At 62.2% G+C, this 69044-nt stretch overlaps 1 protein-coding gene across 1 annotated transcript; it reads right to left on the bottom strand.

Moving 5' to 3' along the window:
- Positions 1-41263: 41263 nt before the first annotated feature.
- On the bottom strand, positions 41264-64461 carry RTN4R (reticulon 4 receptor). The gene is made up of 2 exons (XM_072952961.1): positions 64286-64461; positions 41264-42941 (listed from the first exon to the last, which is right to left on the bottom strand). The coding sequence occupies exons 1-2, from the start codon at positions 64305-64307 to the stop codon at positions 41542-41544; spliced, it is 1422 nt and encodes a 473-aa protein (XP_072809062.1). The 5' UTR covers positions 64308-64461; the 3' UTR covers positions 41264-41541.
- Positions 64462-69044: the final 4583 nt, after the last annotated feature.

Below are 69044 nucleotides of genomic sequence, written 5' to 3'. Positions count from 1 at the left end.
TGGGGCCCAGGAGGCATCTGTCACATGCAGCTGATGGGGCCCAGGGTCCTCTGTCCCTGAGGCCAGTGGGGCTCCCATGGGCTGTCATGCCTGTCGGAACCGGCTGGGCCTCTTTGGTTCCTTGGCTTCCGAGGATGGGGTTGGGTGGAGTCTCGACCTATCTCCCCACAGCCTCCAGCTCTGGCTGGCCCCTGGTGTGCAGGGAGAGGGTCCTGCTGTGTAGACCATGGCCCCATCCTTCAGCACAAGCATGTGGGGAATGGCTGAGCCCTCCGACTGCTTGGCTGTTGGGCCTCCAGGCCCAGGGGTTGTTGGGGGCCCCTCCCTGACATCAGACGCCTCGTCCTCCATCTGGGCCCTGACACTGGATGCACCGTGGGGAGCCATGGGGCAGGCTTTGCTCCATCTCCAGCTGCCCATGGCCGAGGACGCCCTGATGGGCAGAGGTGCCCTGCAGCCCCAGTGGAGGAGGCTGAGGTCTTGGGAGGCTGGAGAGCTTGTTTGGTGGAATTTGTTTTGGGCAGGGATGGGGTCAGGGAGGAGGTGACTCAGGATGCTGGGGAGGGGGCTGCGGGCTGCTGGGAACCCCCAGGGAGACCTGTGGAGCATCCCCGACAGGGATGCAGCGGCGGGCGCTGGGGGGACAGACAGGGAGCAGGTAGGTCCTCGCACTGTGTGCACGGAGAACCGAGCAGGGCCCTGGGCCTTCCAGGTTGGCAGATGGGCCGCCGAGACCGGGAACCTGGGCTCCTGTGACCCCACAGCCAGCCGCAAGCCCGCAGGACCCCACGCAGAGGAGACGGAGACATGCTTCCCCGCTTGGCCGGGCTCTGCCTAGAACACTTTTATGGGCTGTTAATTGTGGTGCTTCCACTTAATTCTGGGTGTCACTCCATGTCAGCCAAGCCCGACAGCCTGGGATTTATGCCTCCAAATTATGGGGCTCAGCTGTTCCGAGGTAAAACAATCACCCATCAATCAACCGCCAACGGGCTCGCTCTTGGGCTGGCAGCCCTGTTGGCGGTGCGGGTGGCGGTGGCCGAGGTGATGCTCCAGGGCAGGGCTGGAGGGGCCAGGGCTCAGCCTCCATGGAGGTGAGGTGCCGGGGCTGTGAGGCGGCCTCAGACTCAGTGAGAGGAGGCCCGCATGTCCTGGTGCTGCAGGCCTGGCTGGCTGCAGTCATCGGTCACCCCGCTTCCTCAGGCACTCCCCGGAGGAAGGGTGGTGCTGTCCCACCTACGCCTACGAGGCCGCTCTCTGCAGAACAGCCGGGGACCAGCAGCCCCACCTGCAACTGCAGGTGCATGGGCCACTCGAGCTGGGCTGCTGAGCCGTGAGCTCGTCCACTGAACACGACGGCCCTGAAATAGAGTCTGTGCCTCGTTTCCCTCCTGTGAGCAGTGGCTCCAGAGTGCAGAGGAGACTGGGGGACCCTGTGGAGGGTGGGCTATGCAGATGGGCTGGGCCAGGCCGTGGAGGGCTGTTGCTGGGGAAGTGGGATGGGCAGTGTCCTGGAGGCTTGGAGGTGAGAAGGGCCTGCAAGGTGTTGGGGTGAGGTGAGAGATGAGGTGAAGGGTAAGCTGTGTGGTGAGGTGAGGTGAGGTGAAGTGAGGTTGTGAGGTGAGGGGTGAGATGACATGTGGGTGAGGTGAGGTGAGAGGTGAGGTGTGAGGTGTGAGGTAAGGTTGTGAGGTGAGGGGTGAGGTGAAGGGTGAGGTGAAGGGTGAAGTGAGGTGTGAGGTGAGGTGTGAGGTGTGAGATGAGGTGCGATGTGAGGGGTGAGGTACGAGGTGTGAGGTGAGGTGTGAGGTGTGAAGTGAGGTGTGAGGTGAGGTGTGAAGTGTGAGGTGAAGTATGAGGTGAGATGAGAGGTGAGGTGTGAGGTGTGAGTTGAGGTGTGAAGGAAGGGGTGAGGTTTGAGATGAGGTGTGATGTGAGGGGTGAGGTGAGATGTGAGGTGTGAGGTGAAGTGTGAAGTGAGGGGTGAGGTATGAGGTGTGAGGTGAGGTGTGAGGTGAAGGGTGAGCTGTGTGGTGAGGTGAGGTGTGAGGTGTGAGGTGAGGTGTGAGGTGTGAGGTGAGGGGTGAGGTGTGATGTGAGGTGAGGTGAGGTGTGAGGTGAGGTGTGAGGTGAGGTGTGAGGTGTGAGGTGAGGTGTGAGGTGAGATGAGAGGTGAGGTGTGAGGTGAGGTGTGAGGTGAAGTATGAAGTGAGATGAGAGGTGAGGTGTGAGGTGAGGTGTGAGGTGAGGTGAGGTGTGAGGTGTGAGGTGAGATGAGAGGTGAGGTGTGAGGTGAGGTGTGAGGTGAAGTATGAGGTGAGGTTGTGAGGTGAGGGATGAGATGAGGTAAGGCTGCCCCACCAGGAAGGTCAGCAGGGGCCCCCTGGGCTCTGTGTGCACATTTCCCAAACCTTCCCTGCCTGGTGGGGGCTCCAGGGTGAAGGCAGCTTTGCTTCTCATGCCCCTGGGGGCTGCTCTGGGCGCCCGCTCAGGTGGGGAGGGCCCGGCACCACCACCCTGCTGCAGCTGATGCTTGTCATGGGGAGCGGTCGTGGGGGGCGGTCTTGGGGGGTTGCCAGTTGCAGAGTAGGAATTGCCCTCCCTGGGTGGCAGTGGAAGGCTCAGCCTGGGACCCTCAGCACCCCTGGCGCCTGCGCGGTCTGGGCTGTGGCTGCCACGCTCGTTCCGCAGCAGGAGGACTCATGGCGGCGTGGGGTGGTCTCCTGGGCAGCTTGAGGGGTAGGAGCCCAGCCCCCGGGGACGCTGTCAGCCAGGCCTGTCCTTGTGGCTTTACAGCCCCGCCGTGTCGCTGGTAGAGCAGTGGCAATGTGCTCGGTGCACTGGGGAACACGGGCGTCTGAGGGGTGGTGTCCCCTCTCTGCCGGCAGCGGCCACCGCGCTCCCCCAGGTCTGACTGTCAGGCTGGGAGGGCAGGGGCAGATGTGGCGGGCACGGGGCTGGCGGGGCTGCCACATCTAGATGATGTGGCCACAGGAGGGGGGCCAGAGGGAGGGGACCACCCAGGGAGGGCAGCGGGGAGGGATCAGGCAGCGCAGTGACGGGAGCCAGGAGACCCAGGAGACGCAGGACGGAACAGACGCGGATGCGCTGGGCACCAGGAGGCCCTCTTGCTGGTCCCCTGCCCTCACCTTTTGCTGCCTGGCCTGGCTGACCCTCCGGCCGGGGTGACCTACCATCTTCCTGAGCCCTGGTGTCCATGCTGCGTTCCCTCGGTGGCTCCCTGGTCCTGTCTGGGGGGCGCCCAGGGTCCATCCCTGGGCCATGGCCCTCATCAGGGATGGCCTGGTCCTTGCTACTGGCTCTGAAGAGGTTTCACTATGGGGATGACTTAATGATAAGTGCGAGGCCTCATCTGCTGTCACCGTCACATGGTCCACGCTGTCTCTGCTCCCTGAGAGGCCAGTGCGCAGCTGCCACGGCCACGGCCACGGCCACCACATGTCTCCACCTCTCACCCCTCTGGGTGACAAAGTCTCCACTCCCCGGGTCATGTCTCTACCCCAGAGCCGGGCCTGTCCCTCCCAGCCCTCCCTCAGGCCACGGGGGATCGTCCGAACGCGCCCTGGTCACTCTCCCTCAGTCTTCCCGCTGTTCCACGGGCTGAGGACACCTGCCTTGCTGGTGCTGGTCAGGCCTGCCTGGCCACCGTGGAGCCACTGACTTCCGGTGCTGTTCCCGGTGCCCTGAGGATGCACACGGTGCCTTCAGGTTCTAGGGCAGCGTCCACCCACCCTACCATCCAAAGAGGCCCAGGCTCTGCCTGACGTGGGACTCGATGGTCCCCTAGGACAGTGACTGGCTCAGAGCTGAGCTGAGCACAGCCCAGGGTCCACAGCAGAGGCCTGACCCTCTGTCCAGGGCCTCTGGAAGCCCCGGCCCCAGGAGGGCTCAGGGGTGGCCAGGGGAACAGGTGGCCATTCTGAAGTCCCTGGCAGGGGATCCTGCCTGGGGCACAGTGGGGACAGATGGCTCCTGGCAGGACAGGGGCTCCCACCTTGAGGGGCCAGCTGCCCCGAGCCGGCATGAAGCAAGGCTTCGGGCAAACCCAGAGGGACGGGGTGTGGTGGTGGCCAGGATACCGGGCTCTTTTGGGGCCTGCATTTGGGGCTTTAGGTGCACAGTGGGGCTGGGTCCCAGGAGCACAGGGGCTCAGAGAAAGTCCAGGAACACACAAGTGTGTTTCCTCCTTGGGGGCAGCTCACAGATCTGCAGCCTTGCGAATACCACCAATGGGAAGAGAAAGTTTTGGTGTCCCTGTGCATCTCCCGCCACATGGGACCACCACAGACACAGCCCCGCTGGGGCCTTGCCAGCCTGGCTGTGCCTTTGGAGCCTTCATCATGCAGTCTCCCTGGCAGGGCTGGAGGCCCAGGCACACGTCCTCGTGGGAGATGCACTCACAGGCCTGAGTGTGCAGGGGTCGGGCCAGGGTTCCAATCACGCCTCTTCCACTTGCTGGGCCGGGTGTCTTTGTCGGGGGCTGTGAGCATTCCACAAGCCAGCCCGGCCCGTGAGAGTGCGGTAAGGGGGCCCTTAGGGGCCTTCTAGGGCAGCGAGGAGGGAGCCCGCTCCCCGGCCAGGCCATCCCTTACCTCCCTGGCGGGCAGGAGGGACATGGCAAGGCTGAAGAGCCTCAGTTTGTCCTCTTATCTCGGTCACCAGCCAGGCTGTCCCGGGTGCCTGTCCATGGGCCACTGTCACGGGCTCGTCTGAGGGGCCAGTTAACTGCCTGCTGGAACACACAGTCCTGGGCCCTTGTCACCTGGGGGCTGTCAGGGCAGAGTCCAGCTGTGAGTCTGTGAGCTGATGACCTCCCCACTGATCTGAATCTTGTCCTCCTCCCTGTGATGGGCCCCCCACATCCCCCCAGGCCCCCTGCATCCTCCCTTGGCCCTCTGCATTCCCCCAGCCCCCAGGCCCACACTGATGCGGATGCAGCCTCCTCTCCCTGCTGGCATCATGGAATGGCGACAGGAGGCTTTGGGGAGCTGGTGTTCCTGGTGAGCCGGGTCCTCCCTGGGCTGTGGAGCCATTGTGGTCATGCTGTGGCCCCTGGGACTCACTGCACCCTGGCATCCCGAGGCCAAGGGGGGCGTCCCAGGCCCTCACAAGCTGAAAGACCCTATGGGGAACCCCAAGGTCTGGGCTAGACTCGAGGGGGCGCGAGTCCCTGTAGGGTGCTTGGGGACATCCCAGAGGCCCAGTTGGCCTTGGCCAGCCACTCAGCTGCATTCTGGTTCCAACTCCCAATGTTACTAATCCCAGGAACACCTTGAAAACCACATAAAACATGGTGACAGACCAATTGTTTGAGAGCACATGGCAGCCGGGGCCAATTAGCCAAGATTCCCAGGCAGTGGGGCTCCCATGGGCTCAGGGCTTGGGGGGAGGGTTGGCCCTGGTGCTCCTCCACCCACCATGCCCCTGGCCATTGGTTCCAAGGAAAGAGCCCGCCACCCAGGAAGTTGCTCCTTGCAGGAATGGGCTGTATCTCCTCCCCTTTTTGCCTCAGTCAAGGTGCTGATAAGACCTGTAGGACTCATAGACAAGGGCTGGGGCTGCGCGGGGCCCCCTCTCCCACTCAGGCCAAGGAGGCTGAGCTAAGTGAGGCTGTAGCTCCTGGCCTGGGTCAGGGGAGCTGTGGGCAGTCTGGTGTATCCTGTGCTTTGCTGGACACGAGAGGAAGAGTGTCGGATGCCATTCGGGTGGAATTCATGTCACTGTTGGAGTGAACTGGATTCATGAATATACTTACCAACCAGGATGGATGTGGTCTATCTGGGAAGACTGCGTATCCATTTGCCCTCCCCAGAGACCCCTCTAGACCAGGCCAGAGCCAGGGGAGAAAGGTTCCCCCAGGAAACTGGGCTGAACAAGGTTAAGGGGTTCCCTCCAGGACTTCTCAGTGCCTTGAGTCTGTGTTTGGATGCTGCCAGGCTGGGGCTGCTGTCTTCTTTCTCTGCCCTGGGCCTTATGCAAGGGCCTGGGATGAGGCTGGGGCTGCCCAGGGCCTGAGGGCCTGGGCCAGGTGGTAGGAGATGGGAGTCCCAGTCCCTAGAGGCCTCCTCTGAACTGGGGCCAAGATTCCCACATTTCATGTCCCCACCCGTCGGTGCTGCACTGAATGAAGGAAGAGCTTCCCGACCCCTGGGCGGGGGTCACCCGTGTGCCTGGAACCCACCCTCCCAGTTCTGTGTGGGGCTCCACCAGCTGTAGGCCTCGCAGCTCCAGCCTCTCTGGGTTTTACGACACGTTTTGTTTTCATTCTGTTTGTACGGACGCCTATTTGCTGCCTGCAATGCTTGTTTTCCATTTCCCATGGCGCTGTAAGGTTTCCTTTCAAAATATAGTCATTTAAGTAAAAAAAAATCCATCTGAAGAAAGCCCGCCAGTAAACAATAAAGAAGCAGGCGGGTGGACGCGGGACGGACGGAGTGTGGGCTTGGCGGTGGGCAGGTGCAAGGCTGCAGGTGGGGGGACCGTGAGTGGGGAGTGGAGGCCCCCTTCTGCTGCTGCCTGGCCCCCTGGGCCCCTGGGCTGCCGTCCTGAGGCCGAGGCTGCCCTTGGCTGCCTGCTTGTGGACGTGGCTTTATGGTCATGCTTGTCCAGCCCTGGATGCCCCGGGCCTCAGGCTCACTTTATTCTTGACTTGGGTTCAACCGTGCTTTTATTTGCCTTCTGGCGTATTTGCTCATCGAGAAGTGCCCAGGAATGGAGCATCGGAGGGGTGGGCCGCCACCAGGGCCATCTCAGTCAGGGCCTTCTGCCTGCAGTCTCGCACGGGCAGTGGCCAGGGCCCGCCGTCCTGGTCTCGGCTGTCTCCCCACACAGCCACTCCTCGCAGAGGTGAGACCGAAGCCCAGGCTGCTGCCCCTTGTCCGAGGCTGTGTGAGCCCCAGGAATGAGGGGTGAGGCACACTCAGCTCCATCTGTACATCTGTGCCCTCTATGCCGATGGGCTCTGTTCACCCACATGCTTGGAGGTCCCCGCGCAGCACAAGGGGCAGGAGTAAGGGTCCTTTCTGGGGTGGGGGCTGCTGCTCTCACGCTGCAAGAAGGAGGTGCTAGAGGGGGCAATGGGGCAGCAGCCTGGGCAGGGAGACCCTGGGCGGGTCACATGGCCCTCAGGGTCCTCTGCGCCTCTGCCGTGCAGTCAGGCCCCGGCTTGTTGTCCAGGCTCACGGGTGGCGATGAGCCTCTCCCAGGGGCCAGGGAAGCCCTGCAGACAATATTGATGCCGTTTTCTCCTGAAACAACCAAATGCCAGATATGAATGCCAGCTCTGCTGGAAACTAGGAGATTGATGTCAGGAACCGGGAGCACAGACCTGAGCCCGGGCTTCCCGATTGGGGGAGGGTGGGCTCTCTGCAGGGGGTAATGTGGCAGGCGGTTAACCTGGCGAGTGGCAGGTGGCCGTGCCCTGGCGCCACCCCTCCTCCGTGAAGACAGTCCCGGTCAGGCTTAGGGGTGGGGGCCGACCCTTCGGCACCCAGAAGTTGACTCAGCTTCCCGAGAGGCAGCAGTGCGGCCAGCTCCAGGGCCTTCCGTGCACACGACTGGCATGACAGGGAATGCACTTTCCTGCCAGGCCCCCGAGGCTGGGAACTGCCTGCAGGAGGGGCCTGCACTTGCTTGGTGCTCCGGGCCCAAGTCCCGCCTGCAGTTTCCAGGCCTCCCTGGGACCCTGCAGCCCTCAGTCTCCACCCCAGGGCCCCGCCCCTCCCTCCGCTGGGGACCTGGTGCCTCTGACAGAAGGTGAGTGGGGCAGACTCAGGCCGGTGGTCAGTCCACCTCCTGATGCCTGGTACCCGTCCGAGAACCGGGGAGGTGCCCGCGGTCTGGGGGAGCAAGGGCAGTGGTGCCCTCTGTCCCCCTCCCAGTTCCTGCCTCCCCCATGCAGGGTCGAGGGGCAGGAGTGCGCCAGCTTATTGGGGGTGGGAAAGCGGGGTTCTGAGAGGTGGTGGTCTGCAGGGGGTCCCCAGAGTGTGAGTCTGTGGGCTGGGTGGTGTAGACTGAGTGTCAGTGTCCCCCAAATGCTTTATTGACACCCTTATCCCCGGGGACTATTTTAGGAGGTGAAGCCTTTGGGAGGTGATGAGGCTATGAATGTGCAGTCCTCCCGAATGGGGTGAGTGCCGCGGATCAAAGAGCCTGACGCTCCCTCCCCTCCTGCCTGCCAGGCCCCGGGGAGGGGGTGCCACTGCGGACCAGGAGGCGCTCACCAGATACCCCATCTGCCTATGCCTTCACCTCAGGCTCCCAGCCCCAGGACTTCGAGAAATACACCCTGTGGTTGAAAAGCCACCCCATCCCTGGAATTTTGTTACAGTAGCTCAGAACAGACTGAGGTTGTGACTCCTCCAAGCCCATTTCCTTGTCTGTAAAACTGGGAGAGGGGGGATGTGGGAGGCATCTCCTACAGACACATAGCAAAACTGGGGGCACTGTGGCCCACCTGCCCAGTCCCCGCCCGCCCTGGCGAGGTGAGGTGCTGCTGCCCCCTCATTCTTTCTAAAGACTCCATCTTGTCCAGGCCCCTGTCTCAAGACCTCCTGGACCAACCTGGGCACCTGGCCCTCCTAGGGGGCTGCCTTCTGGGGCCCTGAAGGCTGATGCTGCCCCACCTGCACAAGGCATCCTCTGCCCATGTTGGCCCCTTGGGTCCCAGCACACCCTGGAGTGGGGTCCCACCTCCCAGGCCACCCTGGCTGTGCTCCCAGCCCCAGTCAAGGAGGTGTCAGAATTCCAGATGTTTTGGAAGAATCCCCTGAGCACAGCTGTATTTAATCTGGAAGGCTGAGCTGCTTGAGGCACGAGCAACAGTGTGTTAGTAATAATAATGGGCCAGCAGGTAGTGGAGCCAGAGATTTGCCCCCTAGGACTACAGAGGAGTAGGGGTTTGGCACAGACCAGAAGGAGTGGGGGTGGGGTGGGGAGGCAGGGCCTCGGGGTGTGGCTGAGATTAACCCAGCTACACAGCAGACTGTCTGCCAGGCTCTCGCCTCCTCTTCAACTTTCATCCTACATTAAAGATTGATCCAGGATCAGGGGAGGGCAAAGAGTACCAGAGACGGGCCTCCTCCTCCAGGAAGCCTCCCAGAAGTGTCTCCAGACCTTGGCCTCCCTGCTGCAAAAAAGAACAGAGGTTATCTGGGGTCTTAAGACCTGCAATTTAGGAGGCACATTCAGATAAACCAGGGAAGAGTAGGAGTCAGGAGCTTGTAAGGGCAAAACCATGAGGCTCTGCTCTGACACAGGAGGAATATTTACCTTGAAGGGATGGCTGTCATGTTTTAGGATCAGGGTCCAGTGAGTATCTTGGGTCTCTGGCAGAAGCCCTGACGCCTGCTTTGGGACAGTAACTGATCAAGAGGTCAGATTCTGCCTGGACTGAGACGTGCACTCCACACACACTCCCTCAGTGGCTCTCTTGGCAACACTGACTCTTGGCAACACTGACTCCGTTTGGAGTCTCCCTCCACTCACCTTGGAAGGGCAGGGAGGGCACCCATTCATAAGAGCCTGCCAGTTGCACGTGCCCTTCCCCCGCCCGAGTGTCTCCAGGGTCTTGCAGACAAGCGAGCTGAGGCTGTGAGAGGCAGCAGTGCCTTCGAGGGTCATCTCCCGTTCACGCTGGCAGCCTGTCTCCTGGGAAGCTGGTTTATGCAGCGTTGGTGCCTCCAGGTGGTGGAATTGCAGGCATGTGGCCAGGCCCTGCCTAATCTTGGGAAGGAGAGCAGGGAGCCCACGGGGCAGGGTGGATGTGAACACAGACCCTCCCGGGGGTGGGCTTGTGGGGGGGCCCGGGGCCAGAGCACTGCTGAGAAGACCACCCAGAGGGAACAGGTCCGTCTGTCCCATCTCTCAGCCGTGGTGCCAGTGGCCTCCCTGGCCGGGCCTGGGTGGGGTCTTCTCTTGCTAACTCTTCGTGGGCAGGGATTGCCCACCCCTCAGCTCTGTTTGCTCACTTGATGCCTCCCAACTACTCCCTGAGGGGTGCCTCTCTGCGGGCTGAGAGGGTCCTGGGCCTCGTGATACCTCTCCGTGGTGAGTCCCGGCCCCCTTGCCTTCCCTGTGCTTGTCAGTGGGCAGATCTTGTGCCTGTTTCCAAGCCATCTGTGAGGCAGGGCCTGGGGTCTCCTGAAATGAATTTCTTAGCGCCTTGTGGGCTGGAACCGCCTGTCCTCCCGTCCCACTGGCCGGGCTTCTGGGCCCATTGTGCGGGCTCCTCCTGTTCTTCACCTGAGCCCCTCCTGTCTGTCACCAGAGCCCCAGGCAGTGGCATTTCAGGGCAGCAGCAGTTCTTGGGCCGTGCTGTGTGGAGCTGGCTCTCCCCAGCTTGGACTGCGGTGAGACCCATTGGTAGTTTTGGAATCCGCCACAGTGGGAGTGTTCATACCCCAGAAATCAGCAGATACTCCAAACTGAAGCCCCCTGGCCCATCCCAGATGGTGAAGCATTGGGCAAACCCCACCCTGACCGGGCCCTGGTACCAGGCCACCCACGGAGAACCCCCACGGGTCAAGCCAGCCCTCTACCAAGGTCCAGGAGACTCCTCGGGTGGATGCTCTGGCCAGGCCCAGAGCCAACACAGGTGCCCTGTGTGGATGAGAAGGTCCAGGGGCATCTGGGGTTGCTCACACGATCCCCCAATCCCCTGGAGGCTTTTGTTATTGGATTCTGGGAGAGGGGCTTCAGTGGGGAATACTGATCCTGGATTGCCTGGGTTCCTCAGGGGCTCATGGAAATAGGAAAACAGCCCCGAGGGGAACAGGACTCGGATGGCCGAGGCAGAGTGACCTGCACCACCTGGTCACTGGGTGCCCCTGGGTCGGGACAGGGCAGGCACGGCGGGGAGGCCTGCGAGGTAGGGGCCACTTGCTGGCTGCTTGGCTTCCATTCATCAGACTGCTGTTCCCCACCCAGCCTTTGAAGCTGCAATAAATATTGATTTGGGCAAATCGATGTGTTTCTGAGGAACTGGCTGGATAGCAAAGTTACAAGGCTCAGGCCAAAGTCACCCACTCACTGAGTGTCCTCCCCAAGCCCGAGGGAGACGACCGGAGAGTGCTGGGCCCACTGAGGGGTTGGAGGGGAAGGGGAGAGCTTGGCAGACAATGGCCCTGGTCCTCACCATGGCTGAGGGCCTGTCCCCACACCCCCCAGGGCCTCTTGTGCCACTGCACCCACGCATCACCTGTGGGTACCTGAGCAGGTCTGTGCTTGGGGGCTGAGGGTCTAGACCAGAGCAGAAGCCTTTCCTTGGGGCTCTCTCTGCACCCCTGCTCCCCTTCCCCTAGCAGCATACCCCCCAAGATGAGGAATTCACTACTGCATGAACTGCCTCTTCCATCTCTGCCCCAGCAGCACTTCACCTGGACCCAGGGCCACAGAGGTGGCGCCCCTCCTGATCGCACACTCCAGGAGGCAGCGTCTGCCTGCTCAGGGTCGCTCTGGCTGTGTTCCCCCAGCTCCTGCTGCTGCCTAGAGCGGTTTAGGCCACCAGCTCTTGGGTCCCTCACTGAATCAATCGGAATCCCCGACTGGCCCGTGGGGGTCCTGGGGACCCTGCCACCCGCAGTGCTTGTGCACAAACCACTCCCTTCTCTGCCCCTGGTTCAACAGCTCCCCCATCTTTCCTCTGCCTGGAACTGGGGCCTGGTTCCTCAGAGGATACCCTCGGAGTCTCTCCAGAGCCTGCCTGTCTAGGGGATGTTCCTTATCTACCCCCACCTCCTGGGTGTTTCCCTCCAGCCCTCTCTGCCTCCCCACGTCTCCTAGATCTCTGAGGCCAGGTCAGTGCGCTCCGGCCTGCGGCTTTATTTATGAGAATCTGGGAGGTGCAGATGTGATGTTTCCAGCTAATAGCCCCCAATCACCCCGCTGCCCATTAGCAGGGAAGCCAGCCTGCGTACATTATGCAGCGCACCACCTAAGTGGGAGCCAAGGCAGCGGTTTTACGACCCCATAAAACTTTGGGAGTTTATTGCTATTGAACAAACATGTAATCCGATGCTTCAAGTTCAATATATGGAGCCAACGGCGTCCAGAGCTGGCGGGGGCTGCGGTGCCCACGGCCAGGAGGCTGCCACCAGGCTGAGCCACTGAGCCATCCAGGGGCTTTGGAGTTCATTGGTGATTGATTGGCTGCAGGAAGGGGGCAAGATTTACGGTGGCTGTGCTGGGCCTGTCCTTCTGCTCAGTGAACAGCCCAGAGGGTGGGCGCAGGGGAGGGGCAGCACCAGGGGCCAGGGCTCCCGGCAGAGGGTTGGCCTGCAGCCCCCGGAGAGGGGCTGGTCCCGGGTGCTGTGGTAGTGGCCAGGGAGACGTGGGCCCAGCAGAGGTCCTGGGAGGGAGGGGCAAAGGCACAGGCCAGGAGAGGGTCAGTGACTACGTCTTCTACATAGAGCCCTCACCTATCCCTTCAGCTATCCACTTGCTCACCCACCCATTCACCCACCCAACCATCCGTCCACACACCTTCTGGTCACCTATCCATCTCTTCACTCCTCCACCGGCTTGCTTATCCGTCTACCCACCTGTGACCCACCAGCCTATCTGCGCACTTATTTGTCTGTCTTTTCACCCATCTATTCACCCTCCAGCCACCTGCCATCTGTTCACTCATCCTCCCCCACCCCAAGAGCTGCCCCTCATCCAGGGACAGGGCTGCCCTCCTGGTCCTCAGAGCTGACCCAAGCCTGGGGAAGACTTGGCGACCTACACAGCTATGCAGAAGATGCTGGCGTGATCGCCTTGTCCTCGGCCAGGGCATCCGAGCCCTCTTGCGCATCTGTAAGCTTCCTGTATTTATTCTAAATGACGGCGAGCCCAGTGGTTCGTGGTGGTTTATCTATTTCCTCCCAACCTTGCTCTGTGCGCACACTCTTTCTTCCAAGGTCACGTGTGACTCTGTGCTGGGCTGTTCTGCATTTTTCACTTTGCGTTGTTGGCTGCTGCAGCTGTTTCCAACTTCCCTGCCGCTACAAGGAACGCTGTGGCCACACCGGGTCCACACGGCGGGCCTGCCGCACTGGTTCAGGCTCCACCAGCACGGATTCCGGACGGGGCCCGCTGGGCTGAAGGTTCCACTCTGGCGACTCGGGTCGCTGAGACCCCAGCCCACCAAGCCTGCCTCCAGCCCGCCGCCCACGGACAGGGGACTTCTGTGCTGCTGGAGGGCGGCGGTGGGGCTGCTGTCGGGGGAGGGCGGGGAGGCTGGCGTTCCCCTGGCTCCAGGGCCCTCCTTCCTCTGAGTTTGCACCTGTTTCGGTGCTTCGGCTTCAGATAGGCTCCTGCTATGATAATGCTATTAACTTTCTGTCACTTTAGTGTCAAAACTGCCCGATTCATTGTTTACCTTTTACCTGTACGTTCAGTCTGAGCCACCTGAGAGTTTAGATTCGCATGTCGCTGCCTTTGTTCTTAGAAAGTTCTTTCCCACGTGGCACTCGGTCAATATTTGCCTGCTGCTCCAGCCCCTCTCAGTGGCTCCAGTGCCTACGTCTGCCAGCCCCTTGCTGTCATCTCCAGGACTCTGAGGTCCCTCCCTCAATAGCCTGAGTGCAGCTGCTGAGGGGACAGACAGAGGGCAGCTGTGGTGTCAGGACTGGGGACGAGCGGTTGGAGCTGAGGGGCTGAGGAGGGCGCAGAGCGAGCGGGGGACGCCAGCCAGCTCTCAGAGCCAGACTGCCATGGGGTGGGCAGGGCTCGGGCAGGTAGCGGAGGGGCTGCTCTGCGGAGGCGTTTGGGACACCTGGAGTGGGGGGAGGGCAGCAGGAGGGAGAGGTGGGCAGAGCCGGGGGCTGGACAGGGAGCCACTGAAGATGGAACGCCCTCCTCTGCCGGCAGCCCCACTGGCCTTGCTCCTGGGGCCTGGACGGAGGGGAGAGGTGTGGCTGAAGCAGGAGGGGTGGTACTTCTGGGTAGCGGCGGCAGGGCTGGGGGGATCCCTCTGCTTCCTGAAGACCTGAGGGCTCCTGGAGACAAGGCCCTGCCTTTGTGCGCACCTGGTGGAGGCACAGCTGGGTGACCATCCTGGTTGGAGTACCAGCTCTGCTGCTCATGGGAGGTGCCAGCCAAGCCTTGGTTTCTGCACCTGCAAAATGGGAGGATGAGTCACTAAGGAAACACGTTTCCACATGGTGTACAGGAAGCACTCCCGGAATGTTCCAGAAGTTATTTCCTCCCAGCAGGGACTCTGGGGGACCCTTTGTTATAGGCTCTGACTTCCCAGGCTCTGACCCACGAGCTGCAGAAGCCAGATGGGCCCCACCCTCTCCTTCCTGGTTCCTGGTGGAAGAGGCACCACGGGCCCTGTCAGCACAGATGTGACGCTCCCACCTCAGGACGCAGCCCCAAGGAGCTCCCAGTGAAAGGGCTGAGGCAGCTGCTGTGGCCCCTCCAAGGACTGAGCTCAGATGCAGATAGGACCCAGGGAGGGAGCTCTGTCCCAAGGCCCATGAGGGAGGCTTTTGAAGATGCTGCAGAGGTGTTATCAAGCCAGGCGTGGTGCAGGGTGCATGAGGCCAGGCTTCCACACGGCTGGGACAAGAAGGGGCCTGACCATGGTGGGCTGGCCAGTCCTGGCCGACAAAACCCGACAATTTAGGGTCAGGTGGAGAGACTGGCTGGGCTGGTCACAGAGAAGAAGGAGACTCAGAATCTCGCTACAAAGTCCCATGAGTCCCCAGTGTGATTGGACGCTGGCTCATATACCACCACTGGCCACATTAACAGAAGTCAGGGTCCAGAGGGAGGGAGGAGACAGGTCTGCTGGATGGCAAGGGCCCTGAAGCTGTGGCAGAAGTGGTCAATACCAACTGGTCAGTAACCAAAGCTGGACATGGTCCTGGTGGCTGCCTGGGCCGAAGGGTGGGGGGGTGACCCTCTGGAGTGACTGGTGGCCAGGAAGCAGCGCTGGGAGGAGAGTGTGAGGTTGTCTTGAGTCTGATCTGCTGTGACACAGAACCCCACACCAGGGGTGCGAGACGGCCCTGCCAGGAGCGGTGCCCTGAGCGGGAGTCAGTGAGCAGGCTGGCGGCTATCTGGAGCTGGGGCCGGCCTCTCCCCAACTGCTGAGAGGCAGCCCCATTAGCTCCGGGGCAGAGCTAGAGCCACATTCAGGTCAATGGTCAGAGAGGAGGGTGGGCCCCAGCCTTGCCGAGTTCATCATCAGCCTCCATTAGCTCTCGACCTGTAGCCCACGTGGGCGCCTATCTCTTAGTACTGCTAATTGTGAGGACTGGGTGACCCTTCTGGCCTCTGTCACCAGGGCCTCAGCCACTGCCCTGTGGAGGTCGGTGGGGACGGGGAGTGGGGAGGAGGAGGGGCGAGGAGGCGCAGTTGGGCAGTGCCTCTAGCAGCCCCAGCTCCCACTGAAGGGGCCGGATTGGCCCAGGCTCCTCTGCTCTGCGTGCATTTTGTCCACTGGCCTGGAATCACCAGGGCTCTTGGAGCCCTTGTCTTGCCTTGCGCTAAGGGGTTTAACAGTAGACTGCTGGGTAGAGGGTCCGCACGGTGGGGCTCTGAGGGTGGGCCCTGCCCCTCCCTGGCCACTTCATCAGCTGCCTCAGGACTGCCCCCTTTGCCCACATCCCACATCCCGCCCGGGCCACGTCAAGGTGGTAGACTCAGCCAACAAACTTTCTCCCAGCCACGCAGACGGTGGGACTGACTGGAACCTCCAGGACATCACTGTCCGCCTGTCTTCACTGGGACACAGGCTGGGCTGGAGTTCCGGGGGTTGTGTGTGTCCCCACCTCCGGCCGGCTGGGGCGCCCTGGGCAGGTGCTGGCCCTTGCCTGGCTGCATCCCAGGCTCCAGAGCTAACAGGGTGGAGTTGGGGTGCATGGCTCTGCTTCCCAAAGGCACGGCTAGGCCAGCCTCTTCCACCCCCTGCGCTGGGTGTGACGGAGTTCCCCTGCTTGTTCGCCTGCACAGGTCCTGCACCTGCGCTTCCCGGCTGCTTGACCCTGAAGAAGCCATGGTCCTCCCCTGTGGGTTGGGCTCCAGGGCTCATCCGGAACATTCCACCAGGCACAGACTGAAGCACAGCTCCTGAGCCCTGGGCAGGTCCAAAGTCAGCCTGCGTGGGCGGGGGCCTCACCAGCGGCTGTTATGATGGGGGCAGACCTCTCGTCGTGGCCCCAGGACACAACCAGCTGCTGATTTACAAGTTTAACAGCAGAGGGCCCCGCGGGCTGCCCAGGGTGCTCCGTGCTGGCTCCGGGGCCCAGGCAGGGCTGCCGTCTCCGGTGCCCGCCTGCTCCCTGTCTGCCAGCAGAACCAAGCCAAGAGGAGATTTATCTTCCCCGACTTTACGAGGTACTAGCAGAGAGAAGGCTGAGAGGCAGGAGCTAAATAATTGATGGCCCCAGCTCTACGAAATCAGCGAGGCAACCTCAGCTGGGTGTGAGGGGAGGGGATGCCGAGTGCTGACTGCAGAAAGCTCAAAACCAGACAGAGGGCTGAGGGACCCCGACTCAGGACCCAAGGGTTCCCAAGAGCAGAGCTCAGAGGATCCCAGGGCTGAGCTCTCCTACCCACTCATGCCTGTCCATTCCTGTCAGCCGGATTACTGCTACCTTGACGTGGGTTGGATGTGGTCCCTGCCCTGGCCCTGGGCTCTGCTCAGAGTGTGGGCCCCCAGCAGCCCTCTCTCGGCATCCTTGACCTCCCTCTGAGGAGTGTCCCCTGCCCCACCCTCACCTGAACACGCCTGTCCTCACCCCGCTTCCTCCCCATGTGCTCTCTTCTCGGTCTCATCCTGGCCCTCATCTCCTGTAGCCTGGGGACCACTCTCCTGCTCGAGGGCTGTGCACTCCCAAGGAGACAGCCTGGTAGGGGTGGGGGGCTGGCTTGGGCTGCCAGGGCCTGGGAGCAGGAGCGACACCGCCGGGGCCAGCAGGCCCCTGGGTGAGAGCCCAGACCATGCTGAGGCGGGATGTGCCCCTCCCTGAGCCGCTTTCTTTCCTGGTGACAGTGATGGTGTCAGTGACCACACGTTTGGCGCCTAAGGTGGCATCCTCCAGGGAGGGGAGGCCCTCAAAGCCGCCTGCCCTCCCTCCCATCTCTAGCTCACTTTTCACTCTCCCAAAGCTAGCCGGGCTCTTTACACTAGAGGGATTTTATTTGCGTTTTTATTAAATGAAAGTTTGCTATCCTCCCTCCTGGCCAGGCTGACCTGGGGTTGGGAGGGTCGCATGGTAGCGCTCAGGGCAGGGGGCTGTGGGGGCGAGGTAAGGAGGCCCCCCCAGGCTGCCCCCGGGCTCTGCCTCAGTGTCCCCTCCAGGCCTGGGCCTGTGTTCAGGCCCCAGGACAGGACCTGGCTGGCAGGACCAGCTGCTGGAATGGATGTGATAATATGACACAAATCACGCCTCCCACGGGTGGGGTCCCAGACAGGTAGAGGGTCACAGCCACACAGGGACCTCACCCTTTCCTGTGGGCCGTCGTGGCCCCATGCGTGGCCTGGGGGCTTCCTGTGGTCCCTGGGGCTGAACCGGCTGCTGAGCGGGAGCAAACCCTTCCTTGATTTGTTTTCAGTTAACACTTCTTTTAGTGCCGGCTCCCATCAGCCTCCACTTCACAGCCGGGCACCCTCTCGGTCCCGAGTTATCTGCCGAGAACTTGCTCAAATATAAGCAGCTTTGCTGCTTTCCAAACACAGCTAATCCAGTTTGGGTTCAGGGACTGGAGGTGCCGTGCCGGTCAGTGGACCATCCCCGGGGTTGGGGGTGGGGTGGGTCGTCACCTGTCTCTCCTCGTGGCCCCGGGGCCTCCTGGTGGGCAGCTGTGAGGCACTGCAGAGGCCAAGCAGGCCTCTACCCTGGGCACCCACCCCCTCGTGTCACTGTCCCCCATCCACACACCCTGGGTGATGGGCAGCGTGGTGCTCCGTGCTGCCCTAGTCTGACGGACGTTTCCTGAAGGACCAGCAGGGCCAGGGCTGGGGTGGGGCCTGTGCTGTGGGACCTTGGTACCACGGGGGCCAGGGCCGACCCCCTCCTCAACCTGAGACTCCAGCTGACCCGCTCCGCCTATGGCTCAGCCCCGGCCTCGGACCCTCAGCCCACCCAGCACAGCTGGCTGCACCTGGACGACAGTGAGTGGAACTCTGACTGGGGCCTTCGAAGGCCTTCTCACTGAGTTACCCACCCGCCCGCGGCAGAAACCACAAAACTAACCAGAACACACACAACCCCCAGGTGACGGATTCAATTCAATTCCACAAATATTGACCGCCGTCTAATCCACTGCCCTCCAGCGCCAGCTCTTTCCTCTGAGGTGCCGAGCGTGGCAGCTGAATCAACCCATTTAATCCAGGCCCCCAAATGTGACAGTGTCGCTTGGTCACGGTGCGGGCGCTGAGGCCTGGCCAGGCCCCCAGCACGTGGGGCTGGAGCTGGGGTCTGACCTCTGCACCTAGGTTGCCCTTGACAGCCATGGCATGTGCCCAGGGTGGAATGGGGGCTCAGGCCAGTTAAGGGTCTACCTTGCCTGCCGGGCTGGGGACCCAGGCTGGGGAGGGGCCCGGAGCTCTGCCTGGACCCAGGGGACAGCGAGGGAAGCCTGGTTGCTGCCCAGAGTCCAGGCCCCTGTGGGTCTCCTCAATAGGGCCTGGTGGCTGGACGGGGACCTGAACAAAGCCACCCCTTGCAAGGGTCCCTTCCCTGCAGCAGATGGGCCCCAATGCTCCAGGGCACACAGACGTACCTGAGGCCCCTCCTACCCTGTCACAGCAGCTATTCTGCTCTGGGGCTGCTCGACTCTGCCCCTTGGATATTCAGATGTTTTGTCTGGGACCTGGACACTCTGTGTGGCGTCCAGGCCTGGAGTGGAGGGGAGAGGGTCAGGGAAGGGTCAAGAAGGGGAGGATCTGGGGGCACAGTGCCTCAGCTGGGCCATGCGTGGACCCCTCATGTGTGTGGGGGCTCAGGGCTGGGAACACTGCAGGGTGGAGTCTGAACTGGGTCTGCAGGCGGCCTGGAATCGGTTCCTGCTCAGACATAGGAGGGGCCGTCCTTGTGCTCTGGAGGCCTCCCTGAGCCTCGCCCCTGAAATACCTGAGCAACGGAAGGCGTATCTGCATGTGTCTCGGGCCCACCTGTGCGAGTCCACCTCTCCCCAGCTGAGGCTGGAGTGGCCCTGGCAGACAGTGAGCCTGGGCCATACTGTGTGTGTGAGGACGGTGGTGGGGGGTGAAGCCAGCACGGCCCCTGCCTCCTCAGAGCCCTGATATGCCAGCCAGCCTCTGCTGGGCACCATAACTCCGTGATGACCCCCGGCACCAGGAAATTCATCAGAAATGGAACTGATGGATTAAAGTGGAACGAGGAGAATTGATTTTTCTCCCTGGGCACTTAAACACTGCTCTCAATCAGGCCATCAACTCCCAGGCGGGGGTGGCCCTTGGGACAGAAGCAGGGTCTCCCAGCCTAAGCTGGGAGAGCTGAGGCCTGGCTCCCTAGGACAGGGCACCAGGGTGAATGGCCCACTGCTCACCTGAGCTAGTGCCTAGGATGGGCGAGAGGTCGGGTGCCCATGACTCCAGGTCACATGTGATTCCCGCCAGGCTCAGACCTTGTGCCTGGAGGCTCTGGTCTCTGAGCTCTGGGTGTTTGAGCCACAGGAGGCAGTTGGGGAGAGGGGTTGGACCCAACCCCAGCCCTGACCCCACGGTCTACCAGCATGGTGGCCTCTACCCGGCCCCCTCCCCATGCCCATCCCTCTTCACGACCAGGAAGGCCTGGGTGTTCTGTGATGATCAGACAGTGGGGATAGCCTGAGACCCCAGGCTGTCCCCCAACACTGTGGGGCCATGGCCTTCTGAGTCATCCAAGAAACTGTACTCGTGTGTGTGTGTGTGTGAATTATGAGAGAGAGTGAGTCCGTGTGCGTGTGTGCGCCCTGATGGGGAAATGCCAGCTCCACTCCACACTGGGCCCACAGGGGACACAGCCCAGGGCCTGTCCTGGGGATCTTGGCCTCCTCCAGCCAGTGTCCACTGTCTTTAGAGCAAATGGGCACCGTGCTGAGCTCACTGTGCGTTTGGGGGGAGAAGCAGCCCGTTGGCAGGGGCTTTTCACACACACAAAACAGCTCTGAGAGCCAGCGGATGTTTGCAGGCACTAGTTCAGTCGGTGGGAAGATCTCAGTTCCAAGGTGCAGAGCCTGCGGCTGAGCAGTGCCGGGGGCTGGGAAGGAGGGTCCTGGCCAGGAAAGTGGCGAGTCCGACCCCCGGGGCTGTGCTGCCAGGGAGTAGATCAGGGCCCCACGCATGTCTGACTGGGTCTGGGGGCCGCGGGCTGAGGTCCTGTGTGCGCTTGGCTTGTGCACTTGCTTCCGCAGCCCCGGCGGGACAGCTCATGGCCCCGCCCCATGGCCTGGACACCATCAGTGACCCCACTCCCCACCAGGCAGCAGGACCGCAGATGCCCAGCCATCATGCCTCTGGGCGCTGGTGGGAAGAAGGGAGCTCTCTTTCCAGTTTGGACGCCCCCTACCCTCGCCCGCACGCCCACCTCCCTCACAGCTATTCCAGCAGCTTCGTGCAGGCGGCTGGCTCCGTTGGCGTTTTGGAAAGCGGCCGCTTGAGGCAGGGAGGGCCCCCCATGCTCCTGGGGGGGCCCATCCGGCTGGGGGGCCGCGCCTCGCCCCTGCACGCCCAGGCTCTTGGCTCCCTCGGGCAGCCTTCTTGCCTGGCGCGCCCCTGGCCACCGCCCGCCCTCCGCGGGTGTGATATTCCGCCGCGGTGCTCTCCTCACCAGCTTGTGTCTCACGCAGGGGATGTTTCCATTTTTACAGCAGAAAGCAGCGGATTCCAAGTGCCTCAGCCACAGCCGGAGCGCGGCGGCCCCCGGGGAGCTGCTGCCACGTCAGGTGCTTTGGAGGAGCGGGCTGCTCTGCCAGCCGCAGCCCTAATTGCTGTCACTCAGGGAGCTGGCTCCAGCCTGGGGTGGCAGCGTGACCGGTGGCACTGGTGGGCAGGGAGGGTCTCGGGGCAATCGGGCCCCTAAATATCCACGACAGGGTGGAATCAACTCTGGGGGTAGCGGGTGCGAATCCCACCTCCCCGGAATGGCTGTGCCATCTGTCGCCATGCTGCACCCCTGTGCCTCAGTGTCCCTTCATTAAATGGGTTGTAATCTCTGTGTGAAGAGGAGGCCGGGCCCCCTACCCTCTCCAGGCCTCTAGCCTCTGCCTGTCCTGTGTCACTGTTCTCGGCAGGCAAGAAGCCCACTGGGGGTCTGGGACCTGCTGTGCTGTTGGGCGGGGCTGTGTCCTTCAAGGCGGGGTCTCTCTCACACACAGGATGTGAGTGTCCTTCCCCGAGTGACCGAGTCTGTAGCTTCAGTGCTTCCCAGGGCCTGGCCTGGTGCCCTGAGGAGGCCCGGCCTGGACGCCGTCCTCCCGCACCCCTAACTAGTTCCATATGGGGATCGGCTCCCACGATGCTCTGAATACGGGATACATGGGGGCTGGTCCTCAGGGCAGCCACCAAACACACGTTCACATATCTGTCTGTATGTGTACACACAGTACAGGCACACACACACGGGGGTGGGGCTGGTGGCAGGAAGGCCAGGTGGCGCCTGGGGATGTCAGGCCTAGTGGCAAGTTGGGGCTTGTGCCCTCCCTGTGCCCAAGAGGCCTGTGCAGAGGCAGGGAGCCCATGGAGCCAGGATTTAGAACCCAAGCTGGGGATTCGAATCCCATCTGAGGCCCAGGGGTGTTGGGAGGTCCTTCCACCTGTGACATCCAGACACCCACTGCCCCTCCGAAGCAGCTCAGTGACTCCGGGCCCCGCTGCTTGTCCACCCAGTCATCCTGTAGGTGACAAGGCTGGTCAGGGGGGCCTCGCTGGTGCCCACCAGGCCCGAGGACACACCCTATCCCCCAGAGGACCACCTGACAGCCTGTCCTCCTGGCCGGCCTCCCTGCTCGGTGCTGGCTGTGCTGCAGGAGCCCTTTTCCTCTGCCAGAGACCCTTCACAGGGATTGGCCACCAAGACTGTGGCTCTGAGAGTTTCCCAGGATGCACCTGTAGAAGGCAGTTGTCCCCTGGCTTATCCTGCTTACTCACGCCCTGGCCTCCCTCTGTCTCAGCTCTGGCCCAGCCCTGCCCCACATCTGGCCTGGGCCCTGGGGGTCCCCCACATCCTTTCTCAACCTACTGGGCCTTCGGGCCGGCTGGGTGCACAGTTCCTTGCTGTCAAACACGTGCTCCCACCCAGCAGCCTGGGCGAGGGGCACATACATACCTGCTCCTGCCCACTCTGCCTGAAGACATGGGACCCACCTCTGCCCAGCACTGCTCTGTGCCCACCTCACTCCCCAGCTCTCGGCCCCCAGGTCCCCCGGCCCTGAGTGCCCAGGGCTGAGCCCCCAACAGCCCCATGGCTTCTCTGATGACTGACTTTCCAGTCGATTCCTGCCTACTCTGCCGCTGTCCCTCCATCCCGTCTGCCATGGTGGAGGAGACAGGTTCTCCTGCCTGTCGAGCCCAGGATGGGGAGGCCCCAAGGGAAATCCCGGCTGCAGAGCCTCACTGGTAATCACTCTACTTAGCCCTCAGCAGCCCTGGCCTCAGAGACGCCGTCCTTGCCTGACAGGGCAGCTGGGTCCTCCCAGGGTGACTGCCCTCCGGCCCGGGGAGGGGTGCCTGGACACCCCTGCCTGGCAGAGCTCGGGCCTCCAGCACCTCCACGCCCCCTGGTGTCTGTGCCACCCTGAGGAGCTGGTGGTCCCTGGGAGGCTTCCACCTTCTGCACCCAGGCCCCACCTGACAGGGAAGAGCTGGTCCAGGGGGATGGGCCCCTGGGCCCCTGCCTGCCCCACACCGGCTGGTGGTGTCTCATAACCCCTCCACCTCCCCGTGAAGTCGCCCTGGGCCGCGTGCTTTAAATGCAGGTCTTACTATTGTTGTTCAGGTATCGCAAAGCCAGGATCAGGAGATGAGTGTTTGAGAGGATAATTATTCGCAGATCTCAAGTGGGTCGGTTGGCACACAGAGGGAGAGGGGACCGTGGGCAGGAGCCTTTATTGTGGTTTCTGAGGGAAGGAACAGAGTGATGGGGGAGCAGGCTCAGGACCTGCTGGCTGGAGTAACTTCATGGCTCTGGGGTACTGGGACTGTCCCTCGTTGTCTAGTACCTGGCCCTGGGTGACTAGGGCAGGTGGGCAGTGGCCGGGGTGTGGGAGCCCCGTGGTGGGGCTTGGGGTGGGCTCTGAAATGGCTGGTTTGTGTGAAATGTGCAAACTGGGGAGCTGTTTGCTCTCTCCTGGGGCTAGGGAATTGGCTGGCCTGGGGCTGGGGGTGGGAACAGTCCCTCCAGGCTCAGCAAGGACCCAAGGGACAAAGCATCAGAACACAGAAAATAAAAGGCACGGTTAACACTGTGCTGCTGGGAAGGCCCAGGGCAGGGGTGGGGGTACCCACAGGGGCTCACAGCCCAGGCCCCTGTCTGCCGGGACCCTGGGGCCCACCCTGGCTGCCTGCGCACTGAGCCACCCAGGCCTGTCACCCGCTGAGACCCCTAGGGCCAGCGATCTACAGGGGGGGGCGGTTTGAGGCGGAGCCTGAGAGGACAGGCCCCCGTTTCAGGTCTGGTTCCTCCTGGCAGCCGGCAGGCCTGCCTTCACATGTTTTCTGGTTCTTGTGGCTTTTCATGACAACTTTGGTTTGAGGAAATTTAGGAAGTGTGAGAAAGAGGAGCCCCCCACCCCCAGAGGGCACCTCTGTGACACAGGGCGCTTTCTGCAGAGGCGAGGGCACGGTGTTCAGCGGCTTTGTCCGTTCTGAGGGTCCGCCGTCCAGGAAGATGCTGTGCGGGGCAGTGCTGGATCCGCCTTGGTCTCCAGCTCCGTGGGCCCTGTTTTATGTTTTCCCCTCGTTTTAACTGAAATGACCCACATCCTGAGTTAAAGCTTGCATAATCAGGACAGCCTCTCCGCAGGTGACCCTGCTCAGTAAACCTCGAATGAAGCAGGGAACTATTTTTACATATTTTAAACAAGTTACTGGCATACAGACGCACAATGTTGGGGGGTGTTTTAGAGGGAGATATTCTTTTTTTTTCTTTAATGTGGTAAAATATATCTAACAAAAAGATAGCATTCTAACCATTTCCAAGTGCAAAGAACAGCAGCATTAAGTACATTCACACTGCTGTGCAGCCGCCACCGCCGTCACCACCGTCACCTCCAGAACGTCTCATCCTCTCAAACTGACACTGTCCCTGTTAAACACTGAGTGCTGCCCCTGCCCCCAGCCCGTGGCCACCTCCATCCTACTTTCTGTCTCTGGATCTGTGGACTCCGGGGACGAGCGGAATCACGCAGTATTTGTCCTTTTGTGTCTGGCCTATTTCACCCACTGTTTTATGCCTTTTGCTGCTGGCATTTTGGCTTTCTGTGTTCCATGGCGACGGGCGGTAAGGTGGATAGAGGCCTGCTCTTAACTCCTCGGACTCGGGTCTGTTTTCAGACACTCCGGCATCTCTGGTTCTCCAGTCACCAGGCATCTGTGATGAAGCGCTACGTGCTGCTCCCCACCCTGCAGACTCTGGCCTGATGTCTCAGGGGCATCGGGACTGAGCCGGCGCCCCGGGGCTTTGCGCCTCTCCAGCCCAGCCCTGCGTTAACAGAACCTCAGCACTGACTCTCGTGGGCCGAGTGCCCAGGCTCTGCTGCGAACCCCCTAGGCCCAGGGAAGCATCTCAGGACAGCAGGGGCTCCAGGCTGGCCTCAGGACTACGGGGGTGAACTGTTCCTGGGACAGAGTGCTCAGGAGGCCCCCTAGCCCCTGCTGCCATTCCCTCCACAGACAACCTTCACAGCTGATGGGTCCTCAGGCTGGGCCTCCAGATCAGGTGGAGAGAGGGGCTCTGCCTCCTGCTTCAGCATGAGGAAGTCCAGGGAGGCATCTTGATTAGGTCGCATGACTCTCCCTCTGCCCAGTCCCCATGATGAGGCCAGGAGGAGGGGGTCCAGTGACTGGCCGAGCAGAGCTCAGAACCCCCCCTCCACAACTGAGACACCGACCACCCAACAGTGCTATCCCCTGCAGAGCTGCCAGCCCCTCTTTGCAGAGAAGGTGGACTTGGGGGGCGTGGACAGCCTGAAACTGGGCTGGCACTCAGCCTCCTGAGGACTTGAACCCGGGCTCTGTGCTTCAAGGCAGAGGAATCGAGGCCCAGAGGTAGAGTCACCGGGTCACACAGCAAGCTGCGTCAAGTCACGGAGTGGATGAGCAGTCAGCCCACGCATACCGCCTCCTCTAGGAAGCCTTCCTGGCTTGGCCTAGCTGGGCCTGGGGTGCCCACCACCAGATGTCATCTCTGGTGGAGACATAGACACCTGTCCCTGGTGTCCAGGATGGGACATGTGCTCAGTGCACAGTTGCTGGATTTAGTTGGCAACCCCATGCCCAGGAGGTTTGTGGGTTAATGGTTGTGGCTGGGCTGGCTCCCCTGCTGTTGTCCCGCCACTGGTCCTCTCCCCATCATGCCGGCTCTCCTGGGTCCCTGCTGGTCTCTCTGCCGCAACCTTGCAGTTCTCCCTCCTTGAGTTGGGGCCGCACAGGCAGGGCAGGGCCTGCTTCTTCAGCAGGCACTATGGATGGGCCTGCAGGGAGGGGCCGACCTCTGGGTGCCCAGGGCCATGTGCGCCCCCGGCCTGGAGCACGGGCTGGCCCAGGGTCGCCTCATTAGAGCCGACGCAGAACCTGTTTTGTAAATGATGAACATTTGTGAGTGTTTATGGAGGCCCGGCGTGACTGGCGTGTGCTGTCGATGATTCAGGGGGAGCACGGGGAAACGACAAGACGGGAACCCAAAGAAATGCCCTGTTACGGAGATTTACGCCCGTCTTAAATAGTAGAGATTAATTTTTTGAAAACATCTATAAAATAGGAGATTTATACCTAAAACAATACCGTGCAGTATGACAGGAAGGGATTAGAGTCAATTTATTCATGTATTAGTCAAAAACTCAATTTCATATATTGGGCAGAAAATTAAACCCTTTCTGCATTTTATTACAAATTATGCATTCTCCATATATGGAGATAAATAATTGATAGAGTTACAAATACTTAATCTAGAAAATGTTTATTAAGAGCAGACAACTCATTTCTCACGTTTTGTTGAGGACAATATCGCACACTTTAAAAAATTAATGACAACTTCTCACAAGAAAAAAAGTCTACATCCGAATTACTTTGTTCAGTGTCACGTAAGAGCCGAGGAAAGGTGGCTGGGCGGCTGGGCGCGGGTGGGGCCAGGACGTCCCCCCGGACACCGGCCTCAGGCCTGGGAAGGGCATCTGGGTGGTAACGTGCTGTTCCACGGCCTCTGTCCTCATGCTCCTTGGCTGGTGATTTTAAACATCAGGGTTTCTGACTTAATCCTGAAAGAGCACCGCATAACGACTTGAGGACGGACTTGCAGAGCCAGTAAGTCAGCGCTTGCCCTGAGAGTCACAGGGTCATCCAGCAACCCCCCACCCCAGCCCCGGCCCTGGCTGCTCTGGCCCCAGGCTCGGTGCAGGAAGGAAGGCAGGCCTCACGGGTGCCTGAAGGAGGGCTCTGGGGGTGGGGGGAGGGGGCGGCGGCCTCACATCCCCAAGGCCTGTGCTGCCTGCCCTCTCCACCACATGCTGTCCTGCCAGGGGAGCCCCCAGCCTCCGCCTGGAACTCAGCCTGGGGCCCACTTGTCCCCGGGCTGCACCCACCCAGGGCTGCGTGCGGTGGGGTGATGAGAAGAACAGCTGGTGGGGCTCCTGGGAGGTGTGCGCCCTTGCCCACAGTCTCTGCCTTCTGCCCCCTGCCCCGGGGTGTGCGCAGGAGGCTAGGCCGGTGAGGTGGGGCTGACGGCGGTGCCTGGGCAAGTCCTGCCACCCCAGGGAGCCCAGGTATTGACTAGATAACTGCCATGTTTATTAAAGAATAAATTTAGTGCCTAACGGAAGTGCTGTTTCTATACATAGAAAAAAAGATTTAAAATAAAAACCAAAACAGTTTCAAAGGCGCCATGGCATTAATTATTCATCTCTTGCTAATGAAAACATGAGTTTGCAGGCAGCCCACCCCCACAGGGTCTGGGGGCCCGGAGGGTCTCAGGGCCCCCAGATAAACCTGGCCCGAGGGCAGGGGGCGGGGGGCCTGGGGTGATGACCTCTGTGTGGCAGACCTTGTAGGGCCGGGGCAAGTGGCTCTGACCCTCAGTGTCCCCTTGTGTAACACATGGGGGGACTAGGGTACCCCCTCAAGGCTGTTCAGGGAGCACGACTTTGTGCCAGCGCAGGCCACTCTAGCACTCAAGACCAGCAGGGACAGAAGAGATGGACTAGGGAGGAAGTAGTGGGCACTGGTCACCAGGAGAGCTCGGGGCCAGTCTACATGCATCCCTGTCCTCCACAGTCAGGTCAGGGGAGCGGGGTGGGGTCTGACCTTGAAGGCAGAGGGAAACAGGGATCAAGGCTGGTGGGGTCATCCTGGCCAGAGGATTCAGCCCAAGGGACAGTTGGGTGCACATGGCAGTGATCCACCCAGTGGGGCCAGGGAGCCACCGCCCAAGGCTCTTCCCTGCCCTGTAAAGCCCAGGGCACCGTGGCTGCACACCTGTGCTGCTGGCCTCCCCAGCAGTCCCCTCTCTCAGCCTCTCTCGTGGGCTTCAAGCCTGCAGACTGGCTGGCCCACCAGCTCGGACAGCCGCTAGGGAAGGGGGGAGTCTCACCTATGCCTCCTCAGCTGCTCAGACCCTGCTTGTTGCCCGTTTCTGTGTCCAGTCCTCGTCAGGCACTCAGTCATTCACAAACACCCCCGAGCCCCGGCACCAGGAGGCTTGCGCTCACACTTGGCAGGCAGGTCTCCTGAGGGGCAGAGGACGCTGATCCTATCGGCTGCCCCTCGGGGCCAAGGGTCTGGGGGCCCGAGGAGCATCTTCAGCTGCGCGGATAGCCACGGGCGGGTGCAGGTGGTACCTAGGGCGATGGCTCCCTGTGGCAAGGGCCTCTGAAGCTCTTCCAGCCCTGGAGCTGGGAGGGGGCTGCTGGGGCTCTGTCCTGGTCGCCTACCCCTGTCCTGGCTGCCTCTACACTTGGCGCCCATGACCCTGCTGCCTGAGCAGAGGGACTTGGCCTCAGGGTTCATGGGGCCCCCCAAGGATGGGTGGAGACTGGTGGGCCCGGCACCGTGGATGGCCCAGCTCAGGCCTCAGAAGGCGTGTCAGGCGAGGTTACGACCTTCTTTCTGCCTCCCTCACCCCTACCAATAGGTCTGACCTCTCTGAACTCATTGCTCAGTCTTCACTGAGCTCGGGAGCAGGGGTGGGGCTGAGGGCCGGCGGGGGATACTTTCCTGTCGTGGGGGTCCTCAGTCTCCTCCTTCTGCCCATGGCTTGGGGGTTCCTCACCCAGGCAGCTGTCCAGCCCAGACCCTTCCCTGGCTAGGGCTCTTGGCCCATCCCAGGGCACCACTCCAGGGCCCTTTCCAGAGCCAGGGTGACCAGAACACAAGCTCTGAGCTTGGTGCACTTGTGGCTTCATGGGGAAAGTGCAGTGGCAACCGGCCCAGAAAGTGGCATCTGAGGGCCAGGCCCTGGGAAGACGAGCCCTCTGCAGTGGGTGGGACTTCAAGGCCAGGGTGCTGCATGGAGACCCCGAGTGGGGAAGGGGAGGCACTGGGCAGAGACCAAAGCCAGGTGCCAGCCTGGGGGCCACTCCATAGCCTCACAGGCATGCCCATTCACAGACACACGTGTCCACACCACGCAGGCGCCCCCGCCACCCAGCATGTTCACAGACGCCCACACGGAACTTGCTTGAAGCCCACAGTAAGGACAGCAGGGGCCCCGGGCAGGCATCGGAGCTGCTGCAGCGATAATTGGTCCCTGGTAGCTGGCCTGGCTCACCCTCTCCAAAGCCAAAGGGCAATCACAGCCTCTGCTCAAGCGGGGGCTCTGAGATCCCATCCTCACCCAACGTTTTCTGGAAGCTGCGGGGGCTCCTGTGGCAGGAGCCCTGGGACATGGTGCTGTGTGGTGCTGGATCCCCCAGCACAGCGGTGGGGGCGGGGGTGGGGAGTGCAGGTGGAGAAGAGGAGGGGCGCTGCAGGCCAGGAGCCCCCTGTTCTGTGGAAGGTGGAGGAGGGGGCTCCAGGCCTGGCAGGGGCCCTGTGAAAGTCTCAGGACCCAGGCCAGGCCTGGGCACATCCATCCCTTGCTGGGCAGGCTGACTCGAGGTCCCGAGGCTGGCTGGGCCACCGTGCTGTCAGGTGCGGGTCCAGGACAAGGGCCAATGAACAGGGCATGGAACTCTCAAGGCCCTCAGCCCCAAGATGCACAGAGAAGAATAACCGTTCTGCTGTTAAAACAATTTATTTTGCTCTCCAAGAAACTAACAGCTGTTTACAGTCAGCATGTCTGAGCTGCTCCCTGGGGTGGCCATTCTGCTAGATCCAGCCTCCCCTTGGCTTCCTGTGTGAGGGAGGGCCCTGCCAGGCCTGAGGCTCAGGATGGGCAGAGGATGCCATCAGGGACCAGGCCACATCCTCCCAGCCACTTCCATGGCCCAAGAGCCCCCAGGTCCACTTCTCTTCAGCCGAGGCCCCTAGGCACTGTCCTGGGAGAGGGCAGTGCTCTGTGGGGAGAGGGCATGTGGTGTGGCTGGGAGGTCAGGGAGGCCCTGTGGAGAAAGTGGGCTGTGAGCACAGGCCCAGAGGAGGGGAAGTTGTGCCCGGAAGGACTGCAGTAGAGTGGGAAGCCAGCAGGTGCAAAGGCCCTGGGGTGCACACTGGTGATGCCTGAGGATCCTTTAGCTCCGCAGACCTCTACCCACCATGGTGATCACCCCATGCCTCCCTCAACTGTGTGCCTACAGGGTAGGTGCTCAAAAAATGCTTGCTGAATTTGGAAAATGAATGGAGGACTGAGGCCCAGGGCCATGCACATGCGAGGTCTCCTGCTGCCTGCCTGGAACCTGGGGCTGCTCTGGATGAGCCCAGCATGCACGGGCCCCGAGGCCACACCGCACAAGCAGGGAGCAAGGCTGCCTCCATCCCACTCCCACCCTGCAGAGGTACTGAGGCTGGGAAGAGGGGGCACACAGGTGATTCTGGCAGATCCTGGGGGGCCCACAAAGGCCTCCTGAAGGGCACTGGGTGGGCTTCCATGGGGCCTGGCTTTGCACAACCAGAGGACCAGGTGGAGTGGGGACTGGTCTGAGATTCACCATGGGGACTCCCAGGGCCGGCTCCTGGTACCATGGCTGACAGGCCAGCTGCTCCTGCCAGGTCACCTAGGCCCTCCGAAGTCCAGGCCTGACCTTGGAGTCCTGAGTAGGGGAGGCCTGAGGGCGGAGCTGAGCGTGAATCCTAGGGCAAGAGAACCAGGGCCCACAGGTGTGGGGCCTTGTGGCCCAGCTTTCAGCCAAAGAGAAGCCAGACGTGTGGGTGGGGAGCCATCCAGAGGGAGGAGGCAGAAACAAGCCGGGCCGGACGGCTGCGGCTCTGGGGTCAGCTCTGGACTCCTTGGCCTGATCTCTTGTCTTCCCGGTGTCAGCATGGCTGCCCTCCACCGGGCAGGAAGCAGCACAGCAGTGTCCTTAGTGACTGTTCCTTCCAGACCCCTGGGGGACGTGCCCAGTGACGGCACTGGGCCTTTGATGCCCTAACCACCTCACTGGAAGCCCCCAGGCCCCGGGCAGGCCCTGGCTGTGCCCAGTGCCAAGTCCCTCTGCCCCGTAGTGGGGCCCAGGGCAGGGGCAGGGGCTCTGACCCCAGTCTCTTCTTCACCTTGCTTTGGTCCAGCGTGACCCCTGGCACCTGCCCCGGGGCCCATCTCTGGAGAGGCCCCAGGCTCTCAGGAGGCTCTGGGTGTGGACGCTGGTGGCTGGGCGCCCACCCCAGACCAAGCCAGCCCCTCCCAGTGCACTCCAAGTTCACTGAAGTAGCTGCCCTTCGGGGCAGGGATTTGTTGGAAGTTCAGCAGCAGCTTGTCATCTGAATGCTGAGCAATCTGTGAACAACAGGCCACACGACAGGGAGGAGTGTGTGAGCCCGGAGCAGGGCCGGGGCTTCCGGTGCGGGGGCCCCCAGCCAGGGTGGGCGGCGCCAGAGGAGAAGGGGGCAACACGGCAGACCCACCAGAGCCGGAGGGCAGCTGCTTGGGGTCAGCCCACAGATGGTGGGCCACGAAGTGGAGCCCCTGGCCACTGTTGCGTCTCTTGTGGGCTCGAGGGGTGCTCCCAGGGCCGCGTGCGCAGGAGAAGTCCGGTCTCCGGCAGCCGCAGAGGGTCTCTGGGCTGATAACGTGTCTGCTGCCAGCAGCTGCTATGGGCTGCGGGGTGACAGGAGGAAGCCTCGGGCTGGGCAAGGGGACCACAGACATGCGAACCCCGGGAGAGAGGGCCAGCAGGGGGGCTGGGTGTGGTGCACACGTGTGCATGTGTGAGGGTCTGTGCACAAGCACTGGGCCCCTCCTGGGCAGGCCCGCGTTGCGAGCTCCCTGGAGAGTGTGCACAGCTGGGCCGAGGAGGGTGGGCCCAGGCCTTTGGGTGCGTCCCCGAGGACATCTCCCCACCACCTCATTTCACAGAAGAGAAAACAGGCCTGGGGAATGAAGCAGCCCCCAGGGCCCAGCAGCAGGAGGCCAGCCTGGCGGCCCCACCCCTCTCCTCCCTGGACCCCTGCATTCCTTTCTGACCCTTTTTCTGTACACCCCCAGCAGGCGCAATGGCAGCTGATCTGGGTCCTTCACATTGCCCCGCTGACAATGACGAACTCACTGGCCTGGTGTCAGGTGTCCTGAGCTGGGCACCTCCCTGTGTCTCCTGGGGGTGTCTGGGCCCTGACCCAGCCTCGGCCTGCACAGGGGACGGCCAGGCAGCCTCCATGGCCCCAGGCTGCCCCCACCGCACCTCGGCTCCACACCCCTCCCGCTCCTGCTCTGTGGTTCCCAGGGACCAGGAGCTATTTCAGCTGTGCTGGCCTCTCTGCTCAAGCAGGCTTCAGTGAGCAAAGATTGTGCCGACGTTGACAGAATGGGCACTGAGGTGCCTGCGTGGCAGTGTCGGGGAGAGGGCCCAATTAGGAGGGGAAGTGTAGGGGTAGGAAGGCAGTGCTGAGGTGACCATGCTGTGTGCCGGAGAGGGAGCCTTCCTCCCCAGGGGCCCGCTGGGTGCCACACCTGCCAGGCCCCAAGCTGTGTGTCCGAGGGCAGCCTGGGTGCAGGACCTGGGTGCACAGACTCCAGCCAGGTGCAGAGGGCAGGTAGAGTGTGGGCATGACACCCTGGGCAGGATGTGGGCCGACCAGGACCTCCGGTGGGCAGCCGGCGCTGGGGGCCAGGGACCCCTTCCACCCTCTCAGCATTGCTGAGTGCATCTTGTGGGCACAAAGCTCTCTTGGGGCTGGAGCCCTGGCTGGTGCCTCCTCAGCCTGCTCCTTGGCGCCCCGATTCAGCTCCTCTCTGGGGGCCGCACATGCAAGCCGCACACCAGCTGGCCTCCAGAGAGTCGTAACAGGGGAGTTTCCTGGTTAATCAACAGCTGGCCACAGCGTCCAGCCTGGACTGTGCCCTCCCAGGAGCCAAGGGCAGTCACGTGGTCCGGTGTGGCTGGCATTGTGATGTGGACATGTTAGGAAGGTGGAGGCCCAGTGGGGTCCCTGGCCAGCCCCTTCCTCCCTCCTGCCCCCTCCCACTTGCACAGTCCCCATGGAGGGGTCCTTACCCCTACCCCCAGCCACGTGGCTGCCTCCTGTCCTGTGGAGACACCACCCTCTATGCAGAGCCTTGCCCCCAACACCTCCCTCAGCTCAGTCTCTGCTAAGGATGTCAGCTTTCTGCTCCCTGACAGACCCACCCTGCCAGAAGGAGGGGGTGAATGGCTGTCGTCAGGACTGAGGACCAGGCACACTCAAAGCCATGGCAGTGGGGGTCCTGGATGGGGCAGGAAGGGTATGTGAGCCCATGAGAGCCAAGATGGTGTGTGGGAGGGGTCAGGTAAGACCCCAGTCCAGAACCCTTCTGTAAGTGAGACAGGATGGAAGGCGGCAGGGCACAGCCATTCAAGGAATGCCACAGCAATTAACATCAAAATGGTGAAAGATTCAACCCCCAGTAGGCCTTGAGGCTCAAGATGAAGAGAGATTTAACTTCTAGTAGATCTTGAGCTTCATTATACGCGCATTGTAATGTATTAACATAGCAGCATGCCAGTCCCAAGGCTAGCCACAAAAGGTCAAAGAGTGGGAAATGGCCAACTTCCTGGGAATCCCAGCCCCGTCCCCTTAGGCTGGTCCTTCTGCTTAGCATATGAAGCCACCAAGCCCATAAAAACCAGCAACATGGTGCCTCGCGGCTGCCCCTCTCTCTCCCTCTTCGGAGACGGCCGCATTCTGTCTGTGGAGTGTGTACCTACTTTTAATCTGAGCACCCAACCCCCATACCTCGTGGCCTTTCTCTTGCCTTTCAATGTATCTCTCTGAATACATCTACCTTTACTCAACTGTGGCTCGCTCTTGAATTCTTTCCTGCGCGAAGCCAAGGACCCACACTTGGCGGGGCACGTCCCAGGGGCTCAATCGAGACCTGGGACACAGCCTACCTCATGCCCCATATCTGTTTTCCTGCATCACAAGGGTACAGGGAGGGGGTGCCACAAGCCATGGACAGGGTGCCCCTCGCCTGCCCCAATGGTTTGCCTACTTAAGGCTCTGGGACTGGTGGTAGGGGCACTGTCTCCACAATTCAGGCTGCCTGCCTGCCCACAGCACTCTATGTCCTTGGGCCCTGAGCAGGCAGGGGCTGGGGTGACAGGCCCTGGGTCCACTGAGCCCCACTTACTCACCCTGGGTGTTCTGCTCTGATGCTTTGATTTCAGGTCCCTCCCCCACCCCCGTGTGAGCACGTCTCTTATTAGCACAGCTTTGCCGATTTTGCAAGTCAAATTCTGCGTTACTGAGTCTCCAGATTGATGTGCAGCCAGTCAGTTGGATGCCAGCTGGGAGCAAGGAAGGCTTGGTAACACGTGACAGCGGTCGCCCATTGCGGGGGTCTGGGGACCCCCACGGGGCAGATGGGGCAAACCCTACAGACTCATCCTTCCACAGGTGCCCAGGGTCCCCTCCCCCTGCCCTCAGCCTCCCCCTGCTCGGCCCAGCACCCTTCACCGGGTTGCCTGGGGGAAGCCTCGCCCCCACCCCATGGGCTACAGGTGAGCCTGACAGGTGAACCCATGTACACAGAGGGGTGGCGGTCAGGCCCCTGCCCCACGAACCCACACCAGGGTTGCCCAGGCTCAGGGTAAGCGGTCAGCCGCTTGCTCTCCTGTCTCAGGGACCCGCAAAGTCTGTTCCTTCTGTCAAGATGGACTTCCTGATACCTGCTCAGCCAGGTAGGGTGGGGAGGGGGAGTGCCTCCTCCCAGGAGGCCCTCAGGGCCTGAGCATCCCTGACACACAGAGCAGGAGATGCCACTGCCACAGGTTGGCTCTCTACGGGGCTAAGTGTATTTTAGTTTCTCCGGCCGGAACCTCCTTGATGAGGGGTCATCTACTCCTCAGCCTCCTGGCTTTCAGCAGTGTTTTGGATAGAAGTTTAGAGGGCCGATCCCTGGGCTTGAGCTGTCTGTTTTCCAAGCCAGGTGGACCCCTGCCGCCCGCCCCAGCCCCCTTCTGTATTGACCAGTGACCTTGACATTGGCCCAGCCCCTAGGGGCTGCAGGAGAGAGGCTCTCCTCAACAGAGGCAGATAATGGGGAGGGTGGCAGGAGGCCATGACTCGGCCACCAGGCTGGCAGAGGCCGAGCTCCCCTCAGCTGTGCCATCCATGCTTGGTGCTCTGCTTGGGCTCAGGCTGGCCCCGTGGTCCCAGGGAGGTGGGTGCTGTTCTAGGCACCATGGTTGTCCCCACATCCCTTCTCCTGACTGAGGCAGCCCTTCTAGGGGCCCAGCTCATGCTCGACGCTCACATGTCACAAGCAGGAGACTGGGTCACCCTGAGCCTCATTTGGAAGGGTTGGATCAATACCACCATAATTAGGACTTTGTCAGCAGGGCGGGTGAGGGCCCAGACTCCAGGGCTGGGTGGGTGCAGTCAGGGCAGGCTTCCAGGAAGAGGTGTCTCAGAGTGGGGTTGGAGCATCCATAGGACTCACCGAGGTGTGGAATGCTGGGTGCCAGACACTGTGCTTGCTGCCTGGATGCCCATGACAACTGGCGAGGACACAGAGGCTCCCTGAGACGCTGCTGTGGGGACGATGGGTGCCAAGTGCCCCTCACGTCACTGCATGGCAGCCCCCACCCCGGCGCCATCCTATTTATGGATTGCAATGCGGGGTGCTTCTGTGTGGTGGTGTTAATTGGGGCTGGTTTTCATAGAATGCGCCTGATGGTGGCAACTGCAAACGCCTGTGCTCAGTTCACCTGCTCAGGGGATGGGGAGCGGGTTTGGGGGCCATCTTGCCCCTTGGTCATGTCTGTCACCAACAGACCAGAGCCCATGTCCCCCACCTGGGCCCCTGAATGGTCTAGACCCAGAAGTTGGTGTGGGGAGGGGAGCGCACAGGCCCCCTCCTGGGTAAGACAGAAATGGGGGCCTACATAGTCCCTCTGAGTCAGGCCTGGCCCAGGGTGTAGCCCAGTGGGCAGTGTGTCCCTCTGCTGGTCTGGAGGGGTCTCTGGCTGGAGCCTGGGATGTGTCCTGAATGATACTGACCTTGGGGCCGGAAAGCTGTGGTCCTCCCTACCAGGACCTGATGGAGAGAGTTTGGCCTGTTGAGGGGAGAGCAGAGGAGTCTGGGTGGACTGAGTGGGAGATGGATGGACAGGTGGACAGGCACTTGGACGGGGCACCTGGCAGTCAGGGAGAGTGAGAATCTGCTGGGTCAGCCAGCAGAGGGACACCGGAGAGGAGTCCTGTGGTGGAGGGGGCTGGACGGGAAATCTGGACAGGTGGCGGGTCAGAGCCTGGAGGTGGGTGTGGCTGCAGCTGCTCCTAGGGGCAGAGGGGCCCCAGGGAGGGCTCAGCCACAAAGCCCCCCTTGGTTCTCAGGGGCCCTGGTGGTCCCGAGGCTGAGCTCCCTGAGCTCCTGAGGCCTTGAGACCCTCCTCTACCTACTCTGCACAGAGGCCAGTGACCCAGAAGCCCCTGGCACTGCACACCCCTACTACTGCTTCTCCTCTGTTCCATCATTTTTCACAAATAACTGTGTAGCATCAGGCTACCCCTGACCCAGGATCACTGGCTCCGTGTCCCCCAGAACCTCCCAACTGGCCTTGTGGGACGTGTGTGTCAAGGTGTTTCCCCTGCGAAGTCTCGTTCATTCTCTGTTTATATTCATTTTCCTCCCTCCTTGGTGAGTGTCCTGGGAAGCCTCCCCTTGGCTGTGCTGGCTGGGAGGGGCCGCCCCTCCCATCCCACCCTGGCTGCCACCCCTCCTCCTCCCCAAGATGGATGCTTTTTTATTGTCCATAAATCTCCTCTCAGCCCTTTGTGTGGATGACTGGAGGCCTCCTGTTCCCTGGTGCTTGTTGGCTGCCGGCTTGATTAGCACTCCCCACTCCCCGCAGAGGAAGGGAAGGGGCTCTCTGTTGCCCCCAGGGTTATTCTAGGGGACCAAAGCTGGGGCTTCTCCCTCACATGTCTATCTGTGTGGACTCAACGTGCCAGACCACAGAACTGGCCTCCATATGTCCAATCCCAGGCGGCCCCAGGGTTGCGGGGTGGCTCAACGCCCAGCAGCAGCCTTGCCGGCCCCCTGGCCGGTGGCCTATGAGTTCCACCTGGCACACAGTAGGTGCCCAGTAACCACAGGCTGAACAGACCCCACACCACCCCCACCTGGGTTGGAGGAGAACTTGACCAGCAACGAGGGCAGGATACTCGAAGCTGGGTGTCCCCCCACCCCCGCTGCCAGCAGTGGCTCCAGTGGGCCCCGCCGGCCCCGTTGTGCGATTGGTTGAGGAAAGGAAGGAAGTGCTGTGTGAGCTCCCAGCTCCCGGCTGCCGGCTCCCACGGGGGCCAGGTGCGTCAGATGGCCCAGTCTGGCCCCACTATGTGGTGCACAGCTGGGGACTCCACAGGGCTGGGGTCAGCTGGAGGATTGGCCCCAGGATGGTGTGGCAGGACGTCCTGTCCGCCTCTCCGCTGGGGGCTGCAGCCATCTCAGAAGCGCGGGAGTCCCTCTCTCAGCAGCTCTGGGAGGATTTACTTGTTCCTCACAACAGGCAGGGAAACCGAGGGCCAGCGAGCCATGGTGACCTGCCTGGCCCAGGTCCTGATTCTGGACCTCCCTGCATCCTGGCCATGCAGGTCTAGGTGCTGTGGGTCATCTTCCTGGAGGAGGAGTCATGTTGATGTTGAGTGTTGCAGTGAATGGATGGGGCTGGGAGGAGGGTCCTGAGGTATTCTGGGGTGGGGCCTGGGGTGGGCAGTTGTCGGGAAGATGGGGCAGGACCCTGGATGCCTCCAGGACTCCAGCCTGGCCCTGTGGCGAGGGCTGCATCCAGAATGCTCCTGTCCCTGGGGCTGCCCAGGCCTCATGTGGGAACCCTGCCTGGCCCCTGGGCCATGATGGGCTTGGGGCAGGCCTGTGGCTGGGGTTCCAGGGCAGGTTCAGCCCAGCGCAGGCAGGAAAAGAGGGGGCAGGCAGGGCAAAGAGCAAGGCTGCCTGAGGGTCTGGGTGCAGTGGGACCTGTCCTGTGTCCCACCAGCTCAGAGGCTGCCCATGTTCAGCGATGCCCCAGACAGAGGGACACCCCCAGCCCCCGAGATGAGTGATGCCCCCAAGCTGACTGGCACAAGTGGGAGAGATTGACGCCCAGGCTGAGTATCAGCCAGCGCTGAGGTGGGGATGCTGAGGCCACATGGTGCTATGGGGCACAGCACGCTGGTGGTGGGTGGCTCTGAGCAAGCATGGCCTCAGGCATGTCCGAGGCTCCAGAAGCATCATTTCATGCCTCTGAGCCTTAGTGTCCTTGTCTGCAGGCTGAGGGTGTCGGCAGCCTCTTCCCGCTAGGATGTGGGAGTGGCTGAGGGCCAGGGAGGGCCAGTGACCAGGCAGGTGCCAGGTGGTGAGGAGAAACTTTACCCTGCAGTCCCTGGGCCCCAGCTCACCCAACAAATAAACACTTCCTTCCCTGTGAACACATTCCCGGCATATCCTCCATCTCACTGGACATCCGTCTACCATCAGCTGCTGAATGTTCTGTTGCCTGTATTACTTCAGAACTCATTTAAGGATTAAAAAATAATTCTTCCAATTACTGTGCAAAACCCTGGGCGTTGGATAAAGGAAGCAGGTGATCCTGTCTGAGGACCTGAGCCAACCCTGCAGGTAGACGGCAGCTCAGGGTGGCTCCAGGGCCCCTTGGACCCCAGAGGGCCTGCAGTCATGCTTCACTGCCCTCCTCGGGCCCCAGGGTCAGGGCTAGTAGAGCAGTGAACGCTGGGAGGAGCCCAGCCTGAGCCCAGCACCCTGAGAGCGCCGCTCACCACCTCCATCCACCCCGACGAGCCCCGGGCCCACCGACTGCTTGGTAGCACCAGCCTGGCCAGGGCCTGGGACACGGGATGGACCTCTGAGCGGGGAAGGATCCTGTTCACAGGCTGCCCTGTGGCTGGCCTGGCACCCTTGGACAGGGACCACAAGAGTCCCAGTAAACTAGAAGCTGGCCTAGGGGTGGTGAACACGCTCGGTGCTGCTTCTTGTGGCCTGAACTGGCATCCTGCTCAGGTCCCGGGTCCTGGAGACCGAGGCTGGATGCCAGTCACCGGCCACCTGGGTCCAGTGGGCCTGACCTCAGGGACCCAGTGGGGCCGGTGAGGGGTGGGAGCAGGCTAGAGCTGTGCTGGCTGCCCGGGCCCAGCGCTGCCCCCTCCCTGCCCCTCACCAGCGCCAGCTAGTGATGTCATCTCTTCCTGGGCTGTAAATATCACCCAAACTCACAACTCCCAAATTGTCCTCCCACCCGGGCCCCTCTCCTGAGCTCAGCCTGCACAGCCCACTCGACACCCCCGCCCAGATGTCTCCTGGGCCCCAACAGTGGGGGCCGCTCCTCCCAGGGCCCCCACCTCAGGGCTGGGCTGCTCAGCGCAAACATCGGGAACCCTGCCTTCCTCTGCCTCCTGCTAGGTCCAAGGCAAACTCAGCCACATCCTTCCTGGTTCCCCACCCGACCCTACTGGGCCTGGCCAGACCTGTGCCCCCTGCCCACTGCACGACGGCCAGATGGACCTTCTCTGGCAATGAGAGCCCATCCCTGTTCCTCGGGACAAAGTCCCCAAGGTCTGCCCCCTCCATACCCCCGGGTCCACCTGCCTCACCTGTCTGGCCCCTTGTCCTTACTCCGTGTCCCCCATGGCCTAGGTTCCCCTCCTTGGACAGTGGAGGATGCAGGCTCCAAGGGACTTGCCAGAGCTCTGGCAGCACCAGAAGGAAAATGTGGCCGTGAAGGCAGGGCCCATCAAGGGTGTCTGGGGGAGGTTAGCCAAGCTCCAGTTCAGTGTGGGGCCCGTAGCCCTGAGCTGTTGGTGGCATCCCAGCCCCCACCTGAGGGCCAGCTGATGGTGAGAGACACAGTCAGCCTTAGAAGAACCTTGAGGGCAGACGGGTGCCTCTCAGCAAGGAGCAGGGTCAACAAAGGTAGTGAGCGCCCCATTCCAGGAGCTGTACGAGCTGAGGAACTCACGTGCACCTCAAAGCACTTTGCCAATGGGCGTCTGGCATCTCCTGGCTGCCAGGAAGGTGGTAGGAGCCCAGGGGCCACCCTGCCCCTTGTGCAAGAGTCCCTCAGCCTCAACCTGGAGCCTATATCCTCTTCAGACCTGGCTGTGTCTTGTTGGGCATGGCAGGGGCTGCTCAGGAGAAAACTGGATCAAGAAATTCCTGCCTACGTTCCCTCTGCCCACCGACACCCAGGCGCAGGCTGGCGGACTCCTGGGCCTGGAGGTGCAGTCACAGGGATTCCTGGGGGCTGAGGCCGTCCTGCACCTCCAGACCAGATCCACAGAGCTGTGTGCGCAGAGGCTACGGAAAGGGGGCAATGGGTTCTCCTGGGCCCAGGGGGGCCTGCCCAAGCTGCCCACTCTGAGCCTGAGGGCCTTAGAGCTCAGATGTGCCTGCATCCACTGTGCAGAGGGACAAACTGCCAGGGCTCACGTTGGGTGGGGGCAGTGCCAGGGAGCCCAGGCCCCAGGGCTTCCTAGAAGAAGGGATGGACATGTGGGAGGACCCAGCTGAGGAGGGGTCGGGCCAGGCGAGGGCGCCCCCCACCACAGCACCCGGACTCTGCCCCGGGCCGGGGCTGGGAGGGTCTGAGCCCCGTCCGCGGGCGCAGAGTGGTTGGGTGAGGGAGCTGGGGGCCTGCTTGCTAAGCACACCCCCCTCCCTTCCTCCTCCCCAGGACTTCTGGAGTCCTGGCCGCCCCCACGGCCATCTGGCTCCACCAGCAACACTCCCTCACTCCCTCCCCAACTCACTATGTGTTCCTCCCTCTTCCTGCTCCCTCAGGCCCTTGCCCTGAGGGGGATGCTGGGATGGCCACATGGCCTCTTCTCTTTTGTTCCTGAGTCCTCAGCCCAGGCCTTGAGAAAACGAATGTGTGCGTATTTTTGCCTGCGCTGTGTGTGCTCTGTGTGAGCACACGTGTGCGTGCATGTGTGCATGTGGTGTGGGATGGTACAGGCATGTCTGTGCTTCTGGCATGAGACCACAGGCCGTGATGTGAGGTGGCACGTGGTCCCTGTCAGGCTTCAGAGTGGGGGCAGCCTCACCTCCCAGCTCTTCACCAGGGCTACCCTAGCCCACCTGCACAGGGTCCTCCTGGACCTCAGGCTCCTCCTGGGACCACCTCAACCCACATGGGAGCTGGCGGCAGCTGGGGCTGGGCTGGCACCTCTAGGGACTCTATGTGACCCCAGAGCACATGTCCCCACAAAGGCAGCCTCATCTGGCTCCTATGGGCCTAGCACATGGTCTGTGCAGGACACATACCTCTCTCTGGACACCTTTGTCAACCCAGCCAGAAGGGAGGTGGTCAAGGTACACTGATGTCAGTGTTCACGGCCGGGGGTGGGGGCAGGCACCACAAATCCCTGGTGGCCATCAGGGGTGCTGCACCTCTTGGCAACTGTGCCCCGTCCTGAGCCTCCACGTGCCCATGCCTGGGGCAGGGCTGCACCTCCAGGGCCCGCCCGCCTCTCATGGCTCACAGCATCCCCAGCCTGAGACGCCATAGCTTAAGAAAAGAGCTCTTTATTCCACGTCGTCCGATATTTTTACACAAGTAAAATAAAATGCATATCTCTATATACCGCGATCCGGGCGGGAGGCGGCGTTCTGGAACAAACGCCCCTACCGCACCCTGTAAACATGATGGGGTGGAGACAGGAGGGGGTGGGCGGGCGGAAGGCATCCGTCAGGGAGGGTCTGCCACCGGTGCTGGCTGGTGGCGTGGAAGGGACCCCGTATGTACACACACCTGGCTGCTGGGGGGAGCCTCGTGGTTGGTGGCCGGTCAGCAGGGCCTAAGCACCGTCCACAGCACCAGCGCGAGGCCCAGCGGGGCGAGGCTGCCGGCGAGGCCGGGCAGGGAGCCGGAGCCCTCCACCTCGCCAGCCCCGCCGCCCCCACTGCCCACCTGGCCCAGACGGCACTGGCTGCGTGTGCGGTTCTTGCGGGAACAGCCCGGCCGCCGGCGAGGGCCAGTGGTGGGAGGGCCTGGGGGCTCGGAGCCCTCGGGCCGCACTGCAGTCAGCGGGGGCTCGGCCGAGCCAGGCAGAGTCCCGAACGGGGAGTCGTTGATGTGTCTTGGGCCCGAGCCGTTGCCTGGCGGGCTGTCGCCTGCTGGCACGCGTCCCTTGAGCGCATTGCCGGCCGAGGCCGGCCTCCCGGCCTCCAGCACCGAGGCCTTGTCCGCAGCGTCCGGCTGGCAGCACTTGGGTAGCCCCAGTGGCTCCTCGTCGGCAGGCCCGCCGGTCCGGATGGGACGGGAGGGCCGAGCGGCCACAGCGCAGCCCTCCAGGTCGGTGGCGGCCAGGCGCTTGAGGTCGCGGCCGGCCAGGCGTGGGGGCAGGCTGCAGGGCACCTCGGACGACGAGCCGCGGAACTGCTGCAGCCAGGCCCAGAGCGGGCGCGCCCGGCAGTCGCACACCCAGGGGTTGTCATTGAGCCGCAGGTACTGCAGGGCACGCAGGGGCGCCAGGGCCTCCGCGGGCAGCGCAGAGAGGTTGTTGGCAAACAGGTAGAGCGTCATGAGGCGGCCGAGGTCACGGAAGGCGCGCGGGTGCACGCGGGCCACGCGGTTCTGGTGCAGCAGGAGGCGGTCGAGGCTGTGCAGGCCGCGGAAGGCGCGCTCGGGCACGCTGGGGATGCGGTTGCCATGCAGGAAGAGGTGTGTGAGGTTGCCCAGGTCTTGGAAGGCGTCATCGGGGAGCGCCTGCAGCCCGTTGTCTTGCAGGTAGAGGTACTGCAGGGCGGCCAGGCCACGGAACAGCCCGGGGCCCAGCTCCTGCAGGCCGCAGCGGTCCAGGTGCAGCGTGTGCAGGCGGCCCAGGCCGTGGAACGTGGTGGGATCCACAGCACGCAGCTGTGCATTGTCGCTGAGGTCCAGCTGCTCGAGGAGCGCCAGGCCGGTGAAGGCGGCGGCATCGATGCGGGCCAGCGCATTCGAGTGCAGCCACAGGATGGTGAGGTTGCGGCAGGCGCGGAAGCTGGCGGCTGGCACGTATGTGATGCGGTTGCCATGCAGGAAGACGCGCTGGCTGGCGGCTGGGATGTCAGCGGGCACGGCCTGGAGACCCTGCTGCGGGCAGCTTGTGGTCACCTTGGGCTCGTTGTAGCACACGCAGGCACCTGGGCACGGCGCCGCCACCCGCCACGCCTGCAGCCACAGCACCCAGGCCAGCAGCTGGCTCCCTGCAGGCAGAGCAGAGGGTGGTTAGTGGGCAGGGGGCCCTGAGAGGCTGGGGTGAGCCCAGGATGCACCGCTGCCCTAGGAGTTCAGGTGCTGTGATCCCTGCTTCACTGGACATGCAGAAACTGCTGCATCAAAACAGCCAGGGGTCACATACTTCTCATGGGGAACCCACCTGCACACACCCACGTCACCCCGCCTGGTGCTCCAACATACACGCGCTAACAGGCCCACACCCCCCACGACCGAGGCACACGTGAAGGCCTCTTGGGACAGACGTGCAAGCCTGCAGACACCTCCTCGGGACTCTAGCTAACACAGAGCCAGCCCTCTTGGGCCTGCCCACTGTCCCTGTCCATCCCAGTGCTGTCCTAGCCTGTCTCTGCCCCTTCAGCCCACAGGCCTGGCTGGACAGAGGCTCCTGGCAAACACTCGAGGACAAGGCTGGCTCGAGCTTTAGCTCAACTGAGGTTGCAGCTCAGACCCTGTGCCCTGCCCAGGCCCCCTGGAACCCCTGAGGCCCAGGGCTGCCTGGATTCTGAGGGGGCATCACCACCTCGGGGAGCTGTACTTTAATGAAGGAACTGTATGGGCCTTGGTGGAGCCAGGACCCACAGCCCCGTCCGTGGCCCTCCTGCGGAGGTCTGGCGCCCACCGGGAAATTGCCCCAGCTACCCTAGGCGCAGGAGCAACTCGGTCATCATAGAATCAGAGCCAGTGCCGAAGGCAGGGACAAGAGGGCAGGTGGGCCCAGGCTGGGGGTCGGGGAACACATGCAGCCTGCCCCAGTAGCCACTCCAGGCAGGCTGCTCCCTCCCCCACACTGTCCTTACAGGGACACCTCCTGCAGCCTCCGCCCCTCGGCCTCATTCTCTGCTTGATCTCCTCCTCAGGGCAAGGAGCTCGCTCCTTCCCAGCCAGTCTCTGCCTATCCCAGCTGCCCTCAACCCTCCTGCCCAGACATGCTCCCAGCAGGTTCCGCCCCAGCCCCAGGGGTGCATCTCCCCTCTTCCCTCCCCATCTTGGGGCCTCACTGAAGACCAGGCCAGGCAGGACCCCTCCTGGGGTGCTGAACCCAGCCTGGTCTCACCAGCAGGGCCATATGCCCAGTACTGAGCTCACAGCCTATCAGCCCACCGTTAGAGCCACCTCTTTGAATGCCGAAGACTCTTTCTGCCTTCAGGAGTGAGTCTATTAAAATGTGAAACCCTGGGAGGGTTATGGCTTATCAGTGAACACTCCAGTTATCAGCTACCACCTGCGCTGACAGCTAACACCTTCCTTGGCAGCTAGCTGAGAGCAGGACTCTGCAGACACGAGGCCAGCTAAGTGCTGGAGCTGGAGCCAGAAGGGAGAAAGGAGAGGGCCACAGGCCAGCTTCCCCTACCCAGAACCATGACCTTGGGGCCCCCTGCCCACTAACTAGGTCCTCTGCCTGGGCCCGTGCACATGCTCACCCCAAGCCCAGAGCTTCAGCAAGCCCGGCCCTCCCCGCCGTCACAAGGAGCACGTCCTCCCCACAGCCTAGGGGCCCCCTCTGTCCCCTGTGCTCTGCTGGCCACCAGGGCTGGGCCATTTGTGGGCTGTTGGGGACATGGCAGCCCCAGGATCCCTAAGCCCTGGGCGCCCCTCTCTGGGCTGGCCACGCACAGGAGGCCATGAGGGGGCACCTCAGCCCGCTGTTCTATTTAAACTGCTGGGAGCCTCTCCCGGCCCTCTCTGTGTGGGCCTCTCTGGACAGCCAGGCCTGACTGTGCAGCCCCCACCACACCTCATGGCTGTCACGGTACGTCCGCGTGCTATGAAAGCAGTACTGCCTGCCCCAGAGGACTGCCTGGGGCGAGTGCGCTGGGGGCCCCGGTACTCCCCGGCCAGAGTCTGGACCTCACCACCAACCTGGCTATGTCAGCAGCCACGTCACCGACCGAACTGGGCTACCATTGTACCCTGACCCATGGCTCCCAGGCCTGAAGCCACGGGCTGTGAGCTCGGCTGTTGCTGGGGTCAGCTGACCGCCAGAATGGCCGACCCCTCCATCCTCCCCAAACCTGGGCTTCCAGAAGGCCGGAAGCCATGGGCTCGGGGCCCTGCCCACTTTACGATTGCCCCACATGAGGCCTGAGCCACGCCGTGGGGGCGAGTGTCAGAGAGGCCACATGGCACAGCCCTGCCAGGAAGCGGCCTCAAGCGCAGACATAGCCGCTCCCGCGGAGCCAACTGCCTTTTAGAAACCCACTTCTGAGTGTCGGTCCCTCCGCAGGGGCCCTGCTGTCAGCACGGCGGCCGGCGGTGGGCTCTCCCCTTGCCTTGGCCACAGTAATTGGCTCCAGCCTGGCCCCTCTTGGGGCCTGCCCGCTGGTCTCCATGGCAACCCCTCTGCTGAGCAAGCAGAGGGGGCATCTTTTTATGAGATAATCAAACCCAACTTTGCGGCATGTGCGCACATTCACAGCAGGGGTTCCGGAAAGCAGGCCCCTGCCAGGTAGTGGGAGGGCATCTCCTCGGCCCCAGCCCAGGGGTGGACCCCATCACTCACCTAATCCTGCCCAACCTAAAAGGCCTCCCCATCCATGGCCCCCATCCCATCCCCCTGCCTATCCTCTCAGTCCATCGCCCCCCACCACCCTGACCAGGCCCAGACCTCCCTGGCTTCTACAGCCCCCTGAGCCTGCCGGCCACTCTCTAGCCACCAGGTTTGCTCCCTCACTGATCCCGTCCACTCATCAGGGGCCCCTAGGCAGGGCCCTGCCTCACCTGCCTCTCCTTTCTCTCCCTGAAGCTGCCCACTGGCTCTAGCTGGCCACCTGCTCCCCAGCCCCACCTCCTATTTGCACCCAGCGGGGGCTTGCCTCCTGGCATACGTGGTAAGGAAACAGCCCTGCCGGCCTGGCTCTCATACATGGTCACACAGGGAACGTCTGCTCTGGAGCAGTGGTCGGGGCACGAGTGCTGCGGCTGGGAGAGGACCGGATACTCTTGCCTTGGGGGTTGGGGGACAGTCACCAGACCGCTCAGGGCCTCTCCTTCAGGCCCAGGAGGCTGGAGGCATCAGGCCTGGGCGTGGCCCCAGGGCATCTGCACTGCTCACCTGCCCAGCTCCTGGGCAGCAAAGGGCCTGGGTTCACTCCACGGTCTCTGCAGAGGGCGGGAAGGAAGGTGGAGCGGGGAGGAGGCGGGGGAGCAGTAGGGAGGGGAGCCAGGAGGGGCAGGAGGCTTCTCGGGATTCACCCGCAGGAGCCAGTGGACGGTGGGCAGACGGCGGCCGAGGTCAGCAGCTCAGAAACAGGGAGTGCAGGAGGCTGCAGGCACAGGAGGTCTTTGGTGTGTTCCCTGGCCCCCACCACTCCCAGGGCCCCCAGCCTGGGCTGAGGTTGCAGGGTTACAGCTGCCCTGAGGTCCAATGGGGACGCCTCTGTCCCCACTGGTGAGGCCATGGCAATGGCGCTAGGCTGGCAGCCTTGGAGGCCCGGAGCCTTTGGGCCTCAATGCCTCCCCACTGCTATGGGGTGGCTGTAACACCCACTTCAGGGGTCATTAGGAGGGTCCATCAGCTGGTATAAAAAAAGTGTGAGTCAGAGCTGTGTAAGAATCAGATTTTGGGGAGGTATCATGAGCTCATTTTACAGATTAGAAAACTGAGGCAGTGAGCAGTTACGCCATGGCCTGTTCCCACCTGGAGCCGGTCCAGGAGGAAAGGCGGGCGAGCACAGGAGACACAGGGCCACCTCCAGCCCCAGGCTGAACAGTGGCCCCTGTGTGGCCACGGAAGGAATGGGCCTGGGCTGTGAGGGCGGGACAGGCTCTGGCGGCACAGGAGGGGTCCTGTGCCATTGGCGGCTTGAGGTGGACATGTCCTGGGAGGCTCTGAGCTGCTGCCTGCCCCCAAGGAGGCTGGGGTCAGCAGGCTGTGAAGGAGCCAGTGGCTGCAGCCCAGCTAGGACATCCGCCGGCTCGGGACCCGTGAAGGGTCATGTCACAGACCGCGGTTACGGGCAGAGCAGGCGGCCACAGCTCGGCACAGCGAAGCCAGAAATAGCTCTGGGCGGGGGTGGGGAACACCACAGAGGGTCAAAGCTCCCCGGCACGGCTGCACTCACACCCCTCCCCAGTGCTGGCCCCCCACCAGTAACGGGCTCACCCGCCCGCCCCCGTCGTCCATCTGTCTCCCCTCGGTCGTCACTGCTTCTCATACTCACCACCCACCCACCTTCCGTCCGTCCTCCAGGCACAGACATGTGCGGGGCAGCACGTGTGGCCGGGGCGTCTCCCGGCTTTCTCCGGCTGCAGGTGCAGGGGGGAGGGTGGTAGCAGCTCTGTGGGGCCCCACACCACCCGCCCCCTGCCGCTGTGCCCCACAAGCCTTGTTCCTTACTGATCTTTCTGGGGTGGTGGCTGCAGGGGCAGGGCAGGTGGGCTGGCCAGGTCGGTAATGGGCAAGGTGACCCACCATGGCAGGAGGGTACTGGATGCAGGGCTGAGCAGTTCCAAGCACCAGGCCAAGCTGCGTGCAGTGGGGGAAATGGAGGCCCACCGTGGGCAGAGCCTACCTGAGGTCACATGAGACGTGGGCAGAACTGGGGCGAGCAGACCAAGCCAAGGCTGAGCCTCTCTGTCTCTGAACTCTCTGGGAGTCCAGTTTATCTACATTTTACAGGTGAAGAAAATGAGGTTTGGTGGGGAGGCCACTTGTTCACAACCCAAGAGCTGGTAGGATTCCTGACCCCATAGTATCCAGTTGCTGAAAGGCTTTGCTGGGCACTAAAGAGTTAAAGCACTTCTACCCAAACTTACCCATCAGCCCCACCCTGAACCCCAAATTTCAAGCCAACACAGCACCTGGGAGTTGCCAGGGGGCCTGGCCCAGCCAGAGCTGGAAGCCTTGGATGCAGAGCTCACCCACAATCATGTTCCTGAGGGGGACCCTGTGGTAGGGACCGCACTGGGCACTGCAGGCACGAGATAAGGATGTGGTCCTGGCTTGTGATACCTGCGGTCCAGGAGTGGACTGACCATGTGCCACATGGGGGATCAAAGGGGCCACAAGGGCCTGATGGGGCCCCAGACAGAAGCCCGCCGCCAGGGTGAAGATCCAAGACCCTCTGATGGGCAGGACCTCTGACGACCAAGCCTCAGGAGTCCATCCTTGGCCAAGGCTGGACTGCAGCCTGGAACCTCACCCTGCCCAGCCCTCATGCTCTTCACCTGACGCCCACCTTCTCAGCCCCCACCCAGGGAGCCTCATATGTAAGGCTGATGTCACCAGCACCTGGAGGCTCGTCCAGCCCCAGGATGCTGCCAGTGTAGGCCACATCCACCCTCATTCCAAAGACGCAGCCGGCATTCCCTCCCCCACAGAGGCTGGACCCCCCCCCCCCCAATTTCATCAGGCCACCAACAAATGCCTGCTGCCTAATTACCTGGAGAATTCTGCCTCCACGACCAGCTCATCAGGGTCCTGAAGCTAATTTAATCTGGCGGTGCGTGTAGGCTTGAGTCCCCACAGGATGCTAATGAGAAACCGGCCAGTGGCTGTCATGCCCTGCCCCTGGGGAGGCTCAGAAAAGGGGCACCCCCAGTGCCAGGGCCCGGGACCTACTGCCATACACCTGCCACCACGCTCACCTGTCTGCCCCGATCCCTGTCCACTGCCAGCTCCTATCCAGGACTGGGTGTCTTGCTTGGCAGGGCCAACAGTGCTGGGTCCTGCCTTCTCCCCAGTCTAGTCCCACCTCCTCCTGGGAACCCGCATCTGCCGCTTATAGGAAGCCGACCACTCCTGTGAGGCCCAGAGCGTCAGCCTCGGACAGGGCAGATGAGGTGCAGGAGAATGAATTTGGGGAGACACTTGGGGGACACTATGGGAGACTCAGGGACACTTGGGGTGCACACTCAGGGAGCGCACAGTAGGAGCGCAGTCCCAGGGCTTGTGCTGCTGGGACCTGGGTGAGTCAGGGAACAGAGCTGAGTCAGCCACACAGCAGCAGGGTTGCTGTGACGAGGCCAGACAGACATGGGAGCCCCTCCCAGGAGCCAGGGCAGGGGGTCTGCCGTCCTCTGCAGTGAGAGTCGACGAGTGTGCACACTCCCACGTGTCCTGAGCCCTCAGCACTAGTCAACACCACCAGCAAGGCAGGCGTCAGCCTCTGCCCGAGCAGGATCTGTCTGGCCATGGAAAGATAAACGCAGGTCTGCGGAGGCCCTTGCCTGCTCACCCAGGAACCGGCCAGTCCCACCCTCGGTGGCGGCGGCTGCAGCGACTAGCCCTGTCTGGAGGGAGCAGTGAACTGGAGCTCACCTTCCCCATCCCAGGAGAGTGGAACTCTCGCATACACTCTTGACCAGGCAGCTTGGGCCTCGCAGTGGGCATAATAACGGTGGTGGGGTGCTTGGGGGCTTTGAAATTAAGCTGGGCTGGCGAGGGTTGGGACAGTGCCAGCTGGGACCATGTCGGGGGGACCAGCAGGGCCTGCTGAGCACCCATGGCCAGAGGCAACTGGGGGGTCCGGGACCCTCAGCCCGAGATGCTCCCATTCGTGTCACCACTGGCAGAGGTCACCACATCCAGGTGGCTGTCTGTCCACAGGAAGGTCCGGGGATGCCCGTTTGTGAGAAGACCCTGCACGCCCGTGCCTCTCCTTTCCTGGACCGGGCTGTCCCACCTTCACTATGTCTTTGTTCTTAACGGGGACATCCTGTCAGCCTGAATCCTGACATCTTGGGAAGTGTGTCAGAACCGACTTGTCGTGTGCCCTCCTCCCAGCCCAAGTGGACGGTGTGGTGCTAGTGGGTCACCCTCTGCATGACCTGGCCACAGAGCCCCCAGGAGGGCGTGGGGTCCTGGGGCGATTGGACTGGCTTGGAGGGGCTGTGGTAAGACCCCCGCCACCCCAGAGGTGAGTGGTGGGCCTGCGCTGGGCAGACAACAGACAGCCCTGAGCCTCCCAGCATCAGAAGGCTGTGCAGGGCCTTCGTGGATGAGCTTGTCCCCTAAGGAGGCCCTGTCCTCCCCCTTTATACCCCAGCCTCCCACAGCACCCAGCGCCAGAGGAAGGGCCTGGAGAGGGGGACGGGTCCTCGGCCTCCCTGGAATGCCTGGGGCACAGACTTCCCTCAGTCCAGGGGGTTTCATCACACCCCACAGCATGGTGAAGGGAAGACTATCAACCCACTCCGCAGACAAGGGCTCTGAGGCTTACCGAGGTGAGGTGACCAGGGGCCACAGCACGGCCAAGGGACAGGGTCCAAGACCCCTCTCCTGCCATACCAGGTGACCAGGGCAGGCCCTGAGCCTCAAGGGACCCAGATAACAGGAAAGGAAGGCAGTCCTGTGCAGCGGGTCAGCTGCGGAGCCTCCCCTCCAACCCATGCTCTGAGCCCCCTGACCACCCCAGAGAGCATCATCCTCCACCCAAGCCTTTTGCCCCTTGGGCTGCCTGAGGTGGGCCCTAGGGCCCTGCAGCCCTGGGCTCAGATGCTGGCTCTGTACCCTCTCACCGAGTGGCTGGGGATGCTGTCTCCACACTGGTGACATGAGGATGACAACAGGCCAGCATTGGCCTCCCCAGGGCCCTGAGATGCCTCCAGCCTGGAACCCCACTGAGCACCTCCACCCAGACTCTGGCTTTGTGGCCAGCATCCTGCCTCATGGAGGATGGTGTGGGGCGCTCTGACTGTGGTCAGCCTGTCTCAGGTGACTCCTCAGGGAGGAGAGGCCCACAGCTCAGAGGTGGCCCCGTGGTGATGCTGATCGCTCTGCAGTCTTGAGGCCGCTCCCCACCTGGCCTAGCAGCCCTGCTTTGTCCAGAAGAGGCTGTGCCTGGGTGGGAGGAGGGCACGACAGCCAGGCTGTGCTGCAAATGCGCCCAGAACAGCCTCTCCAGTGGAGACAGGAGGTGCTCAGACAGCTGTGGACCCCAGCATGGACCAAAGGGCCTCATAAGAGACCTTTGTTCACCCATCCCCAGATTGAAGATGGTGATGCACACACACTACGAGGGGCAGGGATGGGGTGACAAGGCTGCCCGCTGGAGAAATGCCCAGAGGAAGGGCCTCCACCTCGGCCTCCAGGGTGTCCAGGGCAGCTCCTGCCTGACCACCCACCACCTGCCAGTGGACAAGCCCCAGTCTCAACAGAGCAGCATCTAAATACCTTCAGTGCCCCTAGCAAATGCTACCGGGAAACCAGGTGTCTGGAAAAGGTGCCAGTGCCCACAGAGTGGAAGCGACTCTAGAGGAAGTAGAACAGGTGAAACAGGACAAACCTACTTGGCGTCCTCACAAGGATAGAAGGGGGTTTCAAACAAGAACAGGGTGCTATGCACAAGGAGCTATCAGAAAACAAGAAGAGTGGCTGGAAGTTAAAAATAAAATTGCTAAAATTACCCCCCAAATCAATAGAAGGGTTGGAAAACAAGGTCAAGGAAGCCTTGCAGAAAGAAAAGCAAAAAGAGAAAGAGATGGGGAAAAATGATGAGATTCAGAAGACAAATATAGACCCAGCATTTGTATTAGGGAATTCCAGAAAGAAAACAGAGAACATAGAGGGGAAAGTCGTCAAAGAAATAATACCAGAAAACCTCCAGGAGCTGACGACCTGGCCCTGCGCTGGGTGAGTGCCTGGCACAACACGTGACGTTCACAGTGTGGTTTCAGGCCTTGGAGGCCCAGAGAGGAAAAGCGATAGGAGACAGCAAAACTGCAATGGCTTCAAACCCTAGGGAAACGATCTTCACCCGAGATTCTGGACCAGGCCAATCCAGCCTGAATAGACTAGCAGCATTCAAGGGCTCACAGGATGATCCTCACTGTGCCTTCCTTATTCAGTTAGCTGAGGATGTGCCTCAGCTAAAACAGGACATAAACCCAGAAAGAGAAAAACGTGGGACCCAGGAAACATTGCGTGAAGAAGGGCAGTCGTGGGCAGCTGTGAGGGGGCCACGCATGCCTGGCCCAGGTGGGCCCAGCAGGACATAGGCCTGGAGTGAGGCCTGCCAGGGAGAAACAAGAGACGCAGTAGAATGCCTGACATGCAAAGGACAGAGCACATGAGGGTGGCAGGTGGAACAAGAGAAAAAAGACAAAGTCAACCGTAAACTCTGGGAAAAACAAAAGGCCACACAAGAGTGGGAAGGTCAGCAGGTGGTGAAGAGCATCTATGTGACCTGGGTTAGGAAACACTGGTTATGAATTTAAATGACGATCGCAGGACAGCCCTGCTGGGGAATGTGCTAGAGAAGAGGGGGCGGGGGTAACGACTGCAGAAACGTGACGGTAACCACCTGGAAAGACGGGGACATGGCAACAGCGGCTGGCTGGAGGCAGGCTGGGGGCAGGTTTTAACTCTGAGCAGGACATGGTTGACCACAGTGTTACCTTTGTTAAAAGACTGCATGCTTGGCACTGAAATCTCAGGAACAGAGATAAATCAAAAGAAGAAAATAAAGTGTCTGTGCTAGAAGGTGCAGACACACGTGGGCTAGACGCAGGCGGCTCCGAAGTGCAGGGGGAGAGAGTGGGACCGAGAGCACGCGAGGCCTCCCAGTGCTCCGCCAGCGCCTGGCTGCTCCTCCTCCGCTGCGCAGCCAAGGGTGGCCAAGGACAGCCCTGCCTCCAGGGACGCTCCACGCGCTTGGCTCCAGAGGCCTCTGAAGTCCAGACTCTTGGAGGGACAGCTTCCAACCCGAAGCCCCACCTGTGTGCTGGGCCTTCCACAGTCCCACCCACCGCTGCCGGGCAGCCCCTCCTCAGCCCTGCCTGCTCCCAGTCCACAGCCCCAACCCCCCGACCCCAGACAGGGACCCTCAGGAGCAGGGATCTAGCGGGGCCCCTGGGGTGGGCGGCCTGAGCCCCTGGAGGGGGCTCCCTCTGATCTTGGCAGAGCACAAACTGGCCTCCCCTTGGCCTCTCCGAGAACCCCGACTGCGTTTCTGTATCCAAACCCACGGCACGCAGACAGGGGCGACGTGAAAAAGTAATTGCTCTTTTATTAACGAGTGATAAATTATTCCTATATGATTGTATGTGATAACTCTTCCTTATTTGAAATCAATTTGGGATGGAAATTGTTGGCGGCTTCTCACCAGCGAGGGTGGGAAGACCAGGCGCCGCTGCCTCTGGGAAAAACAGGTCAGTGTATTTTGGCTGCTTCCTGAGGCTGATGTGCGAGGCGCTCCCAGCGTGCAGGGGGCCGGCTGCCCTAGGGGCGGGGCACAGAGGGTGGCCTCCTTTCCTCAGCACCTGCCCCGGCCAGCGGACCCAGGGCATGACGCCCCCTTGGCCGAGGAAGGGTTAGGCTGGAGACCACCGTGGCCGGGCAATCAGAGGCAGGGGCCATCTGCAAGCCACACTCCACTCATCCCTGAATGTGACCCTGAGGACCAGGGCAGCCCAGCCTCTCACTCTGCAGGGGACTGACCCAGCACTCGGCCAGCCTCCCTGCCTCCTTGCCCAGGCTGCCATAGCTTGACTTTATGGAGCCTGAAAAGGCATTTGTCTTTTTCCTAAAAATGTTCCTAATGATTTCACATCCCCATTCCCTCCTCACAGCTCAACACATGAGGGTCCCCAGCGTGAGCCCAGGCCTGGGTCAGACAGACTTGGTCCCTGCCTGGTGCCCGGAAGGCCCTTCCGCCTGCTCATCTGCAGATGGCCTGTTTGAGGGGTTGCACACAGCAGGCGCTCAATAACCGCTGAGTGAAGTAACGGCCTCCCTCACACTGACCCTGCACTGTGTGGCCCCCTGGGCCAAGGTCAGCCCATGTGACGAGCCAGTAGACGTCAGGGAAGGGCGTGCCTCTGGCCGGTGCCCCCAGCCCCACAGGCCCAGCCTGCTCCGAGCAGTGCCCGATGGCCAGACCACTGTACCCCTTCTGCTCGATGCATTTGTAAGAGCCAGTTGCCTCCCTGCCAGGCTGCTCGTCGCCCACCATCCACCCTCCTGCTGCTCCCCTCACCCTCCATGGCTGCAGCCACGCCGCCCAGCTCAGCTCAGCCACTGCCGGCAACCTCTGCCTCTCAGGCCTGGGTCTGTCATCTGTGAACGGGGAGGTTGGCTCTGAGAACCTGACAAATCCCCAGGGGTGGGGGCCCTGACACCCCCTGCCTCTGTCCACTGCCAGGGTGCCCCCTTCATTCCACACCTCTGATGGTCAACTTGGCAGGCCTCTGCACTGCCCATTCCTGCTGGTTGCCTCCCTGGGCTGTGGGCTCCTTGGGGCAGGACCAGGGCAGGTGACAGCACAGCAGATGGTGCTAAAATGTCTGTCATGTGAGTGTAAGAAGCGTGAGGCTGCAGAGACATCATTCCTCAAGATGTCCAGGCCCAGAGAGTCCACGGAGCACCGACTCCCTGCAGGGCGAGGCACCGGCACCTGATGCTGAGGGCAGGTTCACATCCGCTACAGGCTGAAGGTCAGCACACCCAAATTCACAGGGGAGATTCTGTGTCCCCCATTTCATAGGCGGAAACCCTGATCCCCAGCGTGATGGCGTCTGGAGGTGGAGTCTGGGTTTAGGAGAGGGCGTGAGGAAGGGGCCCCACAATGGAATTAGTGCCCTTGTAGGAAGAGACACCTGGTGAGCTTGCTTGCACACAAGCACACGTGACGCCCTCTCACAGAGCCCGACCCCGCCGCACCTGGGCTCAGACTCCCGCCTCCAGAATTGTGAGAAAACACATTTCTGTTGTGTAAGCCCCCGGTCGGTGGTATTTTGTTATGACAGCGTAAGCTAATATAGCTTCTTTCTTAAAAGCCTGGTGTATTTTTCCAGATTTTCTACAATGCACACGAACCAGTAAAATCAGAAGTGTTTTTAGTTCACTCTGTTTGGTCTCGTGTGTCGACACTGGACGCGACAGCCTGCCCAGGGAAGGGTGGGTGAGGCCGTCCTCAGGCAGCGGGAGCCCCTTCCGAGAGCCGTGTGCTGTGGGGTCCCTGCCCACCACACTGGCTCCACAAGGCAATGGGAGAAGGGAGGGCATTGGGCGCTGGCTCTGCCATGGGGTGGGGGTGTGGGCAGGTTAGGCAGGTCTCCCAACCTCTGGGAACCTGTTTCCTCAGCTGAAAAGTGGAGACAACAGGACCACCTCGCAGGGTGTGGAGGCCAGGGCCCAGGTGGGGTCGGTGAGCACAGGGGACAAGGGATGTCAAGCCACAGCTAGGGAGGGCACACTGGTGCCTGACCAGACTGACCTTGGCCCAGGACCTACACTATGGGCCTTTGCTCAGGCGGCACCTGCTCTGGGAGGCCTGCCTGGTTCTCAGAACCGCACCACACCCAACCCACTCCCCTCCCCAGCCACAGCCAATGTGTCCATCTTCAAACCTGCCCCAACCCTGGACTCGCCCAGGTGGGGCCCCTGAGGGAGGAGGCGAGCAGACAGAGCGCATGGAGCTTAGCCGGGGTCTTGGCAGGGAAGGGGCATCAGGTAGGGGTCCTGTCGAGTGATGTGCCTGACCCCACTTGGGCCTCGGGGCAGTATGGGGACAGTGAAGCCCCCAGTGTCAGTGCCAGCCACCCAGCAGGAAATGAGCCACAGGGTTTCCCTCCCTAATTCCCACCGCCCGCCCCAGGGACACTCTGCCCCCCCCCAACGGCCGTGTGCTGACGAGCATGGCCGTACTGCTCAGACTTCCTGTGACCTGGGGGTGGGGACAGGCAGCCCTGGCATCACGGAGGGCTCCGCAGGGCACGGATCCCCCCCCCCGGCCACCACCCGCCTCAGGCCACCTGGGGGGCCAGGCCACGGCTCCAGCAGCAGGTGAAGGATGGAGTCCATTAGGGCCACCATCTGTCTTGTCCGTGACGGGCCCTCTCGGTGACATCCAGGAGGTATGTAGATGGAATATCTTTATGGGGAGAGTTTTTCTTTTGCCAATTTTCCAGCAGGAAGCCAGACACTTGTCACACCTGTCCCCGTGTCAGCCTCTGCCTGACATAAACTGGGGCTGAGGTGGGGAGATGAAAGGCAGCCTGGACACGGCCGGAATGCAGGAGCCACGTGTCACACGGCCGGGAGCATAGCGCAGCGGACCAGCCTCCTGCTGGGGCATGCCGCTGTCAGCCTCCACAGCTCCTGCCCCATCCTCCTGGCTCCAGAACCCCTCCCTCTGCACCCCTCTGGCCTCACAATCTCCTCCTCTGAACCCTGTCTCCCTCCTCCCGGCACCCAGTGGCCCCAGCGGCCCGGCCCCATGCAGCGGGCGTCCAGAGTCTCTGGGCTTCTGCTCCCAGCAGGGGCCCGCCCCCTCCCCTCCCCCTTGGCCAGCAGCTCCAGTGCCTCTTTCAGACCCAGGGCCAGTGTGGCCTCAGTGGGGGCCCTGTGGGGGGCCCAGGCCTCAGACTTTTCATCAGTCTGCCTGCACCCACACTCGCACTTTTCTCTTCTGGGACCTCGTGGCCTTTGGGGTGTCTCCCTGGGACCCAGAGGGCTTGGGGGCAGAACATGTCACAGGAATTAGAGGCCCCTGCTGCCCGGGGGTGCTGGTCTGAAAGGAATGCTAGAAAGCACTGTCGAGAGAATGGAGGTAGAAGCCAGGGTGGGGAGGGTCCTGCCCAAGGCGGAGTGTCACCTGCTAGGCCACACCCAGGAACCACAGCCCCAGGGCGTTCCTTGGCCCCTCCATTAGTCCCTGTCATGTGGGCAAGGCCACCTTGGGAGGGGTCCTGCTCACCGCCAGGGTGACAGTGACAGTCCTTCTGCTTCCTCAATGGCCCTGGGGTCTTGGCCCCCAAGAAGACCTAACAGCCTTGTCCCCACCAGGCTCACCAGCCACTGCCTTACACGACCTCACCCCTCAGGGGCCCCAGGGAGCCTGGGGCCAGGGGCCGGATGGGGAGTGACTGGCCAGCTCTGTGCTCTCTGAGGACGAGTCTGGGCTGGACATGTCCCGGGAGAGCAGGGAGGCCTCAACCAAGGCAGATGGAGGCAAGAGGCAGGAGACTGCGGGAGGGAGCGTGGCTGGGCTTTGAGAAGGGGGGCTGGGGTACAGGGCCCACTCCCAGGTTCCTAGCCAGGTGCGCTGTGGAGGCAGGTGGGAGACCTGGTTGCGGGGCGTCCTGTGCGACCTTGGGCCCCACAGCCCTCCCGAGACCCTCTAACGTGGTGGCCAGCCAGGACTGGTCTTTCTGGAATTTTGCTTCCAACCGCATCTTTGGGGACAGCAGATGCTTCTGGGCCAGAAGCCACACCAAGGGAACAGGTGGCCCACCACCCTGCTGCCCAGGCCCCGCTTTGCCCAAAGACCAGGCAGGAACCCAGACCGCCTTCCCATGGCACTAGAGGCTGGTTGGTGCAAAGTGAGCCACTGGGTGAAGTCTCCACACAGTGAAGGGAGAGGGACCCTGAACCTCCTTCCAAGTTAGTGCCGTGGCCGGCTCAGTGCCCACTTGCCCCGCCCCCTGCTGGGCCCCAGCCCCCCCCCCACCCCCAGCTGCTGTCCCTGCCTGAGGGCCTGCACCTCCCACCTCCATCCCACTCTGGCCCCCCAGCCCCATTTCTCACTGGGTCGCCACAGCATGAAATATACATCACAGACCCCCTTGGGCCGGGCGGCAAGGACCTCACGCAGAAGTGCTGGTGGGAAGGGGTAAGGGAGGCCCAGACGGGGCCTCTCTGCGTTCAGCATGGTGAGGCCCACACTCACCACACACCTGCCTGAGGGCCACCATGGTGTCCTCAGGGCAGGGCAGCTGGGGAAGACTTGGGAATCTGAGGAGGCCCCAGGAGGTGGGCCGCATTGCCCACTGGGACTCAGGAAGCCCCATCACCAGCCTCTAATCCCATAGTAAGTAAGTCCTAGCTCAGGGCAGGAAGCTCCACCAGCACAGGAAGGGGCGCTGGACTGGCCCTGTGGACAGCACTCACCACTGACCCCCGCTTCTCAACCTCCTATGCGACAGGGAGGCTCAGAGGGTGAGTGACCTGCCAGGTGCACAGCTGGCTCTGGGCTGAAGCCCCAGGCTCCCAATGCCAGGTCCTCGCCTGCCCTCCCCAGACCACTTCTCCGACAGGTGGGCACCTCTGCTCTCCCTCCAGACCTATGCCCTGGAGGGGGGCCGCCCACCTGCTGCCACCTGATGGCCAATGGCCATCCGCAAGGGCTAGGACCACCGGCTCCTGCGACTGCTGGGAGCTAACTCCAGGCACTACCTGAGGCCACCCCACCTTTGTGGCTCCCTGCACCCCAGTGCCAGGCCTGGGCTGGACTTGGGGATGTGGACATGGGGAGGCAGACAAAGGCATGCATGCCAGGTGCTGGGACCAGGGAGCCAGGGTGGATGAGACGTTCCTGAATGAGATCTCTGGTCCATGCCTCATTAGGGGTATAGACACAGGAGAGTGTAGGCAGGAGGTGCCCAGCTGGCAATATGTTTTAGGAAAGCATCTCAAAGCCTGAAAGGAGGATGAGATGGCCGGCAAGGAGCTGTGGGCGTCCATGGCCATGGGCCCAGGAGGGGTCCGGTCCACAGCAGGCCCTCAGTGAGCGATAGAAGGGGGTGGGCAGGGTGGGGTCAGCCTTGATGTTGTACTTGCCTTTGGGGAAGGGTAGAGGGAGGTGGCCAGGACTCTGGATCTTGGGCCTGGATGTAGGGGTGGAGAGGCAGGTGGTACGGGGGTGATCACCACTGGACAGGCTAAATCTGGGGGACTCAGGACACCCAGTGGAGCAGAGCTGCATGTGCAGGGGAAAGTGGTATGGAGCTGCTGGGTGGGGGCAGCCCGGGAGCCCGAGACCCCCACTCATCCTCATGGGTCTGGTGCACAGCAGGGAGGCAGCAAACATTTGCTGACAAACCATGGGACCTGAGGGCCAGAGTGGAACTTGTTGACGGGCCAGGCTGAGGCCTCAGAGCTGGCCCTTCCAGGGAAGCCAGGAGGCCAATGAGTCTGTGGGCTGTGACTTCCCAGCTGGCCCTGAGACCTTCTCCACCCTCCATGCCCAATCTTTGCCCCTTACTCTTTACTAAGCACCTACTATGTGCCTGGAGCTGCCCAGGATGCCATGAGCCTAACCCATCCCCACTGGCCCTGCACACACCCCACCCACCTCCCCTAGAGCCCAGCACCTCGTACACCTTGGATTCAGAGAGTTTTCCCACTGAGCTGGGAACACCGCCTCTGTCAACAGCCTTGGATTTCGGACACAGACGCGGCCTCTGGTGACCAGGAAAGGGCGGTGCTGCCCAAGGTCACACAGCGAGCTGGTGCTGCAAAGGCTGATCCAACGGCTGCCCAGATTTCAGGGTAGGGAGAATTTTGGCAGGTCTCGAGCCCGCCCCACCTGGGCTCTGGCAGGAGGTAAATAAAGGCAACATCTCGACAAGGTCACAGTGGCTGGGACAGACCATGGACACCATGCTGGGCCCAAGCAATCTTGGAGGCAATCTGAGAGGGCTCCCTGGAGGAGGTGAGGGGGCTCAGAGCCCCGCCTTGGCCTGAGCCCCTCAGCACTCCACCCCCTTCCTCAATGGGCCCCTCACCCGTCAGCTTCAGCCTCAGCCTGACATTTCCCGTGACATTTGCTGCAAAGAAATAGAGCCATAAACCCAAAGGTTAAATTTGCACATTGCTTTGCTGCCAGGAGAGCTCAGTCCCTCCACCCACTAGGTGCCTGGTCGAGGGTATGGGAGATGGCCCACCCATCCCTGGGGCCCATGCTGGGGGCCCAAAGGTCCCCCAATGCCCTCCAAAGGACCTCAGCCACTGTTTCCCAAAATGGGTTCTTGGGCCCACCAGGCCCCGAGCATGTTATACAGGGGCTCCTGTCAGAGGCACGCCCACTCGCAAGCTGGAGGCCCTTAGATGCCCTCGGTAAAGAAGCTCCGTCAGCACCTCTTACCCAGCCAGGCCCAAATTTGCTTGACCACAAAACCCTTGTCCAACCCCCACCAACATTTCGTGGAACCTCAATTCCATGGAGCATGATCTGTGATGGCATTAGGCCAAGAAGCACCCCCCAGGCACCAAGCAGCTATCTGAACAAAGCTGAGTCAGCTCCTGACACCCTGGTCCCTCCACTGGGCTCCCCATGTCGCCATTGGCCCAGCTCCACGTGCCAGGACCTGGGTAGGGTTCACCACCTGCCAGGCCCACCGGGGCCAACCCTAGGCCCTGGTCTCTGCACATGCAGCACCCCCCATGGCCCCTCTGGGAGGGCTGCCAACAGCCCTGCCCTTCAGCTCCACCTCCTGGGCCTGGCTGCCCTGTGTCCTGGGTTGGTGGTGGGCAAGGCTGTAGGACAGGGCCTCCCTGGCCCATTCTCCATCCCCTACAGGGTAAGACGCAGGCCCACTCAGTGACAGGACTGTCGGGACACTGCAGGGCAGGCGCGGGGGATGAGTGAAGGGGCAGGAGAGCTGCAGCCCCGAAGCGCCGGCTGCAAAGGACTGTCCGCGAAGCACAGTGGAATCCTGATCAACTCCTGGAGGCGGACTCCTCACCACCAGCAGAGACGTGACCCCAGGTGCGGGAGAGGTCCGAGGGGCCAGTCCTTAAGAGGCTGGGAGGGGCTGGGGTCCGGCCTTATCGCCTGCTGGGGGAGGGGCACATGACCATGCCCCCGGGGGACCTGGAGGCCCGCATGGAGGACATGTCTCCCAGTGTCCAGTTGCACAAACATAGCAGTGAGAGGCCAAGGCAGCTCTGGATAAATAAATAAATTATGGTGCATCCTCGGGGAGGGATTCCACACACACCAGCAAACCCATGATGCACAAGAATAGTTCCCGACGTGCAAAATGTTTAAAATACAGCGATAAAAGAAGAAACTGCAGCACAAAACACCGGGTGTGGTGGGGCCCGGGTGGGCCCACACACTCCAGCGACAGCATAGGGACAGGCAGGGGTGTGGACATCCTGCCCACCCTCGGGCTGGGCTGCCATTTTCAGCTCTGTGGCCACCTGTCCTTTACAGCATTTTGTCCTATAAACTCAGGTGCACAAGGATCACATCCCTCCACCTGCCTGGCCCAGAGCGAGTCTGACCCGCCAGGAATGAGTGAGTAAATGAGTGAACTGGTGTCTGGGTGAAAGCAAAGGCAGCGTCTGGGGTGGGGTGTCTGGAGGGCGCAGGAGCAGGCAGGCCACAGGGTGGGAGACACCGAGGCTGAGAGGCTGCCAAGGCCTGGCCCTGAGAGGCGGGGGATGGGGTGGGAGTGGGGGGTGGTACCCAGAGGTCAGAGCCCTGGGCACGGGGCAGCCTGAACTTCGCTGACTGTGCACAGCCAAGAGCCCTCGGCCCCACGACGGGGCCCAGGGGCAGGAGTGTCACTCACACTCACTCCTTCCCACACTCACTTCAGTTCAATTCACTCATCCTTCGTGAACACCTTCCCTGTGCTCCGTGCTCCTGACCTGTTTCCAGATGCACAGACTGAGGCTCCATGGAGACTTTCTGGCCACAGGCCCAGGAAAGCAGGAAACACGGCCCTGTGGGTGAATTCCTTCTGCCCCCACTGGCCGGGACCCTCCTGCTGCACCAGCTGCCACAGGGTCCTTGCCACAAAGCCCCAAATAAAGGCCAGGGCAGGGGGCGTGGAGGGGCCGGCCCAGTGTGCTGGTGGTCCCGGGGTCAGCAGAGGGAGGGTGAGTTCGGGTCCAGAGAGTGTGGAGGAGGCACACTGCACACGCCGGCCCCTCATTGTCTGTCACTCGCAATGAATAACAGCAAACAAACCCGGCCCCACCATGAGCCCCGGGCAGCTCTTGGCCTCCAGAGCTCGAGCGCTTCTCCTGTAGACCCCCCGCAATCCCTCGCGCTTGTTGGGACCCGCCGGCCCAGGCTGTCCTCCTCCATGACCACAGGGAGAGAGCCCACCCTGACCGAGGGGCCCCCAGCGGGCCGTTTCCTCACGCAGGGAAACCACGGCTGGGGGTTCTGCAGGCCCCTCGCCGGAGAAGGGCAGAGTACAGATGCTGCCCCAGTGCGGAGGCCACATTGAGGGCCACTTCACACCTCCCGTGGTGCCCACTTTCCTTCCCTGCCCCCCAGCTGCCCACCCCCTTCTCCAACTCCCTGTGACCTCTACGGGCCTTTACTTCCCCATCTGCAGATGGTGAGGGGGAGGGTTCAACTGGCAGACCCAGGGCTCCTGGAGGGCTTCCCTGCGTGGAAACCGCCGAGTTGGGGGAGGGGTGTTCTGAGTATTTTGAAGACAGAGGCACTGGGGTCAGAACTCCATGGGGGCCTCACCCCTTAAGTGCCCCCAGCCACCCTGAGGGAGGCCTGATTACTGGCCTACGTCACAGGTGAGGAGACTGAGGCAGAGGTAAAGTGTCACACCCAAGGTCACATCACGGTCCGTGGCTGAGCCAGGCCCCACGTGCAGGCCTTATTCTCCTGCCATGCCACACGCAGGAATCAGGGTTGTGAGCAGCCCTCTGCCAGGTGGAATCTGGGTGTGACACCACCTGACTCAGGACCTCACCTGGGAGCTGGCTCCTCCCTCACTTCAGCAGGAACAGGAGTGGAATCGGTACCCAGTTTATAGATGGAAAGACTGAGGCTTAGAAAGGGAGAGTGGCCACCTCCACTGCCTGCCCCACCAGGGGAGCCACCCCTCTGTTTCACCCACACGCCCTCTAAGGATGACCTGCTGTCCTCATTCCACAGATAAGAACACTGATGGTGGTGGGGGAGCAGCCTGTGTGGCCTTGCCTCTTGGAGCCCTGGGGGGGCTCCTCCTCACCATAGTGAGAGCGGGTCACCAGCACCCTCACCTCATACCCCCACACAGCACCTGAGGCAGGTGACACAACACAGAACCCCTCACCAAGAAGGCTCTTGCATGGAGACCCCCAGGCACCCGGGGCAGAGCCTTCCTGAGGTCACTCTGGGTCAGCCATAGGGTGGGCACACACCTGCCCTGAGCTGGACCGAGCAGCAGACTGTAGAGTACGCCAGGGGACTGGCCTGTTTGTCATGGTGTTGACCTGGAGGTCTGAATGGGCCTTCCTTGCCCAGGTGGGTCCCAGCCCGCAACAGCCAACATTGCCCCAGCATGGGGGCGGGGGAGGAATCGGACATTCCTTCCGCCTCACATCCTGGGCTGGGGCACACTCCCTGAGCCTCTGCTAGAGATTTGGGCAGAACCTGGCCACGCCTGCCTGGGCACTCAGGGGCACCCACGGCCAGAGGCAAAGAGACATATGCCGATGTGCTCACAGGAACACGCGGTGGTCATGCGAACAGAGACACACGTGCAGACGCATACTGAGTTCACACACACAGGCCACGGGCCCTTGGAGTGGGGAGGAAAATACCAGCACACGGCAGGAGGCATAGGTGGGGCCGGGGTCCTGCAGCCCATTTCTCACTCTCTGAGCTCCGGTTGCCCAGCGCTTCCCCCTTAACACACGTGCATGTAGGCACGGGAATGGGTCCCTTGGAGGGGCCCCAGTGTGTGCCAAGTGTGGAGACCACAGCAGGCATTGCTATGTGCATGCATGGCCGTGGGCGTGCAGGCGGGGGCGAGGACATGGTTGTGCACCCACAGCATGTGTGCGCGTGCACACAGGGCAGCCTGGCATGTGTGTGCACATGCGGTGTACAAGTGTGCAGCCCTTGTAGACACGTGCACGTGCAAAGAAACGTGTGTGCAGCCTGCAGCACCGTGGACATCAGCGGGGCATCGAGGGGAGGGGGACCAGGGGAGCACTCTCCAGGCAGGGCATGCCCAACTCCCCCAGCAGGAGGTCACCCCCAGCCCCATTCCCAGGACCTTACCCCAGGTAGGGGGAAGGGTCCCAGGAGAGCTGCCAGGGAGGGGATGGTGGGAGCCCCAGCATCTCTGGTGCCCCTCAGCAGAGCCCGCAGGGGCTCTCAGGCTGCGGATAGGGGGTGCTTGGTTGCTGCCTTTCCACGCCCGTCCCCTGGGGGGGAACAGCTCTGGCCCAGCCCCGCCCCCCACGCCCTCTACTGTCGCCAACGCCCCCATTCATCCTGCTGCGGTCTGACCCCAGAAAAAACGACCGCTCCTGGGCTGAGTCCGCGGGGCAAGGATGGAGGCAGCTGGACACCCCCACCCCTGCTCGGTACCCGCGCTTCTGCAGACCTGCTCGTTAACCCCTTCGCGGCCGGGGCGCTCCGAGGCTGGACCCCACCCTTCCAGCCAGCAGCCCCCACCCCAGCCCCGCCGCCGGCCCCACCGCCGCCGCCAACTTTCCTGGGAAGCGGCAACTTTTCCTGCTGCCTCGGGCTCCGCCCTCCCGGGGCCGGGGTGGCACTGCGGTGGCCTCGCTGTCGCGCGGTGACCCTCCGCAGCCTCGGCAGCCCGGGCGCGCCCCGCGTCTCGGGAGAGGCTGCCTGGGTCCCCGCCCGCCGGCCCGCCCGGGCGCGGCACTCACCTCCGGCGGACGCCCTCTTCATCTTAGGGGTCGGGCAGGGCGCGTCGGGGACCGAAAGTCGCTCCGGGGCCGGCGCCCGTCTCCCCGCGGCCGGGTCCGCATCCAGGCGCCGCCGCTCCGGCCCGGCCCCGGCCCGGCCGCGGGACGAGGCTGCGCGCTCCGCCCGGTCGGCTGGGCTGGCGGGCGGCGGCGCGGAGGCGAGGGCGGCGGGCCGGGAGCGGATGAATGTTTTATGGGATCATGTGGTTTGACGCGCGAGCGCTCCACCGGGTCCTCGCCGGCCGGGCCGGGCGGGGCGGGGGCGGGGCGGGGCGGGGCCTGGCGGCAGGCGGGGCGCCCACCTGCGCGCGCCGGGCCGGGCCGGACCGGCGGGAGGGGAACGGGGCGCGGAGCGCGGGGCGCGGGCGGGGGCGCGGGCCGGGGGCGCGAGCCGGGCCGCGGTAGGCGCTCAGCTCGCCCCGTGCAGCAGTGCCGCGCGGCCCCGGACAAAGGCGGCGCGTTTCTAAAGAGGCGGCGGCCTCTGCAGGCGACCGCGGGGATGGCGGCCCGGCCCGAGCGGGCTGGGGGCGCGGGCCCAGGGCGTGGCAGCCCGGGATGGCGGCGTTTTGGGGGTCCCCGAGCGACCAGCTCCCCGAAGGGCTTTGTCCGCAGGCCTGGGAATGCAAGGTGTGCCTCTGCCTGGCCCACGCCCTTCCTCGCCTCAGTAAACCCTGGAGGCCAACCCCCCTGCCCAGCAACCCTTTGCTGAAGGAGCAATGCTCCAGTTTTCAGTTAGAAAACAGACAAAAAGCTCAAGAGACTTCCGAGGTCCCCACCTGTCTTTGTGGCCCTCTCTGTGCCACCCCAGGGAGGGGACTCAGTCACAGTCCTGCTCCTACCTCCACAGGTGCCCCTCCATCTGTTCCCTCCTGTGGAATGGGGTCTCCAGCCCAGGAGTTTCTCTTCGAGCCCACTAGCTTAGTACTCCTACCTCCACAAAACCAGGTTAGGTGCCAGAGAACCAGTGACACACACTCACACCCCAGGCACACCTGCACAGGCATCCCACCTCCATCTTCTGCATGGGGATCTACCTGGCCTCACAGCTAAGCTCCTGAGTGCATCCCAGAATCTCCAGCCAGCTGCCAGGCCGGCGTCCCTGCAGGCTGCCCTGCACGTGGAGGAAGGCTGGGAGCTGGTCAGCCAGATCTGGACCAGCCTGGCAGGTAAGAGCGTCACATGGACGGGGGACTGGCTGGCAGAGTTGGTTCTAGTCTGTAGGATCCCATGCCCAGGGCAGGCCTTGGGCCCTCTCTGTGACTGGAGCATCCTGGTTGAGGTCTTGGTGGTCCAACTGGGAACCCAGCCCATCCTGGTGATGTGAATCTGAGGGACTTGGTGACTGGGAAGCCTGGTACACTCTGCCTCCCCACCAAACCAAGCCTCCTGACTATGGAGGCGGCATGGGAGAGGTCAGCAGAGCGCAGGAATCAAGGCCCACTGGCCTCACCCAGGGCACGTAGGACCTGTCTGAGCCCGGTGCTCCCATCTCAGCACAGAATCACAAGCAGCCTCCTGGGCTGGAGACCAATGGCCGTGCCCATGCCAGGCTGGCCCTCTGGCCTGGTGTGGAGGCCACACTGCCCAGACCCCTCTGGCTGCTGCTCTGTGGCCCTGACCACACCTCTGCCTGCTGCGTCCTTGCTGCCCCTGTCGCAGTCTTGGTTTTCCAGGTCATTGTGGAGTGCATGCAATTCCCAGACACATAGGAGGTGAAGAGAGCCAAGACCCCCCAGCTCCTGTGCACTTGTGCCCGCCCCTGGCCAGGCACCCACAGTACCTCCCCGGTGGGTACTGGTTGCTGGGAGACTCTTTCCTACAGCAACACAGAGGTGTGTGCCCCTTGTGTAGATGAGGACCTGAGGCCAAGTCCACAGAGCCAGCAGGAAGTTGAGGCTTGTCCCCTATGCCAGCTCTTCCCCTAGGGTCCCTGCATACAGCAGCTCCCAGATCAGGAAGAGTTCTCCCCACAGGGCCATCTCTGACCAGATAACAAGCCATGTGGCCATCATTCTGAGGTCAGGGCTGGTGTGGACCAGGATCCCATGCTCCTGGGTGGCTGTAAGGATCTAGAACCCCGGGCGGGCCCACCACTGCTAAGATTGTGCCCTGCCTGCCTGTAGGTTCAAACCCCCTCCTGCAGCAGCTGGGGGCAGCCATTCTGCGGCACAGGTCCACGTGTTTCAGCCACCAAGCCCGGATGCTCCTGGTTGTTCTGACCTGGGACCTAGGCCTACCACCTGCCCTCAGGTATGTGCTGTGGGAGTGGGGCTGAGGCCTGCAAGCCAGCCACTGTGGGCCTAGGAAAAGATTTCCTGTGCCACCACACACCCAGTCAGCACCTTGGCCAGCGCCTTCCTAGCTCAGCCTGTGGGCTGACTCCTGGGTGTGGGTGGTGGGTGTTGGCTGGGAGGAAGGGGGAGGTAGGTGTGGGGCAGCACTGAAGGGGCTCCTGGCAGGCAGAAGGGGAGCTGAGCAGGGCTGGGTGGAAGGTCAGTCGGCCTCCAGCAGGACACAGCTGGCTCCTCAGGCTAGAGAGCTGGGGAGGACAAGCTAAGGCACATTTATCTGGGTATGGGCAGGCCCAGGAAAGCATGAGCCTGTGGTCAGGGAGCACAGCCAGCCCCAGGGATCAGTGCCTGGGGAAGGGGCCAGAGACCCCATGGGAAGAGCCTGGCTCCATTGCTGCCCATTTCCTGGAACACCCAGCATGGGTGGAGAGATGACAGGCCATTTGGGCCTTGCCAATCTGAGTTCCCCAGGGTTTCTGGACACTTGGCCCTTGAGATTAGGAGTGAGCATGGATTGGAGACTGCAGACTGGAGACTGGAGCTCTGCTCCTGGGGCTGAACAAACTTGTCACCTGGGATTCTGCCTGAATTGCCCCCCCACACACCCACCACACATAGGCCAGGGCCTTCTGTCAGCTCACCCACCACATCCCTCCAGTGAGGCCACATGCAGGGCTGCCTCACCCCCCTGGTCCTGGGGACTAGCCTGTGAGGTCAGCCTGTCAGGCATGAGAGGGCCCTCCCAGCTGTGTGACCTCAGCCCATCCCCTTGGCCTCTCTGAATTTGAGGCAGCTTGTGGATAAGGCAGACACTAATGCCTCCTGGGCTATGTCAGCTTGTCAGCTTCCCTCCTTTGTCCACCTCTCCTGTTCCCTGAGAGGCCCACACAGGGCCCTAAGAGGGCACCGTGGAATTCTCCCTCAAACCTCCAGGTCTGGTAGAATCCAGCTTGGACGAGGGGCCCCTGCCGCTGTGGTGGTGCTGGGTGACAGAACAGGGCTCAACCTGCCCAGAAGCTCCAGGAGGGCTCGTTTCCATCCTAGAGAGACACACCTGTGGTGGCTTTGCTCTTGCAGCTGGAGTGGTGCCCACGGGCATGCAGTTCCTCCACACCCTCCCTGGGGAGGGGCAGGGAACAAAGGGCACGGTCTCTGTCACACACGTTTTGGGACATCCCCGGGCAGTGCAGGGGAGATCCTGTTAGGAGGCTCAGAGAACATGCAGCACATCTGCTCTGGCCTGGGTGCTTCTCCAATGTGACCCTTTCTGGCACTCTGGTGGGTGGCTGGGAATGTGGTCCTAATGCCAGGGAGCTGGGGGGGGCACCAGCCTGCCATCTGCTCTCTCCACGGAGGGCAGCTGCCTGCCCAAGGCCCAACAGGACTCTGTGCCAGGCCTGCTAAGTGCATCATCCCGTTCTGTCCTGTGGTGTAGACATCACCACCACTACCCATTTCATAGACAGGAAAATGGAGGTCAGGGGCACCCAGGACAACCCACATCTGGCAGCCCCTCCCAGGATGACCTTTGCCCACAGCTATTACTTCACCCAGAAGCCCCCACCACCCTCCGGGCTGCAGACGGTGTCTCGACCTTCTGTCACCAGCCCTGCACCCCCGAGGAGCCCCTCTGCCCAGCTTCAGTGCGTATTAGGCCATAATTAATCTGCTTCCTCATCTCTTATTCATCAAAGCTGCACACAGCAGCAACAGGGGCCAGCGCAGGGAGGGGCCGATATCCCAGTCCCCGGCAGCATCTCCAAGAATCCCACTGGGCCTGCCCATCTCCAAATGCCTCCAACCTCCACATCAAACAGAGGCTCCCTCCCACAGGATGGCCTCTTGGATTCCACCATGTTGGATGTGCCCCTTGTGGGGACACCTGTACCTCCCACCTCCCTGAGGCTGCTGAGGATGGTCGATGAAGCGTGTGCATGGGCCTGTGTATTACACAGTGGTGGGCCTCACCTCGTCCCCTACCTCTGATTCCTGTGGCCGGTCTCCAGGATGGGAGCCAGAGCCTGGAGAGGGGAGGTGACTCAGGTTGAGTGGGATGTGCAGCACTGACACCTGACCCCCAAGGCTGGATCTGCCCCTTTGCTGACTCCTGGGATGGGGGTGGTGAGTCCCCAGGTCTCCCTAGTGGTTGCTGGTAAGGGGGCTTAGTGTCCTCTCTCTGTGAGTGAAGGCTGCTGGCCTCTGTCTGCATACCAGCTGGGGCTGGGGCTCGGACGCTTCTGGTCCCTGAGGGTCCAAAGTGAGGTGCAGGGGCAGAGCTCTGGAAGGCAGGGTCCCCAGGCTGTGTCCAAGGCATCAATGCTTGATTCATGCCCCTCCCCCACCCCTGCAGGGAATGCGGATCCTTCCAGAGCCACCCACCCGGCAGTGACAGCTAAATTGGGAGCCGCTGTTCACACCGGGAGCCCTGC

The sequence above is a fragment of the Vicugna pacos genome, chromosome 32 (assembly GCF_048564905.1).
Source record: "Vicugna pacos chromosome 32, VicPac4, whole genome shotgun sequence".
Lineage (NCBI taxonomy): Eukaryota > Metazoa > Chordata > Mammalia > Artiodactyla > Camelidae > Vicugna > Vicugna pacos.
This window is presented reverse-complemented; position numbering and strand designations above follow the sequence as displayed.

What these genes read in the sequence shown, in the direction of transcription:
- RTN4R (XM_072952961.1), bottom strand. Translation starts at nt 64,307, where the DNA reads ATGAAGAGGGCGTCCGCCGGAG. An exon ending in GAAGAGGGCGTCCGCCGGAG is followed by an intron (nt 42,942 to 64,285) that starts GTGAGTGCCGCG and finishes CTCTGCCTGCAG; the next exon opens with GGAGCCAGCTGCTGGCCTGG.